The sequence below is a fragment of the Humulus lupulus genome, chromosome 5, assembly GCF_963169125.1.
Source record: "Humulus lupulus chromosome 5, drHumLupu1.1, whole genome shotgun sequence".
NCBI lineage: Eukaryota > Viridiplantae > Streptophyta > Magnoliopsida > Rosales > Cannabaceae > Humulus > Humulus lupulus.
Window position 1 is genome coordinate 238,298,125 of NC_084797.1, and position 72,089 is coordinate 238,370,213.

The window sequence follows — 72,089 nt, forward strand, 5'->3', positions numbered from 1 at the left end:
TATTATGGCCCTCCTAACACTTCTCCAGGCACTAGTACTCCTTCAAGCACATCTATGCAAGCCCTCATTGCAACCCCTGAGACTGTAGCAGACCAGAGCTGGTATCCCGATTCAGGAGCCACAAACCATCTCACGCCTGATGTCCACAACGTTCACAATGAGTCTGACTACCAAGGACAGGAGCAAATTCTTGTTGGTAATGGAACAGGTTTGGATATTCATCATGTTGGTTCTTCCACCTTTCTTCCCCCATCTCAAACTCATTCCCTTATTCTCCATAATGTTTTACATGTACCCTCCATTACCAAGAATCTACTTAGTGTTTCCCAATTTTCCAAAGATAATAATGTCTTCTTTGAATTTAATGCTGATTCTTGTTTTGTGAAGGATCAAACTACCAAGAAGACTCTTCTTACTGGGACTGTTAACCGTGGCCTTTATGTCTTAGATCACTCTCAAATTGATCTCAAGTCTTCATTTCCAAGTCTCAAGTCTGCTCTTCTAGGGCCTGTCTCAGTTCAACCATCGTGCCCACCTCAAGCTTTTGTTTCTGTTTCTACAAATCCATCTTTGTTTCAGCTTTGGCATGGTCGTTTAGGCCATCCATCTTCCAAAATTGTAAAGTCTATACTACAAAAATGTAATATTCATTCGATCAATAAAAATGTTTTTGAGTTTTGTCATGCTTGCTGTCTTGGAAAGTCTCATAAACTACCTTTTTCTAGCTCTGAAACTGTCCATACTAAGCCATTGCAGCTCATACATACGGACCTATGGGGTCCCTCACCAAATCCATCATCTTGTGGCTACACCTACTACATTAGCTTTGTTGATGCATTTAGTAGATATACTTGGCTGTACCTCTTAAGATCCAAATCTGAAGCATTTCAAACCTTTTTAGTCTTCAAAACCCAAGTAGAAAAACAATTTGACACACAAATTAAGGCCATTCAATCTGATGGTGGTGGTGAATTTCAGGCATTTGATCAATTTTTACAAGCCCATGGCATTTTACACAAACTGTCCTGCCCTCACACACATGAACAAAATGGAACTGTAGAAAGAAAACATAGACATTTGGTTGAATGTGGCCTGTCCCTTCTTGCCCATGCTTCCATGCCTCTAAAATTTTGGGATGAAGCCTTTAGAACTGCAGCTTATCTTATTAATCGATTACCTACACCTACTCTTAACTCTATCTCACCATTTGAGCTTCTTTTTCACAGGGCACCCAACTATAACAATTTAAAAGTGTTTGGCTGTGCTTGCTATCCAAACTTGCGCCCTTACAACAAAAATAAACTTCAGTTCAGGTCCACTAGGTGCACATTTCTGGGTTACAGCCTTGTTCACAAAGGCTACAAATGTCTAAGTCCAGAAGGTCGAATATACTTGTCTAGGGATGTTAGGTTTGATGAACATTCCTTTCCCTTTTCATCAAATGCCACTCAAAAAGCTTCAGCCCGAGTCCTCTCTTCAACCCCTGTTATTCTTCCTTCTGCTTCCCCACCAATTCTTCAAACTCCTACAACAACTGAGTCCTCTTCATCTCACAACTTGTATTCTCAGCCATCATCCTCTTCTAATGTCCCTTCTCACTCAATTTCAGAAACCACACTTAATCAACATGCTGCAATATCCACTTCTGATCCATCATCTCCAAGTGTTGATTCTAACCCTTTGGCTGCTCAGTCTGTTGTTGATGTTGCAGGTACCAATATAGCTTCAGCACCAGCCTCCGATTCTTCTATTGCTCCAGCTGCCATTGTTCCATCAACAACAAACACTCATGCTATGCAAACACGAGCCAAAAGTGGGATTCATAAACCAAAGGTGTTCCTCTCTACATTGGTTCCCACCTCATCCAAAGAAGCTCTAAAAGATGCCAACTGGACAGCAGCTATGAATGCAGAATTTCAAGCCCTCACCACCAACAAAACTTGGTCTCTTATCACTCTTCCAGAAGGTAGACAACCAGTAGGATGCAAGTGGATTTTTAAAGTTAAAGAGAATCCAGATGGCACTCTAAACAAGTATAAGGCACGGCTGGTAGCAAAAGGGTATCACCAACAACCCGGATTTGATTTTTCAGAAACTTTTAGTCCCGTTGTAAAGCCCATAACCATTCGAGTTGTTCTTTCAATGGCACTGTCAAAGGGATGGAATATACATCAGCTGGACGTTAACAACGCATTTCTCAATGGGGATCTCATGGAAGATGTCTTTATGCAACAACCACCTGGTTTTGAAGATGTCAACTACCCTAATGCAGTTTGTAAACTTCACAAAGCCATTTATGGTCTAAAGCAGGCACCTAGGGCTTGGTTTGACAAATTAGCTTCCGCTCTACTCTCTCTTGGCTTTATTGCCTCCAAAGCTGACCATTCCATGTTCACTCGAGCTGCAAACAATCATCTGACCATTGTATTAGTGTATGTTGACGATATACTTATAACAGGCAGCTCTACGTTGTACACTACCTCACTTATTTCAGCTCTCAACAAGAACTTCTCACTGAAAGATTTGGGTGAGTTTAATTTTTTTTCTTGGCATTGAAGTCAATCACACAGCTACTGGGATGCATCTTTCTCAAGCCAAGTACCTCAAAGACTTACTTGCACGAACAAAGTTTCAGTTTGCAAAGCCACACTCTACTCCAATGAATGCAGGCCTTAGACTATCTGCTTACAACAGTGATCCGGTTGAAAACCCTCAATTCTATCGCTCCATAGTTGGGGCCCTGCAATACCTCACTGTCACACGCCCAGAGATTTCATACAGTGTAAATAAGGTCTGCCAATTCATGCAAAATCCCTTACAAAGTCATTGGACAGCAGTGAAACGAATCCTAAGGTATCTCTCTGGCACTATTGACTATGGTCTGCACTTACAAAAGTCTACCACACTTGATCTTGTTGGATTTTGTGATGCGGATTGGGCTGCGGATCCTGATGATAGAAGGTCCACAAGTGGCTTTTGTATCTTTCTTGGTCCTAATTTGATTGCCTGGAAGTCAAAGAAACAGCAGACTGTTTCGAGGTCCTCTACAGAAGCAGAATTTCGAAGTCTTGCAACTATAACAGCTGAACTCACTTGGGTTCAATCACTACTCAGTGAACTCAAAATTGGCTTGTCTCGTCCTCCTGTGGTCTGGTGTGATAACCTCAGCACAGTTTTGCTTACTGCTAATCCGGTTCTTCATGCTAGGACTAAGCATATTGAGCTTGACTTATACTTTGTTCAAGAGAAAGTTGCAAGCAAAATGCTGGAAGTCCGACATGTACCAGCATTTGATCAAATTGCAGATTGCTTTACCAAGGCCATTTCGAGCTCAAGGTTTCCTCTTCTTCGTGGCAAACTCACTGTTGAGTCTCTCTCAACCATGAGTTTGAGGGGGGCTGTTAAGACACCTCTGTAACAGTCTTGTAATTGTATTAGTTCCAGTTGTTAGTTCTGTTATTTGTCTTAGGCTTTCTGTTAGAAGATTAGTTCTTTCAGTTGTATTCAGTTACTTACTTGTATATATACTCAGTTGTACTCATTTTTGGGAATTAATCAATAACAATCAACTTCTTCCAAATCGTTCTGTTTACAAGTTTCAATACTAAATTTTGCTAATGCTACAACCTAACTTGTGTTTAGGGTTTATCATGTATCTTTTATCTAAGACCCATTGTCAAGTTATTTATAAAATTTGGGAAATGGCAAATGTGGAATGCAAAAAATAATTGACTGGATAAAATAAACAATTGATTGATTAGTTTTAGGATAACATTATACCCCAAATTTCGAGCTAAGTATTTATTCTGCTCGTGTCATGTCATGTGTTTTGCTCGAGTATCTTATGAAGAATGCCTAAGTTTAGTATGAAAACAACTCCTGATGAATTGTTGCTCAATTAGGTACATGAGATCAAGGACAAGAATGAAAGTTGTCCCAGATTTATTCATTTTGGATAGATTTAGCTTTTGCTCGAGTTGTGCGACTTGGAGTTAGATATGCGAGTTGGCGTGTTGCAATATGATGCAACATGAAGTTACCTCTGGGTCACCGTGCTAGTTGCGAAGCACATTTCAGAGTAGTTACAAGATATGGAGTTTGTTCCTACGTGGAGGATGTATTCTTTGATGATTCATAGTAATTTTTATAATGGTGCTCAAACTGGATGTAAATTATTAATGACTGAATTGGTATAAATGTTGGTGTTGGTTTGATTGTGTTTTTTTACAATTTTTTGCATTTCTGGTTTATTATTTATTTTACTCTGCTATATAACTATTGTTTTAACTACTTAGATTATAAATTAAATTGATAATAATCAGTTAAGTTTGAGCAGTGTTCAAATTTATCTACAACGATGTAAAATTTGATGATATAAGAATGATAAAAATAAATGTTAGATGTACATTTGCAAAATCAAACTCTTATGCTTAACTTAGTGAGGATTCACTCAATAATGTAATCCAAGACTTCTATGTTGTTGTGCTCAACTCTCTATTTTGTGATAATATTTCTATTATGTGAAATTATTGTTTAGAAAATAGTGCATACTTTTTTTCCCACCTAACTCAAAATATTATGAAAAAACTAAAACCAAGGCCCATAATTTTCATGTTTAAAGTCTAATTTGAATGCTATAAAGTATAAATAACATTGCAAAACATCAAACTTTTTGACTTTCTTCAACATATAGTTCTCTTAGAGAATTTATTATATCCAACTGTTTATCAAACAACCCTAAAAAAAAACTAAAAATGCACATAAAAAGATAACTGAAAGTATATAATAAACACTAATAAAATATAAAATAACTAGACTTGAAAACTAACTTAAATCCAACCTAATAGTTTTATTATTTGAATTTTAATAAAAATATTTTAAAATACATATTTCAGTAAATGCACTAGTATAGTAGTCATAGGCTTAGGCTTGTGGTACTAGGTTTTTTCTTACAAAGATGAAATCTCAAATTTGAATCGTCTTCTCCATTAAAAACATATATTGGTAGGTAAGGAACTAGTGGCAGAGGCCTTAATAATGCGTTTTATATTAAATAGATTCAAACTAAAGATCAGCAGCTAAGCATTTCCAATAGCCCCTTTAAAAGGAAGAACTCTTTATAATTATGAAGAAAGTTGTCAAAATCACCATCCAGTAGCTTATTTAGAGCACTCCTAATGAAGAAGGTAAAATATCTAATTTTTATAATATAGAGAAAAAATTGTTAAATAGTTTTCCAATGAGTGATGTAAAGTTATATTTTTTTACCTAAATGAATAATATTTCTCTATATGTAGTGAAACAATATTCATCAAGCTATAAATATTTTATTATTGTTTTATAAACTTTTGTATATATATATATGAGTGTAATACTATTATATTTAATTATTTTATTTCTTAAAATGAATAAAATATTTTTTTAAAATATAATATTTAAATAATGTAGAGAAAAAATAGAGAAGCTAATGTATGATATAATGTAAAAGTTTGAGGTAAATTATAAAAAAAAAATATGTTTTGGTGGTGTATTTTGTAATACACTTTAAACTCACAAAAACATCTTCCATTAGCTCATTTATACATATATTTATAATAGTTATGCCCAATCTTCAATTAATCCATATCTACATTTACATATCCTTTATATAATATTTTAATATTATTATTTTTCTTTATAAGTTTTTCTCTCCCATTTAGTATATATATTTATTATTTCTTTTTTCTTTTTCAATTATTTTATTTTACTTTAATTAATAAAATATGTTTAAAAATATAGTATTTAAATGATGTAGAGAAATATATAGAGAAGCTGATGTATGACATAATGTAAAACTTAAAGGTAAAATAAAAAAAATATGTGTTTTGGGAAGGTATCTTAAAGCATAGAGTAGAGCATACATTGGGAGTGCTCTTATATCAATGCTCTATTTTGGAGCTCCTTTATATTTTGTATTTCCTTCTCCACATTTTTAGAACTCCTTTAAACATTTTTTCTAATTTTTATTCATTTTTTATTTCTCTTTTTAAATTTATTAGTTTTTTATTACTTTTTATTATTTTAATGTATAAAAATATTTAATGATATAATATTTAAATGATGTAAAAAATAATATAGAGAAATCGAGATATATGATGTAATGTAAAATAAAAAAATGAATTTTAGTGATGTATTTGAGTGATAAAGTAGTAGAGTTGTTGATAGAGCTCTAACTAATACTCAACTGAAGTGCAAGTTTCTATATATATCTTTATTAATATTCTTAGTTTACAGCTCAAGGAACAGATCTTTTAGAGTTCCATGTAAAACATATTGTTGGAGTAATCCTAATATAACTGGCATATGACGTGTTGTTATTAAAAGATTATTAAATAACGTATCTCTTCTGTTATTCTTTTAAACCTAGTCAGTTACAACAGATTTTTAGTCAGTTAAAACAAAATTGATTTTTTATTTTAGTACGTGAAAGAATTGGAGCTGCAGCTAGGGGTGCACACGGGTCGGATTTTTGGGTTTTTGGTTCGGGTTTTGCGGGTTTCGGGTTAAGAAAAATGGTACCGAAACCGATCCGAAATTTTCGGGTTTTTTCAGGTTCGGGTTCACTCGGGTTCGGGTTTAATTTCGGGTTTGCTAGGCCATTTGTGATTTTGGGCCGAAAAGCCCAGATTTGCAAAAATGCCATTTTTTTCAAAAATACCATTTTTTTCTTCAAAAATACCATCTTTTTCCAAAAATATGGTTGTTTATTTACTAAAAAAAACATTGTGAGTTATAATAGTCCATACTTTTATTATACATGATTAAAAATTAAAATTATTTAAGTTTATATTTATTTTTATTTAAGTTACTAACCCGACCCCTTTTTTTTGTCTTCTTCTCTTTCGTTTCATTCAAGCGGCAGCCTCCCTCTTGAATTTCAAGCTTCAGATCAGCACGGCAGGAGAGAAGAGAGCAGCAGCCCAGCCGAGTGCCACTGCCTGCCTACCCATCGAGACGAGAGCCAGGAGCCTCCCTCACCCTCAGCTCTCACGCGGCGGCACCACTAGATCGCACGGCCACCACCAGCGGCACGCCTCGCCTCGCCTCGCCAGCAGCGGTCCGGTAAGCACGGCCACCTTGAGTATATATATATATTTTTTCTTTCTGTAAATCTGTTTTGTATTTGTATGTTTTGTAAATTTGTTATGTATCTGTTAGCTCCTGGCTCCGTTTTTTTTCTTCAGATTTTATTTATTTATATTTATTTTTTTAAAATTTTCGGTCGGGTTTCGGGTTACACCCGAACCCAACGGCACATGTTTTATAAACCCGAACCCGACCCAATTTTTTTCGGGTTCGGGTCGGGTTAAACCCGATTTTGTCAGTTTTTAAAAAAAAAACGGGTTCTCCAGGTTCGGGTCGGGCGGGTTTTGCGAGTCCTGTGTGCACCCCTAGCTGCAGCTATATATATCCAGGGGTTTCATGAGTTGAAGATATAAGAAAATAAGAGGTTTTGAGAGGTTTTGAAAAGAGAGAAAGAGAGAACAAGGGTTAATTTTCTTTGTACATTGTTGAGTGTGTGAGAGTTTACTGTGGTGTAAACTAAGTGCTCATATTTTGAGTTGTACAGAGTGTTCAAGAACCTTTGGAGAGGAAGAAGGGTTGTTTTGTATTGTAACATTGATTCATTATAGTGGAGAAGTGCTCGGACTGGATGTAGGCCTTATTTTAAGGCTGAACCAGAATAAATCTCTCTGTGTGATTCTTTTTCTTCCCCTTTCTTATTTTTGTTCTCTAAGTGTTTGTGTTTTAGTACACTTTTCTGTGTATATGTGTTCTTGGTTTGTTTTGCAGGTGAATCTTGGAGCCTTAGGGTCGTGGATTGCTTTACCACGACAGTGGTATCAGAGCCTGTGACGCCCCACGTCACTATGGCTGCTTTCTGGAATGACGACTGGCCCTACAAACCAAGACAAGTATTTCCAGCGTGCTTTGTCCTCACTCGCACACTTCCTGGGAAAACTTCCTAGGAGGTCACCCATCCCTAGATTACTCCAAGCCAAGCACGCTTAACCATGGAGTTCTCAAGTGATGGGCTACCGAAAAGAAGATGCACCTTCCTGATATAGGTAGTACCCATCAATCCATTTAAGCCCTCTTCAACTGTGTAGTCCCATACCTACACAGTTTTTAGAATCATTACACTTGACCTTCCCCAAGCGGTGTGGGATTGCACAGCTTACCCAATCTTTCCCCTTACGGATCACGTGATTTTGGCTGTCACAGAGCCAGATTCTGGAGAATTGAAGAACAAGGCTCAGATTAGATTCTTGATTACTACACAGAAAGAAAGGAGAAGCAAGGGTGTCGACATTGCGTTTCGATCTCGACAAGTTTGAAGGAACTGAGGATTTCAGTCTTTGGAATGAGAAAATGATGGCTGTTCTCATACATCAGAATCTTGATGGTGCTCTTATAGGAGAAACCAAGCTTGGTGAGAAAAAGAAGTCTGAAGAAACATCTAAAGATACAAAGGTGATGATGAAGAAAGCCATATATGCAATTGTGATGCATCTGTCAGATAATGTGTTGAGACAGGTAATAGGAGAAGAGTCTCCTGCTGGTATGTGGTCGAAACTTGAACAATTATATATGACTAAGACTACATCTAACAAAATATATCTGAAAGGAAAATTCTATAGATTCACAATGGATTCTACTAAAACCTTAAACCAGAATCTTGATGATTTTAACAAGATTGTTTTAGATTTGAGTAATATAGGTGAGAAGGTTGATGAAGAAGACCAAGCTATAATATTGTTATATAGCTTACCTGATCAATTTAGAGAACTCAAGATAGTGATTCAGTATGGTAAAGAAACTTTGAGTTTGGAAGATGTTCTGTCTATTTTGAAGACTAAAGAATTTTAGTTGAATGTTGAGAAAGGCAAGAAAGAAAAAGATGAGTCCTTGTTCATGAGGGGAAGACAACCAAGAAGATCTTTCAGTAAAGGGAAAGACAACTCAAATCGGAGGTCTCTTGCTCGATCAAAGTCAAGAGGAAAAGAAACAAGAAGGTGTCACCACTGTAGAAAAATTGGACACCTTAGAAGGTTTTGTTGGGATTTGAAGAAGAAAAGAGACGATCAACACACAGATGAAACTACTACACTCGTAGATGGAACAAGTCTGGAATATTCTGATGGAGAAATGTTCAACGTGACATCAACAAGAGACATAACTGAATGGATACTTGACTCAGGATGTACCTATCACATGAGCCCAGTAAAAGAATGGTTTTTTGATTTCAAGAAATTGCACAATAACAAAGTACTCATGGGAAATGATCAAGCTTGTCAAGTAGAAGGAATTTGGTCTATAGCAATAAAACACTTTGATGGGGTAATAAGGATTCTTGAAAATGTGAGGTACATACCAGATTTAAGAAGGAATTTAATATCAATTAGTGCACTGGATTCTCAAGGGTTGTGCTTCAAAGGAAGTGATGGAAATTTCAGAATCTCACAATGTTCAAGAGTAATAATGAAAAGCATCAAAAAACATGGTTTATATGTACTTGTTGGTAGCACTGTCACAGCTGGTGAAGCATCAATGGCTAAACATGATAGCTCAGAGATAGTAGTTTGGCATCAAAGGCTAGGCCACATGAGTGAAAGAGGTATGTCTGAACTTTGTAAACAAGGTTTATTAACTATCATAAAATCTTCTTCTCTGCCTTTTTGTGAAACATGCATTAGAGGTAAACAACACAAAGTCAAATTTGGAGTTGGAAAACATAAAGCATCTCAGATTGTGGAGTATGTTCACTTGGATCTTTGGGGGCCGAGCAAAGTAGTTACTCAAGGTGGAAATCACTATTTTTTGTCCATAGTAGACGACTACAGTAGAAATGTATGGATTTATCTTTTAAAACACAAGAGTGATTGCTTTGAAAAATTCAAAGAGTGGAAAAATTATGTTGAGAAACAAACTGGTAAGTTGCTGAAAGTTATTAGGACAGATAATGGCCTAGAATTTGATAATGAGGAATTTAATACTTGGTACAAAAGAGAGGGGATAGAAAGGCATAGAACAATAATGCACACACCACAACAAAATGGGGTGGCTGAGCAAATGAATAGAACTCTTTTAAATAAAGTAAGATGCATGCTTATAAACTCTGGTTTGCCTAAACAATTTTGGGGTGAAACTGTCACTACAGCTGCCTATTTAGTAAATAGAAGTCCAAACAGAGTAATTGGCCTAAAAACCCCTGAAGAAAAATGGTCTGGTCATCCCCGATCCCTAAGTCATTTGAGAATATTTGGTTGTGCAGCATATGCACACCAAGACACTGATAAACTAAGTTCAAAATCAGTAAAATGTTTGTTTCTAGGATATCCAAGTGGTGTTAAAAGGTTTAGGCTATGCTCATTAGAACAACCAAGGTACAAAATAATTAACAGTAGAAATGTTGTTTTTAATGAGAAAGAATTTCCACACTTGAAAGAGAAAGGTAGTGTTTCATGTGATGCAGGAAACCCAGGTGAACAAAGTACCAGTACAGAGATAGAGTTTACGTCAGTTAAGTCTCAAGGAAAAGAAGACGAGTATACTAGTCAAAGTGGAAGTCAGGAACCTGAGCAACATCCTGATGATGGAAAACCTCAAGAAACTCTTGGTATTTATCAATTACCTAGAGATAGAACCAGAAGGGTCATTCGTGTCCTTGCAAATTGGGAGAAGCAGATGTCATTTCATATGCTCTAAATGTGGCGAGACAACTTGATGAAAGTGAGCCATCAACATATCTGGAAGCAATTAAAAGCAGAGATTCAAAGTGGTGGAATAAAACTATGAATGAAGAAATGGACTCCTTAAGGAAGAATAAGACATGGGAGTTAGTTTCAAAGCCTAAAGACAAGAAGATAATTGCTTGTAAATGGATTTATAAGCTAAAAGAAGGGGCAACAAATGATGAGGCAAAAATGTATAAAGCAAGACTTGTGGCAAAGGGCTTTACACAAGAAGAGGGGATAGACTATAAAGAAGTATTCTCACCAGTAGTTAAGTATAAAACTATAAGGATCATGCTAGCTTTAGCAACCCAGCTAGATTTTCAAGTGGAACAAATGGATGTTACAACAGCGTTTTTGAATGGAAAGCTTTAACGCCCCAACTCCTGGGACCGTTACGGTGTGCCTTGTAAACAGTGCTAAACTCGCTAAACGAGTCGTTTGGCCAAAATCGTGAACTAAGTATGATTAGCGGTTTAGGGATTAAACATTTTGGTTAAGACGTAACGTTTCACTAGAATGTTTAATATATACATTGGGATCCCGAAAATATAATTTCAGAGTTTATTACAGAAAATATTTACAACAGACCGTTCTAAGCGGCAAAACAGGGTTCAACCCTAGTTCCACTTTAAACCTCGACCGTGGCGGACGAGCAGCTGCATATGTACACGTCATCACCTAAGCTCTCCAACTCAAGGATGGTCCAGCTTCCTCTTGCCTTTACCTGCACCACGTAACACCCGTGAGCCGAAGCCCAGCAAGAAAACACAATCCAACATGATATAATATCAACAGATAACATGACGTAATATCATCAGGTAACATGATATAATATCAACAGATAACATGACGTAATATCATCAGGTAACATGATATAATATCAACAGATAACATGGTATAATGCCAACAGATAACATGATATAATATCAACAGCGATTATAATAACCATTTGGGACTATCAGTCCACGCAATAGGTGATAATAGCCAAAAGTCACAATAACGAGCATCGCTCCTTCTAGCCATGTGACGATAGGATCACCAGGGCTTAACTGATAAGTGATTCTCTTCTTAAGTTTGATTAGGACAGGTGTAAGGTGATTAGTCACCAACATAACCTTCCTCACGACTCTAGAGTCGAAACTATGGACAACGTCCCTTAGCCATGTGACAAACGGTCACCGGGGTCATATACCTTGGCTATAGTCATCTGGTCGTAGACCAGGCAAGCGCTTATAAGTTCTTCGACCCTAGAGTCGGTCTAGCATTAATGCCATAGAGCCATTCATTGCGTGATTCTCGACTTTAGAGTCAGTCCCTGACTAGTCAGTGCCATACACAAGCAAGTCATGCCACCAATCGTATACCACATGTTCAATATCCATAAACAAGGTATTTAGCATGCTTACTAAACAGATACCAGTACAATTAGGACCATGCACAACCACAGAGGCTCAAGCTTTGAACAATATCATACTCAGTATATAAAGCATGTCCCAATCACATGTTTCTCGTGCATCATATGCAATAAATCCAGCAATCCAACACGCATCAATAACAACCATGCATGTCATACATAATAAATAACTGACATGCATCAATAATAACCATGCATGTCATACATAATAATCAACCGACATGCATCAATAATAACCATGCATATCTCATATACACAGGGTGCAGTTTTCTTACCTCCGGTTCGAGTGAAAATGGAAACAAGAACGACCCTTGAGAACGATCGATTCTTAATCCTTTAGCGGTCACCTAGTCATAACCAAACACAATCTCCAATTAATGAAAATTCACAAAGACAGGGTCTTAACCTAAACCCCACTCTCGGGACCTCGAAACATGCCCACGCAGTGAGTAGATTCGATCCCGGGCCTTAAGAATTGAAACCCCAAGCCAAAAGCCCTTAAAAACACCCAAAACAGGATTCTGAAGGAACAGGGTAGCGCTACAGCGCTGCCCTTCTAGCGCCCCAGCGCTCAAGACAGAATCACAAACCGCCCAACTGAGCCCTGTGTAGCGCTACTGCGCCCTCTGATGGGCGCTGTAGCGCTAGCCCCAAACAGAGCCACCCCTGAAACTTTCTTCTTCGACTTCTTCAATTATAACTCGATTCCAATGCTTCCAAATCCCATTTTTGGTGCCAAATGAACCCAAAAACCATCCCCACATGTCCTAGGGACCACAACCCCAAGAACCCTAGCCAAAAATCCAAACAATTCCCAAGTTTCCAACCCAAAAACCAGCTGAAACTTAACTTAGAAAACAGAGCAAAATCAAGAGTTCTAGTGGCTAGAAACTCACCTTGATCTCAGCAACACACCCTCTTCAATGGTGGAGCATAAGCCTAGCTTGGCTAAGCTTGGTTCCTTGGCTCGATTCCTCAAACTGAGCTTGAAAATCCAAAGAGAGAAGAGGAAGAGAGTCTATCGGGAGAGAAGGAGGAAAAACTCTGTTTTTGTTACTCTCCTACAGCCTTAATGGTTGATATATATCTCTTAGGGTAAAAAGACCTAAATACCCTTAGGTCTAAAATAAAACCTTAACAGCCACCAAGGGCAAAATCGTCCTTTCGCACCTATTTCATTAATCACAGTTAACACCCTCCAATTCCCGCTATTCTCAATAACCTCAAACACCAATAATCCATATCCCATTACCCTTTAATTCCCGGTAATGCTCTAATCATTAAATTCACCCCGAGACTCACCCCGAGCCCCGAACTTAAACCCGTTATGACTAGACCGAACACTTACATCTCATGATCGTCTCATGTCGACTAGCTCGAACCAATTCACCTTATAATGTGGCTATATTAATTAATCACAATCATGCACCCAAAATATACAATTACGCCCACAGTGGCCGAATTACCAAAATACCCTCATAATTAACATATGAGCCCATACGCATGCATTCACCATCATATAATAATATAATTCACGTAAACATGCATATAATCATTAAATACTATAATAAATCAATTATGGCCCTCCCGGCCTCCTAATCAAGGTCCTAAACCTTATTAGGAAATTTGGGGCATTACAGAACCATTTTCATGAGTCAGCCTGAAGGTTTTAAGGTGGAACAACCAGGTGGTGAACTTGTATGCAAGCTACAGAGGTCTTTATATGGTCTGAAGCAATCTCCTCGTCAATGGAATAGAAGGTTTGACAATTTTGTGACTGGTTTGGGGTTCAAAAGGTCTGAGTTTGATACATGCTTATACTACAAGAATTTAGAAACAAGTGATGTTGTTTTCTTACTCTTATATGTGGATGATATGTTACTAATTGGAAAAGAAAAGCAACAAATTGTTTGGTTAAAAGGACAACTCAGTAAGGAGTTCGAAATGAAGGATTTGGGTACAGCAAAGAAAATTCTTGGCATGGTCATTACAAGGAAGAACAAAGAGGAGAAGTTAATTATTTCTCAAACTGGATACTTGTCAAAGGTGCTTGACAGATTCAACATGAGTAATTCTAAACGTGTCAGCATGCCTATTGCTGGGCATTTCAAATTTTCAAATGAACAATGCCCAAAGACTAATGAAGATACAAAAAGAATGGAAAGTGTTCCTTATTCAGAAGCAATAGGTTGCTTAATGTACTCAATGGTGAGTACCAGACCTGATCTATCCTATCCTATAAGTGTACTAAGTAGGTATATGGCTAATCCAGGCGAACCTCATTGGGAAGGTTTGAAATGGTTGTTGAGATACATCAAAGGCACTTTGAATTGAATTATGGATTGCACTTCAAGAAAGCCAAGGGACAGATTCAATTGGAAGGATTCGTGGATTCTGATTATGCAGCAAATAGAGACAATAGGAAGTCAGTAACTTCATTTATTTTCTTATTAAATGGAAATTGTATTTGCTCGAAAACTCAACTACAACCTGTGGTGGCATTATCTACAACTGAGGCAGAATTTTTGGCAGTAACTGAAGCTATTAAAGAGGGAATTTGGCTTCAAGGCTTACTCAAAGAGCTAAAGAGTTACTGTATATTCAGATAGTCAGTCAGCAATTCATCTCAGCAAAAATCCAGTGTACCATGAGCATTCAAAGCACATTGACATTAGGATGTACTGGATAAGGGAGAAAATTGAAAACAAAGAGATTGACTTGAAAATGTCCCTACTGAAGAAATTGCAGCAGACTTGGGTACTAAGGTGTTGCCTTTGAACAAGTTCAAACATTGTTTGAACTTGATTGGTCTTGAAGAATGATGAAGACCGAAATTTGAGTATACTTCTCCACTGATCTAAGGAAGTGTCTTATGCCATTAATATAAGGATTAATGTGGAATATGTTGGAGTAATCCTAATATAACTGGCATATGACGTGTTGTTATTAAGAGATCATTAAATAACTTATCTCTTCTGTTACTCTTTTAAGCCTAGTCAGTTACAACAGATTTTTAGTCAGTTAAAACAGAACTGATTTTTTCTTTCAGCACGTGAAAGAACTGGAACTGCAGCTATATATATCCAGGGGTTTCATTAGTTGAAGATATAAGAAAATAAGAGGTTTTGAAAAGAGAGAAAGAGAGAACAAGGGTTAATTTTCTTTGTACATTGTTGAGTGTGTGAGAGTTTACTTTGGTGTAAACTAAGTGCTCATATTTTGAGTTGTACAGAGTGTTCAAGAACCTTTGGAGAGGAAGAAGGGTTGTTTTGTATTGTAACATTGATTCATTATAGTGGAGAAATGCTCAGACTGGATGTAGGCCTTATTTTAAGGCTGAACCAGTATAAATCTCTCTGTGTGATTCTTTTTCTTCCCTTTTCTTATTTTTGTTCTCTAAGTGTTTGTGTTTTAGTACACTATTCTGTGTATATTTGTTCTTGGTTTGTTTTGCAGGTGAATCTTGGAGCCTTAGGGTCGTGGATTGCTTTACCACGACACATATCAACTAGCTCAATCAAAGATTTTAAACCAAACACATATTAGTAAGCACTAGAATAATAATGCATATTAGCCTTTTGATATGTGAATATGTGTAACTTGTAAATTTTTTGTTTAATTACTCTGTTGAAAATGGTTTAGCTATAACAATGCAAGTTTTGGTATATCTTAGGTCTAGAATGCATTAAACTGTTGATGTCAAAAATTTCGTCAGGGTAATCTTGGAAATTGATCTTTCTTCTCTAGTCACTTTGTTCTCCTCTTTGATTGAGTTCTTAAATCTTCGAGATGGACAAAGCACTTGGGAGTACCTGTAAGAAAACTTTCTGATGCTTAAGTCAGATGAATATTTATTCAAAAAGAGTAATATTGCAAGAAAAATTATATATGAATAATAACAATGTGTCCAATACCCCCTAATAAGATATCATAAAGTGTTATAGATAGTGAGAGGGGTAGAAAGTGACAGGAAAAGTCTCACTGTGATTGGCCGAAGGCCAACTACTTTTCCCGCCTGTTTACCATTTTAAATTTGTTCTTAGCAGAAGCTAAGATAGAAAGACATTGTCTTCTGATTTCTCAACTTCTGTCTTTTCTCAATCCCGTGGATCCTGCATCTATAAACGCTTTTATTCAAACAGTGCGTTGTGAAAAGATATTAGGAAAGTTATCTAGGCCGAATATTTTGGGCCCAACAAAACTATTCTTCAATTTGAATTTTTTAGTAATTGTTTGTTACTGATTTTAAAGAATTACCGTATAACAATGATGATTATCATTGCCTTGTGAAAAACTCATTCTGGTGATTAGTTGTTAGTTAGTTATCCTCCTCGGTATAATTGTCTGTAACATGAAAACTTACTACAGTAAAACTTCTATATAAGAGTAACTTATATTTTATTATAAAAAAATTTGGTTCCAATTTCGGCCAGTTATAAATAAGAATAACATCTAAAATGTCATTAGTTATACATTTTTTAAGTCCTGCATTAAGAAAGTATACCTCTATATACAGTCAAATATATATTATGCCATTTATTTGTACACAAATAAGAAAATCAATGATTTATTCTACATTTAAATTATTTAAGTTACATTTAAATATGTAATAGTTATTAGGAATTTTTATTGTTATCGTTGTTAAAGTTGATACTTTTTGGTGTTTGGAAATTTTTTGTACCAGTACCTTCATTCAGTTATAATCTCTCAATTAGAATAAAATTAGTTTGATCATAAAGTTATTCTTATATAGAGGTTTTACTGTATATATTTCATATGCCTAGTTAAGCAGACTTTTTTTTTTTTTTTTTTTGCAAAAACAAAAAGTGCCTCGTATTAACAAGGATGAGTAGTTGGCCCACATTAATTAGTAGCGGGGTAAGGCCCGCAATGTGTCCCGATTAATTCGAAGCGGACTCGCCCACCAGGGTGATAGAGAATATTATATAAATTCAATGGAATAAAATTACAAGTCTATACAAGAATATAATTGGACAATAAATTGTAAAATAAACTTACAACTCAATACTTGAAAGTACAAATAAATGGGGATAAAGTAGAAGAAGAGATAATACAACTCAAGACAATAATATGCAAATAAACACAATAGAAATAAGGATGAAGGAAGAAAATAAACCCTCACTTACACTAGCAAAGTGAAGAGTATTGATGATCACTAGACTTGAACAAGGTTCGAAATCTTTGTCCAAAAACTTATTTCCCTTATTCACTTAGCACTAAGAGATGCTCAAAGTTTAGGAAATAACTTTATAGAATTATCACGCCTTATTTTTTCCAGTCAAGTGCTAAAATTGATTGAAAAAATCCCATTCACAAGTGGCCAATAGGTCTCTATTTATAGATGTTTAGATCACCATTTGATTTTCAAATTCCACCAACCCATTGATTGTTACTAGTGATAAATTAAGTGTTTATGAAATTAAAGGGATGATTTGGGAGTTACAACATTCAAAGCATCAAAATGATTCTTGAAAACCAAAACTGTCAAGTTTACGATTTGTAACCCCAAGTAACAGCTTTGGTTGCAAGCTACCAAAACTCCACAACTTTTCTCTCATGCAATTTTATAACATCTAAACACTTTATTGACTGTCCAAATAACACCCATAACAACTATAAAACACTATACCACATGAAAATCAAATAAAAAACATATAACCCCATTTACATTTGTATGTTACAAATTGGCAAACTAATATTTTGTCACACCCATTTTATTTATCACATTCATTTAATCAACATTATATTATTTTGTAAAATAAATAATATAACACAGAACAACCCGGCCTTACCTCGAGTAATTTTGCCATTCCTATTAATATAAAATGACATTTAAAAGCTAGAATTCTAAAAATATCCAAAGTTTCTAAAATGTAGCACTTAAGTAGTCAAACTTTTTTTTTGTGACAAAAATACCTAAAGCTGTTAAAACGTTGCACTTTACTATCTAAATAGTTTAACAAAATTAATACAAATGTATTTAAAGTTATAAAAAATCATTAAAATTATATAAAAATATAAAAATAGCCTAAATTAATTCTAAAATTAAACAATAATTTTATTTAATGAAAATAATAAAGAAATATTCTTTTTATTAGATTAACGTTTTTTAATAAATTTTTTTTATCTTTTAATAGTTTTTTAGTTATTGATTTTTCTTTTAATTTATTTTCAATCAAAAAATATATTTTCTTCATTATATAAACTATTTTTTAATTTTATAATTAATTTAGGATATTGCTGTATATTTTTATAACTTAAAATACATTAATATTAATATTTTTTTAACTTTTTTGTAGTAAATGTATAATGTTTTAGCAACTTTGGGTATTTTTTTTGCCAACAAATTTTTTTGGGTATTTAAATACTACAATTTAACAACTTTGGGTACTTTTTCTGTTAAAAAAAGTTTGGGTATTTAAATGTTACACTCGGTAAATAATGGGTATTTTGCCATAAACATCCATCTTGTAAATTTTACGTGATTTAATAGGCTTTTGAGAAATGAGAAATTTACATAAATATGGGAAAAATAAACATAGTTTCTATATCTATGGGAAAAAAATAATTATACAAAATATGGTAAGTTTTGAAAATTATGTTTAAAGTATGGTAATTCCATAAAATATATAAAAATAGATTACCATAAACCTAATTACACATAACTTTTTCTCACTCTCTCCTCTATCATCTCTCCCTCACGAATCATGATCTCTCTCTCTTCTCATTTCTTCCTCTCTCCTCCCCCATTCAGTTCCCTCATCTCAGCCCTCCGCCAACGATGCCACCTCCGCCCTCACCCCCGACGGTGATGTACCTCTGCCCCTGCTCTTGACGGCGTTGCACCTCCGCCCTTTTGGCACTTCTTCTTCTTCTTTCTTCAAATTTGATTTTATTCTTATTCTTTTTGTTGTTCTTCTTATTTTTCACATATGATTTTGTCATTTTAAATATGTTTCAAATATGATTTTGCACTTCATATTTGATTTGTTTTTCTATTAGAACTAAGTGTAACCAGTTACTAGTTTTTTTTTCAAGTCTATTTAAGTAACTAGGTACCATGACGTTTGATTCTTTGTATTCATATCTGATTTTTTTTAGACCTAGATGTAACCAGTTACGATAACAATTAATTTAGATTTTATTTTTATACCTGAATAAGTAACAAGGTAGCATGATGACTGGGTTTTTTTAGATTTGATTTTTTTTAAACATAGTTGTAACCAGTTACGATTATGATAAGTTTAGATTTTTTATTTGGATCTTATTTTTTTCCAGGTCTGGCTAAATAACCAGTTTCCATCTCAACTTGTTCTTTTTTTCATATCTATTTTTTTTCCGACCTAGCTGTAACCAGTTACCTTCACGAACAATTTAGTTTATTTTTTCATATCAGTTTTTTTCCCCCAAATCTCTCTAAGTAACTAGTTACAATTTAGTTGGTATTTTTATAATGGTACATTATTAAAAAAAATCAAAATTATTTTTATAGTTATAATCAGTTACTACAACACCACTTAAAAAATAAAACTAATTTTTATAGTTGTAACCAGTTCCACACATCAATAAAAAAATTGACAGTGGCATATGACGATTACTACCATAAAAAAATCAAAATTATTTTGATAGTGGTAACCAATTATTGCAGAGAAAATGCTGATTGAAGAAAAGAAGAAGAGATTGGAATAAAAAGCATGGTGATGAAGGTCCGAGATTTTTTTTTCGAAAAATAATGTAAAAAAAAATGTTTTATAAAATATGAATGATAAAAAAAATAGATTTACATTATAAAAATAATCTCAAAACATATTAAAACCAGCTACTAAAACTGTATAAAAAAGTAGAGTATGTTATACAAATAAATATATGGGAAAAAAACTCATAAAAATATTAACAAGAAAAATATGCCATAAAAAACTAAAGAAAAAAGTGCCATATTTTTCAAAATTAAAAAAAAAAATCATATTTAGTGTAATTTCCTCTTGAGAAAAATGACTAGGGCTAATGTTTGTCAGCAAGGCCCAGTTGATCCAGAAGGCCCGTCTTTGGAAAATTGATTCTCCACAGAAACAACGATACTCAGCGGAGCAGCGTAACTTTCCCCCTTCTAGGTCTTAAAACCCTTCCTCTTCGAGCTTCCCTTCTCTTCTCTCTCCCTCTTTGAGCTTCAGGCTGTTCGTATCGTCGGCGAGAAAACGATACAGCGGCCATGGCGGCACCTGAAGCTCCTCTCTGTTATGTCGGCGTCGCCAGACAATCCGCTGCTTTCCGCCTCATGAAACAAATGGTACTCTCTCTCTCTCTCTCTCTCTTCTTGATCAAACTTTATGGATTGTTATGGAGGTTTTTGTTCATATGATTTGAAATATTCTATAGGGGTGGGAAGAAGGAGAAGGACTCGGGAAAGACAAACAAGGAATCAAAGGACACCTTCGAGTCAAGAACAAACAGGATACTACTGGTATGCTTGTTTGTTTGATTTTCTTTGGAAAAAGGAAAAAAAATGAAGTTTTTTTAGCTCAATTATAAAAAAATGATGTGAAATGTAGGGTTTTGATGGATATTTCAGCTGTATAACGGTTTTATCTTTGAATTTGGTATAGGCATTGGTTTAGAGAAGCCTAACATTTGGGCATTTGACACCTCTCAATTTGATAGTATTCTCAAAAGATTGAAAGTGGTGAGTTTTATTACACTTGTTCTTTTGATTCATTTTGGTGTCCAAAAGATCACATTTTTGGGGGTTCTTTGTTCATTCATTTGATTATTTTGGTTTTGCAGCAAACGGCACAACCTGATGAGAAGAAAACCGAAGTTGAAGATAAGTCCGAAGTAGAAGAAGATTCAGACTCAGAAGTGCCAAACCAAGTTGAGGAGAAAGTTGCCAAGGTTACTCGACCACAGGGAAGGTCAGTGTGGTGTAATCTACATGGATGTTGGTGTTGTGTATTATAAATATTGATTATCAGTTTTTTCTGCACTATTATGATTTATTAACTTGACTTATTTTCACTTCTCCTCATAATTAGATATAAGAGAAGAGAGAGAGCAAAGCTTGTTCATGCATATTCGGCCAAGGATCTTGAAGGCATCCTTGTAAGTTCAGAATGTTACAAAATTTTCACCCCCTTCAAGTTTTTTCCCTCTTAAGAAAATAACATAAAGTTACATGTTTTTCAGTTCATGTCTCTATGTCTAAATCATAACTTGTTTTTCATTACATAGTTCATTTTATTAAAATCTTGAGCTTTCTTTTTTAATATTTTTGAGGTCCTTTATGGGGTTTCACTATATAAGCGCCCCTTGTTAGTGTTTTCTGAGAAAGAAAATGTGGAAGTTTACTTGATCTGATGAAAATTGTACAATACAAGGTATATGTTTGAATTTCATAAACTCCACTCGTTATTTTCTGGATGCCTTTGCCTCCTTTAAAAGGCTGACGGAGCATTGTAAAGTACATGCTGTTATTAGTTATGCGAATTCAGTGAGTTTATGATATTAATTTTTCATGTTGTGTACAAGGACAACCAAATTAAAATTCCGATGGGTTTGTTGTGCTATAAAACAAAATTTTCTCAACTTTAAATTGTTAGTCAAGTTGAATTTTGAGTCACTTAAAGTTGTGAGATTTTATTTTGGTGTGTTCTCCCATGTTTTGGAACATGGCATGTAGATACTTTTGTGTTTTATTACTGCATCTTTACAACATTAGTGCCCACTACAGGCAAAGGTTGAGGAGCCTACTGCAACAAATCCTATTCTCAGTGGTCAATTGAAGGAGTTGGAGAAGGCACCTGAAACTGAAAGTGATATTATATTTGCTGAAGGTAATAATTTGGTAGAGTAGAGAATAGTGAAGGGTTAATTGATATTATATTTAATGGCATATGTCATGTGTAGTTAAACACATATTTATGCAACATCTTGCTATACTGAAATTTACTGCTTTTACAACACTATGTGCGATATTGTTTTCTGTTTTTTGTTTTCAAAATTGTATTTTCAGAAATGAGAACAGAAAACCGTTTTTGTAGTTTTCAAAAAATAATAAGGGTTTGGTTAATGTTTTCTAAAATTAAGTTTTTAGTTTTATTATTTTAAAAATAATCTTAAATAAAAAATTAATTAATATATTTACAAAGAGAAAAATCTTTTAAAAGTTTCTAATAAATAATGAATGAGATAAAGTAATGTGAAAGAAATAGTGATGAAAAATAATGAGAGATAAATTTTGAGGAAGAAAAATTGAGAAAAGAGAAATTGATGCAATAAAAGTGATGAGAGAAAAAATAATTAGATAACAAGTGATGAGAGGGAAAATAAGGAGATCAAAAGTGATGAGAGCGAAATTGATGTTAGAGAAAGTGAGTAGATATAAATTAACGTGAGAGAAAGTGATGTGTTCTCAAAATTTTCTGTTTTTTTGTAACATTGTTTTTATAAATTATTTTTTGAAAACAATGCCAAACACTCCTACTTAATTTTTTTTTTAGTTAAAGAGTCAAACACCCTTTATATTTTTCGCATTTTCTTGAATTAAATGAATTTGTTCTTAGTGATTTTAGCTTGATTTAGAAGTATATTGACCTTGTCTTATGGTAACAGGAAGCATGCAGGAAGAGATCTCTCCAGATTGGTGGGGCTTTAAACTTGGCTTTATCTCTGGTGGTTTTCTAGGAGCAGAATCCAGAAGAAAATTACAAAGTGAAAATTCCAAGGCAAGAACTGCATTTCACGAGGATGATCAGGAGAATCTTTATAATCTTGTTCAAGTAAGTAACATTCTTATGGAAGCTTTATTCTTTTGTATAACAGTAGTAGCACTTCTGTTTTTAGATAGGTACTATTCTCGTTATAACCTTTACCTAGATTGAAATGTAACTCGGTTAGTCATATTTCAAAGTCTAAATGCTATATGATCGATAAATAAGAATAAATTCATAATTAAAGACTTAATTTGACATAAAATCAGAGTTTCAATGAACTATAGAAACACATCAATTATAATTCAATTTAAAATAAAACTTAACAGAGTATCATCATATGACTAATGAACTACAAACCAACATGATTTCATGCAATTTCTTCTTCTAAAACTCCAATATGCACACCTAGTGGCCGGATTTTCTTTAAGAATGGTGGAGATGGGTTTGATGATTAAAAAAAGTTCAAATAGAGAGATATGTGGAGATACATGTACGTGGGTTAAAATTAAATACATGTCATGGTGCGTAATTAGAGTGTGTAAATTGGGAGTGTGTGTAGCATTACACTATTAACGTGAAACTTTGCAGATAGGATATTGTACACTTATTGCCTGTTCCTGCTGTCGTTGACAATATATGCATATAATCCTCAATTTTCAGGATAAAGCCACGACTGGAAAGCAAGGACTAGGAATTAAGGACCGGACGAAAAAAATTGCTGGTTGTTACTTTCAGGGGAAGAAGACATCATTTAGTGACAATGATGATGAAGAGTCTTCTGATCCTGATTGTTCGGAAAATGGAAAACTTGACGTCTCTTTAGAAATGAAAAAGACTAAGGAACCAAAAATAAAGTTGAAAAAGCTTTGCAAGCAGCTTCTTCGTCAGGTTAGTCCTCCAAAATTGCATGTTATAGTATTCATAATATCTTTTAGCAGCTAACTCACTGCCTTGTTTAGGTACCTGGCGAGTCAATAAAACTGAAGGATCTAAAATCCTTGATCGATGAAACTTCATCTGGTGTTTTTTCTGACTTCTCTTCTAAGAAAGAAGCTCTTTCTTATTTAAAACAGAAGGTATTCTTTTTCGTCACTGTAAAATAATAATCTCCCCACTAGGGGAAAATGGCAATGTTTCTGATTTGAAATTGTGAAGAAGCACTTTTCTTTCATTCTCGTGTTTTTTATATTATAATGTTGGTTTGTGCAGCTGAGTGGAAGTAAGAAGTTTGCAATTGAAGGCAAGAGTGTGAGACTCACATCGAAGAGGAACTGAACAATTTTGGTAGAAATTTTGAGATGCCATTATTTATTTTATCAGAGATTTTGAGATGTCTGTAGCCGGCTCTGTACATTGCAGTGCAGTCTAATTCATATTCAAACCTTCCTACATACAATTTGATCTGTTGTAGTAATTAGTAGATAGAGAAAATTAGCATTTCAATATATATTACGAAAAGTATAAAATACCTTCTCGATTTTGGGATGTGAGTATTGTAGACGGTTGTGCTTGGAAGACATTCTTTAATGAATACTGTTAACATGGTTGGTTTGGGGCATTATTCTTATAATAAAAAACGTTAAACTATTGCATTTGTCAGAATGATGGATTTTTTTTTTAGTCTTCGTTGGGAGTAATAAGGATGAGTAATGATATCCTTACAAGCATTATATTGGACTTTTGTTCCTAGATATAATTGGCTTGTACAATTTTTTTTGCTATGAACTTTACTAGAAAATCATATCCATGACAATATAAAGCTTCAATTTCAGCTCTCTGCCCACTTTGAACCATTAATGCCAGTTCTTCTTTGTATTCTTCCTGCAAGGCATTTGTGCATTTCAACATTCCTCCTATTTATTTTCAACATCAAAACAATATCTTCTGGCTCTATTCTACTACTCGAAAGTTTGAGTTTGTAGGTAAATCACCTGCAAGATATCTGATGACATCAAGCTCTTAGCGATTTGCAGGTCTTTTGGTTTCAATGGAACTAAAGATTCTGCATGTACGAGCTCTATATCATCTCCTCGCAGTCCCAACCACTTTACATTGCAAGCTACACATATGATTGTGTAAGAATATGACAATAAAGGAATATAAGTATCAATATCCATATATATATATATTTACATAAATATATTTTGAGACAAGAAAATAGTTACCATATCGGTAAGCCTCCAATCCCATGCCGAAACTTCCATACTTGAATGTGCATAAAATAGCTAATCCAGCTGGGTTCCTATTTTTTCTAATATGTTAGATTCGAACTAGCAAGTAACTGTTTCATTGACTTGTAAAATAAATTGTCTATACCAGTCAACCAAGGCCAGAATCGGTAAATCATGGAAAACCCGGCTCATTCGGTGGAGGAGAAACCTATGTCAGTAATCAATGTTCAAAGTGTTCCCATTTTGGAGCATGAAAGAAAACTTTGATGAACACAAAAAGTGTAATAAGCAATTAAACTCTGTTCTGGGGTGACCTGTTCAGTTCACCTTGTGGCAATATCTGGATAGCCTTTAGCTGTGATTAGAATGCTTGGAATTTGATTAAAAATGCGATCCTCTGCCAGACGCTGGAATATTGCATGCTAGCAAAAAAATGCCCAAGTAGTCAGATGGCAAGGTACAGGGGAATTGGGGAGCTAGCACTGCCTGAATACATTCAATATATATGACTACCTTTTCCACTACTATTATGTAGCGTGCATCTGTTTTCAATATCAGCTGATCCAAAAGATTCAAGTCACCAGAAATGGCATGCCCAGAAGATCCACACACAGAACAGTCCACCACCTCTTGGTTTGGCTCCTACAGCACGATTCAAAAGCAAACAGAGAAAAATCACCGAGAGGTTGTTTGGTATGAGCGTTGGGTTTGTGGGACTATATTTAGAGGAGTTATAGATTAAGAAAATGTGACACTAAGTATTTAAAGGGTTGAGATTATCTCAAATCTAAAAAATGGGACAAACTTAGAAACACAAACCCAGTTATTAAAAATAAATTTACCGAACCCAGTACCAAACAACTTATGAGTCTCTCCACAAAACCAAGTTGTGAACTTTCAAAAGTGGTTATCCCATACGTAATGAACCAAACTTGTTCACCTTAGGGGGATTGATGAAACTCTGTAATTCATCGAATTGGGTTCAACTAAGTTAAATCACAGTAATAAACTTGTAAAAAAAATGAGAAGAAACAAGTTAAAATACCTGCAATAACAGACGGCCAGCAACAAGTCCTCTGCTCGATGCCATGATTCCCAGACTGTACCGGCTGCACCGAAGCAATGCCACAACATCTGGGCCAACACTAAGTTTTCTTTTACACATTTTGCAGGAAAATTCAAATGAAAACAGCCAAAAAATTTGGAGAACAAAAAACCTTGAATGGTTCTATTGGCCTCCAGCTGAGACGAGAAGTAATCAGGGGAATCGCAGATCAACTTATAGAAGAGCTCCCTCTGCGTTACTCGCTTTCCTTGTGCTAAAATTTTATAGCACATCTCCATTACCTTCCATACTGTTATTTTTACCAACAATTTTTTTTTAAATAATAATAATAATAAATTATTGTAAAGAAAGCAAAGAGGAAGAATAAAAACCTCTAATAAAGGCTTTGGTAGCGTTGGATCGCATTAGAGACCTATTGCAAAGCGATCGAGAAAGGAAAATCCATGGAACTTCGGTTGAAATTCCTTGATTCACACGGCCATTGCTCGAGTTTCTACAAATCTATACATGTTTAAGCCGATTTATAACTAACTTAATTGTTAGCAGAAAAATTACATTGAAGAAACTACTAGACCAGAAATTTCTAAGACAGTACCAATGGTAGGCTTGAGATCGCCGGATCAGGAGAAGTCAAGATTCTGAGAAAATTGAGAACTGCTACTTCTATTCTCGGCAAGACCTGCACGGACGAAGACCAATAAGAAAACAGTCACGGTGATGGTGATAATGAAGATGATGATGGAGAATTGAGAGGTTAACTTACTTCAGAAGGAGGTAGGATATCGGCGTAGCAGAGTTCTTGATCGGAGAAGAAAGTCATGGCGGATTTTCGCGGATCTTCCATTTTTGTCTTACTGCGCGGGAAGGAAGAAGCGCACTTGGTGTTTTTTGAATATGTATTGATGTTGCTTACACGGCGTCGTTTTCATTTTCGGTTTAGGTTTATTTTCCGATTCTCTAAGTTGAGGTGCTAATTTTAAATTTTATAGTAAGTAGTAAGAATAGTGATGAGACACAATTTTTTTATACACTATTTGTGCGATGTGTAAATATTTTCATTGTCAATATTCTTAATCCTCATGATAAGTGTTAAGGTTATTTTAATATATATATATATATATAATACAAAATAATTACAAAATTGCTTGGCCACGTTATAAAAAAAATATAGAATTTAAAAAATAATATATCTGAAATGAAAAAATTTATGGAATCCTAAATTTTCTAGTTTGCTGGGTTTTCAAAAGTTATTTAGGATGTTGATAAAATAATGATTGACTTTTTTGTCATAAATTTTTTTTAATTTTTGAACCAGATTATTTCATATATATTTTAATTATCTCCAAAACTTATTTGTAGAAAATTCGTTATCTTAAGATACCGATTAGTCAATTTTAGATTACAATATGGTGTCTTAAGATGCTTTTCGGCTTCCTTCAAACTTATTTTATAAACAAATGAGCTGTCATATAATATATTAAGCTACTATAGCTTATTAGCAAAAATTACTTTAGTATAATATATAATAACTTCTTAATGAAAAGTTTTAATATACTTTTTGGTCATTTATGTAATTTATATGTGATAAATAATAACTTTTATTATTAACCAAATAGAAAAGAAATCAAGAAGCTACTTTCAAATTATAATTAAAAATGCATATTTTGATCTCTTAAATAATAAGACATTATAATATAACCTAAAAATGAAGTCATGCTTTTAAAGGTAACTAATTAGTATCTTAAGATAATTATTTTCTACAAATAAGTTTTGGATAACGTAAAAGTATCTTAAATAATAAGACATCATAATATAACTTAAAAATGAAACCATGTTTTTAAATGTAACTAATTGGTAGCTTAAGATAACTAATTTTCTACAAATAAATTTTGGAGGTAACCAAAATATATATTAAATAATATGATATAAAAATGAAGTTTTTTTTCTTTATGAAAAGATAAGCAATAAGTATCTTATTGGTATTGTAAGAAACCAAAATGTTACTTTGAAAACCTAGAAAAATGGCAAAATCCAGGCAATGGGATTGGTGCCTCTTTTTCCGTGTTGAGCTAGAAAAAATTTCTATTTTCCATTTTTAGGTAATATTATTTTGAACTCAGATATATTTTGATGATGTGCCAATGTATATTTGTAAATAAATTTTCATAGATGATTTTTGTAAATCAAATGTGAAAATCTATCATAGGTGTAAATATTCCTAAGTTTTATGTTTTAACAAAATAGAAGTTTGGAATATACATTTAAAACTAATTAAAAATAGATATTTATTAATTATATTAATATAAATTCAAATATGATAAAATATCATTATTATAATAATATTTAATATAAGACTACTTATTTTATAATTATATTAATATAAATTTAAATTCAAATATTATAAAATTTCATTATTATAATAATATACAATACAAGATATTTAATAATTATATACCATAATATATAATCTTAATTTTTTACTAATTATATTAATATGAATTCAAATATTATAAAATATTATTATAATAATATTTAATACAAGACTATATATTTAATACTTATATTAATATAAATTAAAATATTATAAAATATCATTATAATATTATATAATACATAATAATAATTTTTATCAAAAAAATTATTATTTATACTTCTATTGTTGATGCGGTTTTTCGCCAACAATAGATTGAGAAATCTAATAAGGATATTAATGCTTATTTGTAAACCGTAATGAGATAATAAGAGCTCTTTTGTACACACACAAATTTTACGTGGTTCAGTAGTTAAAATCCACATAGTCCACGAGACAGTATTATTGCTTTTCTCTCACAATTTCTGCAGAGGTTCAGTAATACAAAAATGCAGTCTCCTTCCCTGTCCATTATCCCTGATATTTATAAGGGAATTTACTGGACAGGTTTGGGTAACCGCGTGAATAAATATAGTATACATTTAATACAGATGTTATCCCCAAAATTTCAGTTCGATGACGTTGCAATCAGGAGTGACAAGTGGCAATGCATGGTCAGTAAATGACACATTAATAGTCAATAAATGTGTTGGCTCTTCGGAGTTGTGATAAAGTGATTTGACCGATCTGATAAAATTTCTGTCCAACCGGTGAAGATTTTTGCTAGACCAGAGATGTGCCATGTTAGACCAGAGATGTGTCATATTAGACCAGTCAGTTGTCATGACCGACCAGTCAGGTGCTTGTCCGACTAGTCAGATGTTTGTCCGACCAGTCAGGTGCTTGGCCGACCAGTTAGTTCGTTTTGCTAGGGCAGAAGTGTGCTAGATGTGTGCTTTGCCGACGAGAGGTGTTTGCCTATGTCCTCAGTAACAGCTTCAACCTGAATCAGTCTCAACTGCCGCGAGAATCTCTCAGATATCCCGGAATAATAGCCATATTGTTGTAATATTAGATATTTTTATATTTTATTAATTAAAGTCTGTTGGAAGAACAAATGACCCGGTAAAAGGGAGATATTTATGTACGATCCATGAGCCTATAAATAAATGGCTCATGACATCATTTGGGGGGATCTGATCTTTTTAGACTGAGAAAACTCTCTCGTTTTGAGATTTTAGGGACTGTTACTTGGGGCATTCTTGAGGCATTTTTTGAGAGGTTAGAGAGATAAAGCTTGTATTCTCTAGAGAGAGAAACTCTATATTTTTCTACTTGCACTTAAGAAACTCAGTTGGCTCAAGTTCATCTGATCTTAAATGTAGGCTAAATATATCACAACTCCAAGTGGATTAGGCTATTACCAACACATTGGGGCTGAACCACTATAAAAATTGTCTGTGTCGTATTTTTCTCTTGAAGGTTTATTGTCGTTTTGACGTCTACACGTCGTTGGCCAAAAACGCAGTCAACAATAGAGTATTCCCATTTACATTGTGATATGATTTGATAACAGAATAGAATATACTCCTGCTATCTCGGATAACAAATGATAAATATTAATACAGCCTGAGCATTAATGAACGTACAAAGAGCCTCCGAGTCTCTTGAGATCCCTCAGTATGCATTCTGACAAGATTTCCATGAGCTGAATATCTTCATCGAGCTAGGGATCCAAGGTTATTTGAACCTTAGCTCGACTTAACTTCAGTGCGCCCAAAGGAGGATTTGGCAACTATAGGTCTCGAGCTGGATCGTTACCCTAGGAGGCCGCCTGACAATAACATGAATGTTGTACTGCCAAGTCTCAACTTGAGCTGCTCACATCATTATTAACCAGAGGTTCTACCTAGCTGCTTTTTCGCATATCCATCTGCCAGCTATACCCCTAGTTGAGTGATTAAACTCATGCTAATTTTTAAGGTACAACAACTATGTAACTACATAAGAAATTAGAATAATATTTATCTTCTATCTAGAATAAACAAGCTTATTCTCCAAAGTATAATTTGAATAATATCATGAATGTTTTGTACCTTAAATAAGGTAGTTTGTGATTAAAAAGATTATCATGTTATATATATATTCTGAATAGAAGATAAATATTATGTCATTCTTTTAAAAAACTATAAACGATTTTTTAGTTTAAATTTTATTTTAATATGTTTATGTCTTTTTTTTTTATATATAATATTATTTATTTATTTGAAATTTATATGACAATTATACGAATTTAATAAAAATAATTAATAAATTCTATAAATAAAATTAAGCAAACGTACATTGCACGTTGCTTATATCTTATATATATATATATATTAATATATATACTAGGTAAAAATAACGTGCAAAGCACGTATGCTTAGTTTTAAAGTTATAAACATGCTTATTTAAACATATATTTGTTTTTATTGTTTTTAATTATCATATAAATTTTAAATAAATAAACAATATCATAAAAATAAATAAAATATGTTTAATATAATGTATGACATAAATGTATTTACAATTAAATTAGGGCAAAACATTGTCTATAATTTTAATAAAATTCGATTCACTTTTTTTCTTCAATATATAATATAATGAATTACATTTCTATAGTATATATAAATATTTATATCAATAATTTCTACATATATGACATCTAAACACACCATTGACATAGATATATACATGACTACATGACATATATATATATAAATTATGTTGACGCCGTTTTTCGTCAACAGATAAAAGAAGAGAGCACGTAAATAATTAAAGACAATGGCCAAAAGAAACAAACGAATCAAACACACGGTTTTTTACGTGGTTCAGCAGTTAAATCTGCCTAGTCCACGAGTCTCTGTTATTAACCTCAAGATTATCTCTGAACAATTCTTTAGCATGAATTCTCCAGAGTTTTCTCCCAAGGATCAGAACTTCGGTCCTTTACAATGGTGCATGGCTTCTCTATTTATAGAGAAGGATGCAGAATACTATCCCACATATTTTGGGTAGTTACTCTTTTGTGAATAAAATAAATGGCTTTAAATGCCTTTAATCAGATAAAAAAGGAAACGTCCCTGAAGACCAGGGAACGCATAACTGACTAAATAATATCCCACAATTCTTGGGGATTTACATCAATAAATGAGGATTACATCTCATGTTTACAATACTTGTAGATATTCAAGGTGGTTATAGCGTATCTCCAAGGCTTTAGCATCTCAGGTTTCATGTCATTGTGCGAGCCACTGACATCTCCCGAGCTAACATTGCTCTCGAGATAGTACATCGAGCTCAAGACCCATGCTCCGAAGTTCTTGAAGATGAGTGTGTTCTCGGGGCTACCTTTCGAGATCGAGATCATTTCGAGGTCACCACATTCGAGATCATATATCATACTTTGCAGGCTCGATTTACCATCCTTGAGCATACCCTAACCCTCACGAGACCATTTAATGCGAACTCAGCTTTCGAGGTCATATTTACTATGGCTCGAAACCTGGGTATAACATCTTGCCCCCTCAAAAGTATTTGTTCGAATCCTAAGAGAAGGAAACTTTTGAACTACTTTTTCTGGGAACCGTACCGTCACACTCTTGAAAATGGACACGCGTCAGCCGGGTATTGCTCACTTTAGGTACTTGAGTACCTTGGGAATACGCCCACGATCGTTCGTCTGACAACTTTTCGGCGCCTTCTTGTCATTAATCCCCATCCGTTCGATCTAGTGAGCATTTCACTCGACGCTCCCGATTAATTCCATTTTTCCACCTATATATACAAGACCCCCCTCTTCGTCTTCTTCTTCACGTTTGTTCATCATAAACAAGAAAAGAAAAACAACCAGAAAACCAGACTCTCTTAAGAAGCTTCTGTCCTGCGCATGTTTTCTCGACCCAAGAAACAAAGAAATCCTGGTCTGTTCGAGTCAGTGAGTTCTTTCTTGCAACCTCTTCTCCAATCGACGATTTCGCTGCAATCACCATGTGACAGTCAGAATCCCGTGATCCGTAAGGGGAAAGACCGGGTAAGCTGTGCAATCCCACACCGCCTGGGGAAGGTCAAGTGTAATGATTCTAAGACTGTGTAGGTATGGGACTACACAGTTGAAGAGGGCTTAAATGGATTGATGGGTACTACCTATATCAGGAAGGTGCATCTTCTTTTCGGTAGCCCATCACTTGAGAACTCCATGGTTAAGCGTGCTTGGCTTGGAGTAATCTAGGGATGGGTGACCTCCTGGGAAGTTTTCCCAGGAAGTGTACGAGTGAGGACAAAGCACGCTGGAAAGACTTGTCTTGGTTTGTAGGGCCAGTTGTCATTCCAGAAAGCAGCCATAGTGATGTGGGGCGTCACACACCATCACTGTGTAAGTACGCCATTTTTGTTGTTCTTTTTATACTGTATTTGCTGTGTATGCTAGTTTACGTTCTTAGTATAATAAGATAGGGGGTTTCGTTTCAATAGGCTTTCAAGTTTCCTAGACTTCCCCTGCTGGATTTCGCATCACTGGTTTATATCCAGTTTTAACGTTTGAGCGAAGTTTCAACTTTCTGGGTTTTGAAAACTTTAGGCCATGTTTCTTGTACATTAAGTTTTCGGGTAAGAACCCTTGTCCTTGACAAATGCACGAAACCCGAGAATGCCCTTCCTGGCTAACCGCCACCTTTCTTTCCCTTGAATTTCGGGATTTTCAAAAGATCACCCACGCTCCTTTTCTTTCCTGTGGAACACACGCTCTGACTCTTTAGTAAGGGTCCCAATATTTAATTTTTTTTTTCCTAAATCCCCGAGCTCATACCATCGAGCTCGTGATTCTTGCATGCATGGCCCTCACCATTTTTTCTTTCTCGTTAGATGTCACAGAATCTGGAAAGACGGTGGGGGTCATTGCGAGCCATCCCTTACGAGCCTAAATCTCCGAGCCCAGAAACGCTGTTCGCCCGGAATCAGCGTCGGATAAAAGAATACGAGCTTGCGCGCGAGCAAGAGGACATTCGAGCCCACTATCGCCGTCAGATAGACGAGGTCATCGAAAAGAAGAGAAGAGTTCTTCGGGAGGCCATCTACCCGGAGCCCAACCCAGGACCTAGGCCAATCCCCCTCGACCCTGCGTTAAAAGTCACGGTTGCATATCATCCGGGGGCACTCCAATTTTCTTTAATGGCGGAGCCTTCGTCTTCGCAGCATAGGAGGGAGATGTTCGAAGCTGAGTTCTACCAGAGCTCGGTTACCACCTCCGACCAAATAACTGATATCTTGGCCCTCCATGGCCTTAGTTCGTTGGACACACTGAAGTTTCGAGCTCCGACAAGGCATGAACGGAGCTGTTTCGCTCCTGGGGGCCGCGATTCCAGTGTGAAATACGCGGCCTGGAGCCAGGAACATATAAGGGCAGGAGCTTTGCTGCCCCTGAAGTCCTTTTTCAGAGACTTCATTGATTTCGTTGGGTTGGCTCCATTCCAACTCAACACCAACTCATACAGGGTGCTGTCTACCCTGAGGTCCTTGTTTCACGAGCTGGGGTGGACAGGGCCTTCACCCCAAGAGATTTTATATCTCTTTTGTTTGAAGAGTAATCCCTCCCGAGCTCGGGGAGGAGATGGTTTTTACTATCTTTCGAGCTACCCCAAAGAGACAAAGATCTTTGAAGATCTTCCGAATCACCCTCCTGACTTCAAGAAGGCTTTTTTCTGGACAGACGGTCTGTCCCCGTCTCGACACCGTTCGTTCAGGCGGATTCGTAAGTGTTCTCGTTACTTTCTATTTTTAAGCTCAGAATTTTAGCCCTAAAATCCATATTTAGTTGAAATGTACCTCGTCTTTCAGCTAACTTTCAGCGTCCCACCCCTGACGAAACAATGAAGGAGCACAGAGAGGCCCTGCTCCGACTCCCCTATGGCAGGAGGTCTCTCTCATTTCTATTACATGAGGACAAGCTACGAGCTTGTGGGTTGTTGGGACAGGGCCAGTCAACCTCTGACTGGTCCAGTAAAAAATATGAATGCTGGGAGGAAGTGCCACTGCCCACAGGCATCCTTCCTCTGAGGAGAGAAAGGAAAGCATCTCTCCCAATTCGCTCGAGAAGTCCGCGGTCGGGAAATGAGGCCAATGACGAAGCCTCGAGTTCGGACTCCGGTGGAGGTAAAACCCTTCCTACTTCGCGAATGTGGTCCCCCACTTTATTAAAACACAGGCCCAATAGACTAGTCTCGTGCCCACAGGATAGATACCACTTCTACATATGGAGTTGGGTAGATGACTGTGTCCATAGGTTTGATAGTGGGCTCGGGAAATATGATACCATGTACACCACGGACGAGGTGTGGAATGGGATAGCGGTGCAGTACGGGACCAATGACTATAGGGACCTCTCGAGGTTATCACCAACTTATAGGGAAGGCACTCCCCCCGCCTCTTCTGAAGACGGGGGAATTTCATGGTCCCCAAGCTCAAGCTCGGGGGAAAGTTCCAGTTAGGTTTTTTCTACCATCATTCTATACGTCTGTGATACTGAAGTAACTTGTACACCTCTTTTACTGACTCACTGTGTTGACTTGTGCAGGCGATATGGACTCCGACCTCGACGCCCTTATCGACAATGCGGGTGCCAAGAGGAGCAAACGCCCCCGGGCAGGGGGACTGAAAACCAGCTAGCCGGGGAAAGGCTCCAAGAGATCTAGGAAAACGCCTCCTCCTCCCCCGCCGGCTTCGAGCTCTGCTGCTGCGTCAACTGGCCAGACTAACGCCCCCACGACGATGCCATCCTCGCAGGCCGTTGTCTCTGCGGTGGCACCGGCCTCGCAGGCTGGTGTCCCTGCCGTGGTCGAATCCCAACCTCCTGTGGCGGGTCAAACGTCTTCTGCTCAGCTCGCCAAGAGACCTTCTGCTTCTCGAGCTCAGAAGCTAACCATCTCCACCCATATGGACTCATATGTGGTGGATAACGCTGCCGGACCTCATGGATCTACGCTGATTTCGGATGTCATGTCCCGGATCGGCCAGAGCTACGGCAGTTTCGAGGCTCCTCAGTGGCAGTGCCTAACTGGCACCCGAGACCGCACTGTCCTGTACGAGAAGAGTATCGAGCACACTGCCGCGGTAAGTATCCTTCTATATTCCTTTTGCTTACATTCATACTGTCTCGAGGCTAATGGTGGTTTCTTCCTTTTTTCAGGCTCTTGCTTTCACTGCCCAGCTCAATTACGAGCTGAACAACGAGATCCATTCGAGCAGGACTCTCGCCCAAGAGGAGAGGGACCTCCACCTTAGAGCGAATGATGATCTGAAGGCGGCGAATACTAAGCTCGAGGCAGTGGTTAAGGAGCGTGAGGAAATGGCCAAGGAGCTCGGAAAGCTGAAAACTGAACTCGAGGAGCAAAAGAAAGATAACATCCAGCTTCGGGAGACCAATAAGAAGCTCGAGGAAGACAAGACCGCCACCTTCGACCTTATAGAGGATGTCAAAGCTCGCCTTACTGCCGAGTACAAAGAAAAGAAGGAAACGGCGGTCGACTCAGCCATGTACCGGATGTGGGCTTATAACGAAGAGCTGGACACCAGCTTTTTGGGTCCCCACGAGGCGCCGTTCCTTGAACGATGGAATGCTCGGCTCGAGAAGGAAGAGGCTGAACGGCTTGAGAAAGAGAAGGCTGAGCAGCTCGAGAAGGAAAAGGCTGCTCCGGGTACCGTTTCGGAGGAAGCTCAGGAGGATAGTCATGCTATTCGTCCTGAGGGGTCCGGTGCCACTGATGCTGAGAAGGCCAAGGAGACTCCTCTTCACTGAATCTGACCTCGGGGAGATCAGTTTTCGGGGCTGCGTCCCATTATTTCTGTAATTATTTTAATTTATGCCCACGGGGCTGATACAATTCCCTTTACTATTCTTTTATATGCTTACATTTCTTGGCTCGAAATATTTTGCACATTTTTATAATTGATGGACCGGTTATGTTTATTTATGCATACAAACATAGTTTGGATTTAGGCTCGAAATTCGATGCATTCATGCATAGTTTATTCGAATTATCCGCTTCCGACCTCGTTACTTATCAAGGTCGGATATTACTTTAACCATGAACTCGAAAGTACTTATATGGTATGTAATATGAATGATTTGGTTATCTTTTTAGTCACTTTTCCTCATCCTTAGTATCTTAGCTCCGAGGTTATGAGTTCGAAACTATTTTTCTTTAAGATGTTCCAGCCTCAATCTCGACATATTTCGTGATGGGTTTAGGCTCCCATTTATCATCGATCGATAATTTGGCTGGTTTGTTCCAAACCTGTTAAGCTTGCACATCTGGTTAACTCCAAACGTTTTTGGTTTTTGGTAGTTCGGTAATGTCCGAACTATCTAAGCCCGCGTACTTGGTTATTTCCAAATACTTAATGTTTTTGATAACTCGGTTAAATCCGAACTATCTAAGCTCGCTCGGTTAAGTCCGAACTATCTAAGCTCACGTATTTGGTTATATCCAAATACCTTCTTTTTTTTATATATATATTTTTTATTTTTTAAGCTGGTGGTATGTATACCAATGATGCCCCCTTAATATCCTATGAGTGTGACCATAGGTTATTAAATTAAGAGAGATTGCAAAGATAAAAATAAATTACATGTGAAACAAAGTAGACATTTTATTTGATGAAATTCAAAAACAAACTAACGTGGATAGAAATTCATGGTTACAGGCAACACTTTTCCTATACTATTGATAATAAGGTCTAAGGTGTTCGCCATTCCATGCTCGTGGTATGAGGCTCCCATCTAATCTCGCAAGTTTGTATACGCCAGGGCGGATGACTGATTCTATCTGTTATGGTCCTTCCCAGTTTGGCCCGAGTACTCCTGCTGCTGGATCTCGGGTTGCTAAGAATACGTGTCTCAATACCAGATCTCCTACTCCGAACTTTCGACTTCGAACCCTTTTATTGAAATATCTTGTGGTTCGTTGCTGGTAAGCAGCATTTCTCAGCTGAGCCTCCTCCCTTTTTTCTTCGATCAAGTCTAGGGTTTCTCCGAGCTGAATATGATTGGAACTTTGGTCGTAAATCTGAGTTCGAATCGTTGGAATTTCTACCTCAATGGGCAACATTGCCTCGCAGCCGTATGCTAGAGAAAATGGGGTATGTCCAGTTGATGTCCGAGCTGTAGTTCTATATCCCCAAAGGACTTGAGGTAATTCCTTAGGCCATCGTCCCTTTGCCTCTTCCAAATTTTTCTTCAAAGAAATTTTGAGAGTTTTATTAACGGCTTCGACCTGACCATTCGCCTGAGGGTGAGCCACTGACGAAAAGCTCTTTATTATACCGTTCTTGTTACAAAAGTTGGTAAATAAGTCGCAATCAAACTGGGTTCCGTTGTCAGACACAATCTTTCTTGGCACTCCATATCGGCATACGATGCTCTTTACCACAAAATCTAGGATCTTCTTCGAAGTTATGGTCGCCAATGGTTCAGCCTCCGTCCATTTTGTGAAGTAATCAACCACGACCACAGCATACTTTACTCCTCCTTTGCCAGTTGGGAGCGAGCCTATGAGGTCGATGCCCCATACCGCAAAAGGCCATGGGGATGTCAACATGGTCAGTTCGGAAGGTGGAGCTCGGGGTATCGTGGCGAATCTCTGGCATTTGTCGCACTTTTTCAAGTACTCGAAAGAGTCCGTTTTAACTGTTGGCCAGAAATATCCTTGGCGTATAATCTTCTTGGATAGGCTATGCCCCCCGGTATGGTCTCCGCAGAACCCTTCATGAATTTCTTCAATAATCTTCTTCGCCTCGGGAGGAGTTACACATCTGAGCAATGGCATGGAATACCCTCTTCTGTATAGCCTCTCGTCCAGGATGGTGTAACGAGGAAGTTGATACATTAGTTTCCGAGCCTGATTTCGATCTTTTGGAAGAATTCCATTTTCGAGATACTCAACTATCGGGCTCATCCAGGTCGGCTCTGTCTCGATCATACACACATCTTCCTCGTCAGGCTCAGTAATGCTGGGTGCTGACAGGTGTTCTACGGGTACAACATTCAGCTCCTCATTTTCGGCGGTGGTGGCGAGACGAGCTAAGGCATCTGCATTTGAGTTTTGTTCTCGGGGAACCTGTTCGATTGCATAAAACTCAAAAAACTCTAATGCGGACTTTGCCTTCTCCAGATAAGCTGCCATTTTTGTGCCCCGAGCCTGGTATTCTCCCAAGATTTGATTAACCACGAGCTGGGAGTCGCTGTAGCAATGTATAGCTTTGGCCTTGAGCTCTTTTGCTATTCGTAGTCCCGCAAGTAAAGCCTCGTACTCAGCTTCATTATTAGATGCTTTAAAGCCGAACCTTAACGCAGAGTGAAATTTTCTCCCTGCAGGAGTGATCAGAATAATTCCTGCCCCCGCTCCATTTTCATTTGACGACCCGTCCACGTAAATTTTCCACAGCTCGTGGGCCGTGGTTGTTACCTCGTCGTCGGCTATACCGGTGCACTCCACTATGAAATCCGCCAACGCTTGTGCCTTAATGGTCGTTCTCGGATGGTAGGTGATCTCGAACTGTCCGAGCTCAACAGCCCACTTTAGGAGTCGACCAGACGCCTCTGGTTTAGACAAGACTTGCCTTAATGGTTGATCTGTTAGTACATGGATAGGATGTGCCTGAAAGTAAGGGCGGAGCTTGCGAGACGAGTGGATCAGACTGAGGGCGAGCTTCTCCATCGGTGGATATCTTGACTCTGCCCCCAGTAATCTTTTACTGATATAGTAGATGGGTTTCTGTACTCTCTCTTCTTCTCGCACGAGCACCGCGCTTATCGCGTGCTCGGTAGTTGAGAGGTATAGGAACAGTACTTCCCCCGTCTCAGGCTTTGATAGGATGGGCGGTTCGGCTAAGTGCTTTTTGAGCTCCTGAAAGGCTAGCTCGCACTCATCTGTCCATTCGAACTTCTTACTTCCTTTCAATAAGTTGAAGAATGGGAGACCGCGGTCCGTTGACTTCGAGATGAACCTGCTCAGAGCTGCCATCCTGCCAGTCAAGCTTTGAACATCTTTATGCTTCCGAGGCGAAGGCATTTCGATCAGGGCCTTTATTTTGTCGGGATTAGCCTCGATCCCACGAGAATTGACAATGAAACCCAGAAATTTTCCTGAAGACACCCCAAAAGTGCACTTCTGAGGGTTCAACTTCATGTTGTACTTTCTGAGCATGCCAAAGCACTCTTCGAGGTCATCAACATGGTTCTTGTTAAGTTGAGACTTTACAAGCATGTCATCAACATAAACTTCCATGTTGTTCCCTATTTGCTCTGAGAACATCATGTTTACGAGCCGCTGGTACATGGCTCCGGCATTCTTGAGTCCGAATGGCATGACATTGTAGCAGTAGAGCCCTTTATCTGTGATGAAGCTCGTATGCTCTTGGTCGGGGGCGTGCATGGGAATCTGGTTATATCCAGAATAGGCATCCATGAACGACATCAGACCATGCCCCGCCGTGGCGTCTACGAGCTGGTCAATTCTCGGCAGGGGAAAACAGTCTTTTGGGCAGGCCTTGTTGAGGTCCGAGTAGTCAATGCACGTTCTCCACGTCCCATTGGGCTTCGGGACCAACACTGGATTGGCCACCCAGTCAGGGTAAAAAGCGTCCCTTATGAAATTATTTGCTTTCAGCCTGTCCACTTCCTCCTTTAGTGCTTTCTTTCTGTCTTCATCCAGCTGCCTTCGCTTTTGCTGCTTCGGGGGAAAGCTTTTGTCTATATTCAATGCGTGGCTCGCTACATTAGGGCTTATTCCCACCATGTCAGAGTGTGACCACGCGAAGGCATCCTGGTTTTTCTTCAGAAAGCAAATTAATTGCTATTTTGATTCGTCTTGGAGGTGTTTCCCGACCTTCACCTTCTTTGAGGGATCAGCTTCCTCGAGCTGAACCTCTTCGAGCTCTTCCAAAGGTTGGAGGTCAACCTTTTCCTCAATCCTCGGATCGATCTCCTCATCAATTTCTAGAACTGTCCCATCTTTATTTTGTATGACAACGAGTGCTTGAGCGCTCGTTTGTTTCTTTCCTCTCAAGGAAATGCTGTAGCACTCCCTTCCTGCCAATTGATCTCCTTTCAATGTTCCGACCCCGCTCGGAGTTGGGAACTTAAGGGCTAGATGCCTTACAGATGAAACTGCCCCCAGCCCGACCAGGGCGGGTCTCCCGAGCAATACATTGTAGGCAGATGGTAACTCTACTACCACGAACTCCATCATCTTGGTCACCGAGACTGGATAGTCTCCCAAGGTCACAGGGAGTTCGATGGACCCCATACAGGCGGCTCCTTCTCCAGAAAAGCCGTACAAAGTGGTTGCACAAGCCTTCAGGTCGCGAAGGGAGAGTCCCATTTTCTCTAGTGTTGCTTTATAAAGAATGTTAACTGAGCTCCCATTGTCTATGAGAACTCGGCGCACTCTTTTGTTGGCGAGCTGCAGGGTGATGACAAGTGGATCATGATGAGGGAACTGGACATGGGAGGCATCTTCCTCGGTGAAGGTTATAGGCTGAGTTTCAACCCTCTGGCTTTTTGGTGCCCTTGGTTCGGGTTCATAAGGAGACCCGTCCCCTGTCTTCAGCTCATTCACATATCGGTTTTGAGCATTTCTACCCCGTCCTGCGAGATGAGGACCTCCCGAGATGGTTATTACGTCCTCTCCATCTATCGGCGGAGGCCTGTCATCTTCCCGAGATCGGGAGTTATTATTCTGTGCTGCTGGAAGCGCAGCTACTCTCTGGCTGGCAGTAGTCTGTCCAGTATTCTGGTTTTTGACATACTGCCGGAAATAACCTCTCGAGATCAACCCTTCGATCTCGTCCTTCAGCTGTCGGCACTCATCAGTTGTGTGTCCGGTGTCCCTATGAATCCGGCAATACTTGCTGGAATCCCTCTTGGACTTTTGATTCCTCATAGGGTCCGGACGCCTGAAGGGGACCTAGTTTTCATTAGCCAGGTAGATATTTTCCCGAGACTCGTTGAGCTCGGTGTGTACTTTATATACGGAGTAATACCTTTCTCCTTTCTTTTTCTTTCCCCCTTCAGCCTCGGGGTTATTTCCCTCGCTCTTTTTCCTCTTAGAGGGATTCTCTGAGGTAGGCTGTGAAGTTACTGGATCAGCCGAGGTTGAGGCGGAGTTAATGTTTATCGTTGTAGTTTCGGTTTGCGAGGTTGCTTTTAGCGTTGACCTCGCCTCCTCTACATTGACAAATCTCTGCGCCCGCTTGTTAAACTCGGTTATTGACCTCACCGGTTTCCCTTGCATGTCATCCCAAAGGGCACTTCCAGGCAACACACCAGCTCGGATAGCCATCAAATGCCCACTGTCGTCCACATCTCGTGCTCGGGCGACCTCTAGATTAAATCTTGTCAGGTAGCTTTTCAGTGTTTCACCCGGCTGTTGCCGGACGTTAGTCAAAGTGGACGCCTCTGGTCTGACTCCCATCATAGCCCGGAACTGCTTCTTGAAGTCTCTAGACAATTGATCCCACGAAGTTATCGAGTGTCTCTTGTACTTCTCGAACCAACTCTTGGCAGGTCCGGCCAATGATGTCGGAAACAACATGCACCTGAGCTCGTAACCTACGTTACTGGCTCTCATAATAGTGTTGAATGTACTTAGGTGGCTACATGGGTCGGTTTTTCCTTCAAACGCTGGGACGTGAGGAATTCAGAACCCTTGAGGAAACTGAGTGTTAGAAATATTGGGAGCAAACGGCTCGAGCTCCTCATCAAAGTCCTCGTACCGACCACTCCCTCGTTCATTCTTCAAAAGCCTAAAGGCTTTTTCGAGCTGATCAATCCTTTCTTGGACTGGGTCCTTAAATGGTGCCTGGAATTGATAGTCATTAATCGCGATCCCAGGCTCGCGTCTCCGTGAGGGATCTCTACGCCCATTCAGATGATTCCTTAGATCCGGATTTGTCTGATCTCCTTTCCCCCTGCTCTGATTCAGATGATTTCGCAGGTCAGGATGACTCTTGTGATTTCCAGCATTTTTACGACCCCGGTCGTGTTTACTGACGGACCTAGTTTCTCCGGACTCATCATTGGTGAAACTCATTGATCGGTCATTTCGTGGTGGATCCTTTCTACGTCGCCTTGTCTCCGCAGTGCGAGATCGGGACGTCTGACTTCTCTCAGATGGCGCGCCTCTCCGTTCCTAGAACGTCTCCCTGTTTCCTTGTCTTTCCCCTGTACGCCCTTGATCCTGATCTCGACTAGGTTGAGCGTTTCTGCGGGGAGGTGAAGGATATCTTATGGGAGACGGAGGGAACCGTATAGGTGACGGTGGTTGTCGTCCTTGCCTCGGCCTAGAGGGTCCAGAATTTGCCCGAGATGGGCCAGTTGCGTTCGGTGCACTACCAGGAACCTGAGTCCGAGGCTCGGTAGGAGCTCGGTTGTTCTCAGTTCCTGCAGGCACTTCCACAGGTGGATTAGGCGGGACCCGAGCTCGGGTACTCCTCTGAGGCCTAGAAGGAGCAGATGGCTCTGCTGGTGCTGGAGGTTGTGCCGGCCTCCTTGTGGCAGCATTTTTTCGTGGACGTCCATGGGGCCTCCGGGGAGGAACGTGCACGTCCCTTGGAGGAGGGACTTGGTCTTTGCGCGGAGGTGGGGGCTGAGCCACCTGCGCCTCTGCGGCTATCCCAGTCAACTCCTCGTTACGTTTGTTGGCTTCTGCCAACAACTGTTTCAGCTGCCGATTCTCCAATTCTACAATAGGGACATAACGTTCAGGGTTATAGTACATGTCCTCATCCCTTGGTTGTGGAGGTGGTCCCCGGGAATCAGAGGACCCACTCCTTTCATCAGCGTCCGGGTTCTCCATTGGCTGTTTTCCAGGACGCCTTGGGTAATTTTCTTCAGGAGTGTTCTGATTGTTTGCAGCCATGAATCTCTCTGGGATGGATGCTTGAGGCTCTCAATGAAAGCACCAAACTGTTGACGCCGTTTTTTGTCAACAGATAAAAGAAGAGAGCACGTAAACAATTAAAGACAATGGCCAAAAGAAACAAACGAATCAAACACACGGTTTTTTACGTGGTTCAGCAGTTAAATCTGCCTAGTCCACGAGTCTCTGTTATTAACCTCAAGATTATCTCTGAACAATTCTTTAGCATGAATTCTCCAGAGTTTTCTCCCAAGGATCAGAACTTCGGTCCTTTACAATGGTGCATGGCTTCTCTATTTATAGAGAAGGATGCAGAATACTATCCCACATATTTTGGGTAGTTACTCTTTTGTGAATAAAATAAATGGCTTTAAATGCCTTTAATCAGATAAAAAAGGAAACGTCCCTGAAGACCAGGGAACGCATAACTGACTAAATAATATCCCACAATTCTTGGGGATTTACATCAATAAATGAGGATTACATCTCATGTTTACAATACTTGTAGATATTCAAGGTGGTTATAACGTTTCTCCAAGGCTTTAGCATCTCAGGTTTCATGTCATTGTGCGAGCCACTGACATCTCCCGAGCTAACATTGCTCTCGAGATAGTACATCGAGCTCAAGACCCATGCTCCGAAGTTCCTGAAGATGAGGGTGTTCTCGGGGCTACCTTTCGAGATCGAGATCATTTCGAGGTCACCACATTCGAGATCATATATCATACTTTGCAGGCTCGATTTACCATCCTAGAGCATACCCTAACCCTCACGAGACCATTTAATGCGAACTTAGCTTTCGAGGTCATATTTACTATGGCTCGAAACCTGGGTATAACAAATTACAATAATATTTAAAAATAAATTAATAATAGAATAAAATAAAAATAGAAAAAGTCCTAGTGTAGAGTAATATACTTGCATCAACTATTTTTAGTTTCTATTGTAACTCGAAATGTCTTTTGGTGAATTTGATAAAGAAAAAGAGCTTCAATCATATTAATATTATACATGGATTTTAAATTTAAGTTTGTTGCTAGTGTTTTTTTTTTTTTTGAAAAGAAATTTGTTTCTAGTTGATAGTAAATTATATTATATGTTTAATATGATATTAGAAGTTTAAGTTTAATTACATTTTATTTAAGTTATAAAACATATAATTTTATTATTTTTAAATAATTGTCATTGTAAAATATGTCAAAAATATCTTATTTTAATTTGTTTATTTATTTAATTTGATTTAAGTTTAAATCATGTTTACAATCTACCGTTAAATATAAGAATATTTTGTTATATATAAGAATATTCCGTTAAAATTAACGAAAAAAAAATAAAAAAACTGTTAAAACCAAATATTTCCGTTATCTGCACACTTATTATATAGAAGAGCACTTACAAACAAAAATAAATAAAAAAAAAGAATTAGAGATTTTTACGTGCTTCAGTAGTTAAATATACCTACGTCTACGAGTCACTTTTATTATATTTTGCGTTAAAGCTTCTAAGAGCAATTTCACATAAGTTTTTAGTAGCAATTTGTGCTTAGTTCCTAAATGACTATGATCCAGACTATTTATAGACTTGGTTTACAGAATATTCTTCCTTAATTTTAAGGAAGCTACAACATATCTCATTTGAATTTTAAATACAAATGTATTTAAATAAATACATTTAAATGCATTACTTAAAACAAATATCCCTTAAAAATAGGTTGTTTACACACGGTTATAACTAAACCCATAAAAATAGGAATTTATAACCATATACATACATTTGATCTAACATGCTTTCGAGCTCACATAATACTAACGTTGCCTTCTCATTGATCAATCCGTCGATGTTGTCTTTTGGAGGGAATCTCTGCTTTCGAGCTCATATGGCATGCTTGAGTGTTAGTGACATGACACTTATATGTATTTTCAATATCAATACAAGTCATCATACTGAATACTTTTAATGTTTTTGATATCTTCACTTGCGAGCCTACATTTAAATGCTACTATTTTATTCTCGAAATTTGTGTGTAACACACATGTTTGCTTGTTTATATTTAATATTTTAAGAACTAAATTAATGTTAGCAAAATTAACAGTAAAACTGATAAAAAAAAAGTATATAGATGTTTTGATATCTCAATAACTTACAATTTTGTTACTTTTAATGAATCAATTTGATGAAGGAAAAAAAATTAAACGAAGGAAAAGAGAGGAAAAAAGGTCTAATGACGTGATGTATGCAAATATCTCAATTATCTGCAGTATTTTTTATTTCTTTATTATTTTTTAATAAATATCTATTAAATTATCATAAGATATTCCAATTATATTTTAAAGACGAATAATTTTAATATGATTCTTTTAAATTTGAAAACAACTCAAATAAACGTAATTAGAAAATATTCTATTTTAATTAATTAATGTATTTATTTTTTAAAATAATTAATTAATATTATGTTATAGTTGAAAAAAAAAACAGAAAAAATATTAAACCAATAATCCATTAGCTACACATTTTTTATATATTGATAGTTTTTTTTTAAATAAAATTAGTTATTTTAAGAAAAAAAAATCTAAAAAACTACACTTACCCATATCATTTACCACTCAGGAAGGAGTAATGTAATCCAACTATTGTATGAAAAAATATCATAGAAAATAATATTGATTTTATGTGCTCAAAAATCTTTTTTCTAATATGGAATCTTAAGATGCCGATTGTTGTTATTATTTCATTTTAATTTTTTTATTAATTAATTATTTTTCATATTATATAGGTCCTAGAAAGTTTTCCCCCAATTTTCTTTTCATCACAGATAAACCTAACGTCAAATTAATTTAAATGTCCAAACAAACATTAACCCCTAATATCTCTCAATTTTGTTGTTGAACACAAATAAATCCTAAACCTCCAAATTCAAATTAGTTGATTTTGATTGAAAAATATCAAATCTGTTCTATTTTTCATCTAGATAGATTATATTTCAGCTTAATTTTTATAATTTACAATTATCTATTTTTAAAATTTTGATTAATTAATTAATTAATTTTTCACATTGCATAGGTTCTTCAAATTTCCTCCCTCAATTTCTCTCAATTTTGTTAATGAGCACAAATAAATACGTTCAAATTCAAAATAATTTGTTTTTTTTATTAAAAAATATCAAATCTATTTTCTTTTTAATTTTATTAAGATTGTTAAATTTTTTTTAACAAACTAAATAAATTTTTCATTCATTTTTTCTATTTATTTTTCTTATCGTATACAAATGTACTAATTATAAAAAAAAACATACAAGCCTTTCACAAAATAACAAATAATAACAGAGAAATTTAAATCTAATAGATCTTTACAGATATTTCAAGTAGATTAAAATTGAAATACTAATTCATGTAAAATAAAATCAACTTACATATACCAAACCTCTCTATATATATACATCAAACACTAGAGAAAAAGATTAACCAAATACTAGCAGTGAAGTAAGTACTCTCTTCAACGATAACACTTACTTAATTCTCTGAAATAATAATCTCCCAAGATTATTTAGCTTGAAAATTCACTGGTTATCATGGCTGATCTTCCTCTTCCGATACTGTGCACAAAGGGGTGTGGATTTTATGGAAGTGCTGAGACTCAAAACATGTGCTCTAAGTGCTATATCAACTTTCTTACACATGAAATAATAATACCTAATTCTACAGTCACTACTAGAGATGATGATGGTGATGGTGGTGTTTGTGTTTCTGATAATAACCCTATAAAGGATTTGAAAGCCACCAAAAAGAATAGATGCAAGGACTGCAACAAGAAGATTGGATTGATCGGGTTTTCATGTCGTTGCGGCAACGTCTACTGCAGCCGCCATCGCTTGCCGGAGGAACATGCTTGCACCTATGATTTCAAGGCCACTGCTCCGCCAAACCATCACTTGGTTCACATTTGTGCTGATAAATTGGAGCGGAGACTTTAGTTTATGAGACTCTTATGTGATTTACTTTTCTTATTTCTTTGGGTGTTATCTTTTTTTAGTCCCCTTCGAGGGAATGGAATTACAATGTTAATGTGAATGAATTTATAGTGTTTAATTAAAATGATTTTATTTAGTTAAGTGTGCAATTTTAATAAGGGAATTTTTTTAAAATATGGTTTTTATGCCATCATTGTGTAAAAGTATGGGGATTATACTTTTGCTAATTTGTATGAGAAAATTTATTAAAAAAAAAAACAAAGTATGAAAAACACAATTAATAGCTGAATAAATATGGAAGCCAAATTTAAAATCAAAATACATTAGCATTCCACCATTCTCTCTCAAATCCTAGCCACACAAACCATTTCTCCCTCCAAACTCAGCCATACAAACACATTCTCTCTCTAAAACCCAGCCACACCTTCCCCTCTAGCTCCGGCCGGTGTAATCCCCTCCATCTCCGGCGACCCCAACCGTGACCCCATCCAGCACTGCGACCCTTCGTCCCAGAGCCCTAACCGTTCGAGACCCCAACTCCGCCCGAGCCCCATCATCTACACCCAGGTGCAATTTCGTACCTCCTCTGCGACGTAACTTCGAGCCCATCCCAACGGCAACCCACACCTAGACGCGAACCACCCTCCTTATCTCCATCTCTGTCGTTGATCCCGAGATCCATCGCCACCCCTTTGCAACCTGGCCCCGAACCCAACACTCCAAGCCGAGAACCAAGAACTTGAAAGCTCCACCCTAGCCTCGTCCCAGCTAGGTGAGTCCCAGCCCCAACTTTAGATCTGAATATTTTTTCTATTTTCGAGGTGGTCGGAGTGGAGGGTAGGCAATAATAGGCAGGCGACAGCTAGGGTTCTTAGTGAGGGAAGAGAAGAAGATGGGAGAGAGAGAAATTGGATGGATCTGTTTTATTTTTCTTTTATCTTCAAGTCTATGGTAACTGGTACCTTCATATTCTGATGTGTGTGTATAGTTCTGGGTTCTTTATGGTAACTGGTTACTTGTTACTAAAATCAAAGTTACTTCTTCCACCTTGTTTAATTAAGTGTTCTTCCTTTTTTTCCTTCAAATTTGATGTTTCTTTTCATATTTAATATGAGTAACCCATCATCCTCTTGTGGTAATTGGTTACCCCTCTTATGACAGAAGGTAACTCCTCTCAGGGTAACTGGTTACCCCTCCTAGTACATGTTATTTATCCTAGCTCTAGGATTTTTTTTACATAATTGTCAAAAATCAATCAAGTAACTGGTTACCTTAACCAGGATTTGAAAAAAGAAACGTACAATCTAAAAAAAAGAAAAAAAATGTTTATAATAAATAAAAAAATTGCAAAACAACCAAAGAAAAATTTAATATAAAATTAATTATATAAAAATAATATAAAAAAATAAGCTAAAAAAATAATAATCAAATTTCAAACGTTCCCTTCTAAATTAATAAAACTTGATTAAGAGTAAAACTAAGACATAAACCAACTTTTATATAAAGTATGGGAAAATAAACCCATAAAAGTAAAAATTCTTTAAAAAGCCATAGATTAACTTTTTTTTTTAAAAGCCACATTTTTGCACACTCTATTAAAAATCCCATATAGAATGCAATTTCCTATTTTAATAAAATAATGTACTTCAATTTTTTTTTTTAAATAATGAAAAAAAATTCTACATGTTTAAGATTGATGATTCCATTCCAACTCTACCAAATATGCTTTTCAATTTTATATATATAACCCAATTTTTTACATGGTGTCGTAAATAGAGTTCAAACAATTAGTTGCACACGTGCTTGTTTTTTTTATACGCGTGCAACTGACTATTTTGAACTCTCTTTTCAGTGTCATAATTTATTCAAAATTTCCAAAAATAAAAAAACTGGTGGGATACCTGCTATAATTACAATGTACAGTATCAAATAAAAAATTTGGTAGGGGGATTTTTTGTTATTGGCATATGGAGAAATTATAATTCAATTTTTTTTATATGATGGTAGACATCCCACGAGTTTTCGGAAAAACTAAAAATCAATGGGATATCAACTACAATGTACACCATCATAATAGGAGAATTTTTTGCATTTGACATATGGAGAAATTATAATCAATTTTTTTTTTATATGATGGTGTATATTGTAGCTATAGTAGGCATCCCAATAGATTTTGAAAAATTCCAAATAATTTATAGTACCAAAATTATGGTTCAAACAGTTAGTTGCAAGTGCCTGATTTTTTTTATACGCATGTAAAGCAGATTGTTAGAATCTAATTTCGACACCCTAAATTATTCAAAAATTGGTGGAATACCTGTTGTAATTATCATGTACATCGTCATATAAAAGAATTGAGTTATAATTTTTTCAGGTAACAAAAATAGAAAACACCCCTACTGTAGGGGCAAAAGTGACGTCCGTACTTTAGAAGTATACATAGGGAAATTAGATAGTGGGGGTGCCACTTTCGCCCTTTCGGTAGGAGCGTCTCTGTTTTTAGCAAGTGAAGAAATTATAACCCAATTTTTTTATATGATGGTGTACTTGTAGTTATCGTAGACATCCCACTAATTTTTGAAAAATTATGAATAATTTATTGTGCTTAAAAATAAAGCTCAAAATAGTGAGTTGCATGCGGATAAAAAAAAACATTCACAAGTGCAACTCATTGTTAGAATTATGTTTTCGACACTGTAAATTATTCGAAATTTCTCGAAAACTAGTGAGATGACTGTTATAATTACAATGGACACAGTCATATAAAAAAATTAGATTATAATTTCTCTATGTGCCAATAATAGAGACGCCCCTAACGAAAGAGACAAAAGTAGCGCCCCTACTATAGAATTACCCATATATATACATAAAAGAAAATTCTTAGATAGATGCATCACTTTTGCCCCATGGAAAAATTATAACCCAATTTTTTTTGCGGGACAAAATGTAGTTATAATAGAGACGAAAACAAAGTTCAAATAATTAGTTGCACACATGCAACTAACTATTTTGAATTATGTTTTCAACATCGTAAATTATTCAAAATTTTCAAAATTAATGGGATGTCTTCTATAACTACAATGTACACCGTCATATAAACATATTTGAGTTATAATTTATCTACTTGCCGAAAATAAATTTATTCCTACTGGTAAGAGCAAAAGTGATTCCCTCTCTCAAAAATCTCCCCATATATATATACTAGGTAGAAATTATGTGCAATGCACATTATATTTTGTGCCTTTTAAGAACGAAATAATATATATAAAATTAATTAAATAAGTAAACTCCATAACACATATTAGAAGATGGGAAATCACTAAAATATGTGACATGATTTAATAAGGAAACTCATTGTTGTACTATGTGAAAAATTCTTTGTGCTAATTCATAATATAAGATGAAGAATGTCATCCGTTTGCACTTTTTCAACAATGGGAGTAGACATTGAAATTCTTATATTTTTATTCATTCCATTTTTCTGGATTTGTTAAATTTAAATTGTCCATTAATTTGTTGATAATATTTTGGCAATAATGTCAATGTATGTTTTCTTTTCCTGAATAGGAATTTATAATATGTTTATATAAGTATTGAAAGATGATATTTTTAGATTGTATTTATTATAACCAAACATAATTTTCCATTTCATTTTTTTGAAACATACCTCTTTAAAATACTTCATCAACTATACTGTGAAAAACCTAATGCCTTTTCTGCTATGTGACTGAACATAATTGCGTATATGTTTCCATTATTGTCATTGAGTTGAACATATGATCTGGTACTGAAATTGACATGAGAACAATTTTTTTTGAAATCTGGATAATGGTATTATTTAAGATTGAATTAAAAATTAAAATTGGAAGGTACAATTAGTTTCAATTTTTGTAAATTGTTATATATATATATATCATGGTGTGGAGATTGTTTTGCTTCACATTCATAGTAAAAATTTTCTTTGTATTTTTTTTGAAGCTCCTGTGTTACATGCAACACATGACATGTATTTTTTTTTTATCATGTTTTAGGGATTTTTTTTTTAAAACTACCGACTTTTATTTTTCATTAACCATAAAGAGCCATATATTTTATTTTTATAATTAATACCCACAATTAGAAAAAGTGACTAAAATACTCTTGGTTTACATTTTTAGGTTTGTGGTTTACATTTATGAATGTGGTTTACATTTTTGTCTTGTAGTTTTCATTTCAAAGCTTTGTGGTTACATTTTAAATGATTGTGGTTTAGATTTCAAATGATTTTTAATTTACATTTCAAAACCTAGAAAGGGGTGAAATATGTATTGGGATTAGAAAAATGGGTATTGATTAATATTTTTAAAATTTTGGGTAAAAATAGAAATGCTAACTAAAACTGGGAACTACATCTATTTTTTTTTTTAAATTTTATTATAACATAACATAAGTAATAAATCATAATTAATATTGAAAAAAATAAAATCACAAGTAAGATATCATATAGTATATATAAATTTATTTTAAAATTAATATAGCTTTACATAAATATATTATCCTTAATATATAAATAAATAAGATATATAAAAGAGTTTTGATGTAATAAAAAATGGAAATTACATGAAATATGTTTTTTTTTAAAGTTTGATAAATATGGAGTTTTCAATTTTATGCATTTTTTAGAATTTATATATATATTTTACACTTATATGATTTTTTTCTCCATATTTTGGTAATATTATTTTTGTTTTACCATATTTTTTTTGAATAACTAGTTACCAGTGTTGAATTAATTACATTAAAAATTGTGGTAGTAATTAGTTACCACTATGAAAGTCTGTTATACCCAGATTTCGAGCCATGATAAATGTAACATCGAAAGCTGGATTCGCAACGAATGAGCCCGTAAAGTTCGAAGTAGGCTCCAGGATTAAATATCGAGCCTGCAAGACTGAGACGACCTCGATTGTGGTGACCTCGAAAAATTTACGATCTCGAAAGGTAGCTTCCGAGACGCATCTATCTTCAGGAATGACCTCGGATCAGGGGTTCTGAGCCTGACGCGCATACGATCTCGAAAGACATGTGACCTCGGGAGATGTCGTTAGCTCGAACGATGGTGTGAGATCTGGGAGAATAAAGCCTCGGAGATATATGATAATAACTTTGAATATCTACAAGTGTTATCCACAAGAGACACAGTCTACATTTATTACTGTAAATCCCCTAGAATCGTGGGATATTATTTGATTAGTTATACGCCCCCTGGTCTCCAGGGGACGTTTCCTTTTGTATCTGATTATAGGCATTTAAAGCCATTTATTTTATTTACACAAAAAGAGTAACTACCCAAAATATGTGGGATGGTATTCTGCAAACCTTCTCTATAAATAGAGAAGTCGTGCACCATTGGAAGGGACCGAAATGCTGAACCTTGAGAGAAAACTCTGAAGAATTCATGTTTAAGAATTTTCAGAGATAATCTTGAGTTTAATAACAGAGACTCGTGGACTAGGCAGATTTAACTGCTGAACCACGTAAAAATCGTGTGTTTGTGTTGTCATATTTTAATTGGCCATTATCAGTTATTGTTTACGTGCTCTCCTTTCACTGTTGACGAAAAACGGCGTCAACAAAGTCATTTTTTTATATGGTAGTTACCAATTACGACCACTTTTTTTAGTGATGTAGTGGTAACTGATTACCACTATGAAATTAGTTTTTATACTTTTAGTGATGCTGTGGTAACCTGCTACCACTGTCAAAATAATTTTTTTTAGTGAAGTGGTGGTAACTAGTTATCACTGTTAAAATAACAAGTTATGCTAATAACAATCAAATCTAAATAAAAATTAGGTTACTTAACCTGAGCCGATTGTGATGGTAACTCAATGGTAACTAGTTACTTAGCCTAATCTAGATTAAAATAAATAATTGTGATGGTAATCAGTTACTTAGCTTGATCTAAAAGAAAAGATCTTAAAAAAAAAACGATCGTGATGAAAACTGGTTACTTAGCCAAATCTAGAAGAAAAAAAACGATAATGAAGGTAACTTGTTACTTAACCAGATTTGAAAAAACAAAACTAGATTTGAAAAAAAAACATATAAATCTGAAACAAAATCATATAGATATGAAAACAACTAAGAAGAAGAAGAAGAAGAAGAACTTGATATCGGGGTTGACCGAAGGTACAACGTTCGTTTTGGTCGCTGACATGAGAAGGCTGCTATTGTTGTGAGAGAAAATGAAGAGAGAAGTTCTGTGGAAGACATTAAGGAGAGACAGAAGAATGAGAGTGAAAGAGGGTGTTTTGTCTATGGTATTATATGATAATTTTGCAAATAGACAAATGAGATTTGAGAGAGAATCAAAATGGAGGCTAGGCTTTCATTATGTTGTAAAGATGATAATAAGAGTACAAGAGAAACAAAATATATAGCCAAAATAATGAGAGGCTAAAAGACTAAACTACCATTACATATTAATAAAACTTATATTATTAACATCCCCCCTCAAACTCACGATGCATTTGCGGGAAGCATCGAGAGTTTGCTAACTAAGAAACAAAAATGAGAAATAGTATGAGCCTTCGTAAACAAGTCGGCAATCTGCATAGCGGAAGTGACAAATGGTAAAGTGATGGTCCCATTCTGATAGTGGTGACGAGTAAGATGACAATCTATCTCAATATGTTTCGTGCGCTCATGAATAACGGAGTTGCGAGTAATGTGAATAGCACTAACATTGCCACAATGCATCAGAGTGGGATCTGAGAGAATAATACCCATATCGGCAAGTAACCAACGCAACCAAACAATTTCAGCGATAGTGGAGGCCATGGCACGATATTCTGCTTCTGTAGATGATCGAGAGACAACAATATGTTTTTTACTCTTCCAAGAAATAAGAGAATCTCCTAAAAATATACAAAAACCAGTGGTAGATTTGCAATCAGTACAATCACCACCCCAATCTGCATCTGAGTAGGCACGTAACTCTAAAGTAGACGTAGATGGAAAAAGCAGACTCTGAAATTGAGTTCCCCGAAGATATCGAAGAATACGAAGCACATCTGCCCAATGAATGGTAGTGGGAGATGCAACAAACTGACTGACAATGTGAAATGCATAAGCGATGTCTAGCCTGGTGATAGTAAGGTACACTAAGCTACCAACCAGAGTGCGATATAGAGAGGGATCTGACAAGGCACCACCATCAGATGAAGAATACCTGGCATTAAGCTCAAGAGGGGTATCAACAGTGCGAGCATCAGAAAGACGAGCCTGATCGAGAATGTCAGCAATGTACTTAGATTGAGAAAGAAGATAGCCACGAGGAGAGTAAGCTACTTCTATCCCTAAAAAGTATCGTAGGGAACCCAAATCTTTCATCTCAAATTCACGAGTCAAGTGTGTTTTCAACTTCATTATCCCATTCGCATCATCACCGGTGATAATCATATCATTAACATATAAAGAGAGTAAAGTGCGGCCAGAAGAAGTACACCTAACAAAGAGAGTTGAATCATGTGCACTGGGATGGAAGCCGAGAGAAGTAATCACGATGGAGAATTTTTCAAACCAGGCTCGGGGAGCTTGTTTAAGCCCATAAAGAGCCTTCTTCAATCTGCAAACTTCTCCTGAATTATGAGGAACACCCGGTGGAGGAACCATGTAAACTTCTTCTTGAAGAGTCTCGTTCAAGAAGGCGTTTTTAACGTCTATTTGAGAAATGGACCACTGTTGAGCAAACGCAACAGCAATGAGAGTACGAATAGTGGTATGTTTGGAAACTGGAGCGAAAGTTTCCTCATAATCCATCCCATACTCCTAAGCAAATCCTTTAGCAACCAAACGAGCTTTGTACCACTCTTCTGACCCATCAGACTTAGTCTTGATCTTGTAAGCCCAACGGGAACCAATAACACGCTTCCCCACAGGAAGAGGAACAATATCCCAAGTACCTGTCTTGTACAACGCAGAGAGTTCTTCAGCCATTGCCTGCTGCCAAAGAGGGTCAAGAATAGTCTCTTTGTAGGAAGAGGGCTCAGAGAGTTGGTGAATAGAAGTCAAAAAAGAAGAGAAAGAATCAGAATAAGTGGAGTAGACAAAATCAGGTAACTGTGTGGACATACGAATTCTTTGATGGTAGCGAGGAGAAGGAGGAGGAGCAGAATCCACAATCTCATAAGCATCTTGGGCAGTAGTAGGGACAGAAGGGACTTCGACAGGCTGAGAACCGACATCTGCAGAGTTAAGAGTATCAACAGTACAAGAATCAAATGGATCAATACGAGTGAGATCAGATTTGTGTAGATTTGGGGTGTCCGATGGAATGGAGTAGATAGGTATATGCTCAAGAAACACAACATGACGAGCGAAAATAGAGTTTTTGACTAATAGGATCATAACATCGATATCCTTTTTTACCTTCACCATAACCAAGAAATACACAAAGAGCGGAACGAGAAGTAAGCTTACTACGTTCAACATGAGGACGGAGAACAAAACAAGTGGAACCAAAGACTCTCAATGAAGAATAATCAGGAGCGTGACCATAAAGTTTTTCAAAGGGAGACAGACCTGAAGTGACAGATGACAGAATTCTATTGATTGAATGAACTGCAGTCAGAATGGCTTCCCCCCAGAACTCACTAGGAACATAAGCAGACAATAAGAGAGAACGAGCAGTTTCAACAATGTGTCTGTGTTTTCTTTTGGCAACCCCATTTTGCTCTAGTGTATCGGTACAAGAGGTTTGATGTAATGTACCATCTAAAGCAAGCAATTCAGATAAACGATTGGAGGTATATTCACCACCTAGATCACATCGAAAACATTTGATAACAACATTATGTTGAGTTTTAACAAAAGCACGAAACATATGATAAATCGCGAGGAAATTATAATGATGTTTCATAAGATAGACCCAACAAAAACGAGTATAATCATCAATAAAAGAGACATAGTAACGTGATCCACCTTTTGTTAGAATGGGTGATGGCCCCCACACATCAGAGTGAATCAAATCAAAAGGTGCAAAAGAAACAGAAACACTCTTACAAAAAGGTAAATCGGAAATATCATGGGTTTGTAACTTTCCTAATGCTCCTGTGGAAGCTAAGTACTTTAAACGTGAACCAGATACATAGAATGCTGTAACGACCCAACTATTATAGACTTTGGACCATTAATGACTACTATAATAATCTGAATAAAACATACATATGAAATAACCATAACTTTATTTAAAACCTGTAAAGTAAAGGTTAAATACATAAAAATTCATTTAGGATATGGGATCCCATTGTTTTGAAAACAAAACATAACTTAAATAAATTGGTTACAAAATTAAGTGCGGAAAAATAATACATAGAAATCATAACTAAAAGACTTAAAAACTTCATCCTCGAATCGAACGTGCAATCCACCGATTTCATCCTGCCTCAATACACTTCCTCAAGCTGCCAAGAATCTTTCCGCCTCCATAACTATTTTCCTGCACATATAAACATAAAGGAATGAGCCTAATGCTCAGCAAGGAAAAACTACTAACCACATAAACATACACATAAAATCATATCATAACATATGCTAAAAACATATCATAACATATACTATATAAGACTATACTAATAATGGCCATTATGACATGTGATAAACCATCTACATCCCCTGTCTAATATTTGAGGTAGGTTAGATCACATGTAGTGTATGATAACCCATCTACTTCCCCTGTCTAATATTTGAGGTAGGGTAAATCATAACATAACATATAAAAACATAAACTTATCATAACATACAAACATACAAGATCTAGCCTATTTTCCTTACCAAAATACCGGGATGATGAGAACAAGGTCAGGATTTTGGAACACTCCTAAAAACCATTAATAGAGATGTGAGTTTTCTAAAAGAAAGAGATGAAGAGGAATGAACTAAACCATCGAGAAGATACTTACCAACAAGAAATCTCAAGTTCGAAGAAGTTAGATGCCTAACCAAGAATAGAGAAGATTGGGTTAGGAATTGAGTAGAGAAAAACTATAAGAACTAATGAAACAATACAGAAAAGGAACTAAGAATAAGGATACCTTTGATATTGCTATGACCGAACTACACCTCGAAACCGAAATACACTCTATGAACCTTACTTCCCAAGTGTCTAATAAGCTTAGAATGACAAAGCTTATAACCCCAACTCAAGTGTTTATCACTCTATAGTCTCACTAGCACCTAGAAGGCTCTGATCAATGCTTGAAGAATGAATGAAAAGGCTTGGTGCTAGGTCCTATTTATAGAGTTCTAGGAATAAAAATCTTCTAATTATAATCCAAATTTAAATTTAAAAATAGAATCCTAAGGAATAAAAATATTCTTATTATAATCCAAATGTAAATTTAAATTTAAAATAGAATCCTAAGGAATAAAAATCTTCTAACTTTCTAAATCGCGTAACTCTAAACTAACCTACAGTAAAATCAACATATCTGGAGCTGTAGGACTCCAATTTAGAGTATCTTTATACCTTTAGAAAGCTAATTAAATTATATACAACTTTTTAGAAATACTATTTTTCGAAATTCATAACATAACTGGGTCAAAAATAGGTCGAAAGTTACAATACCCTAAAGTTACGAAAAATCTATTTAATTATCTAAATCACAAATAAATAAAACATATAAATCACAAATAAATAAAATTGTGAGTCTAAATATCTAAATAAATATCATGCTCCTAACAGATTCTGGTGAAGACTAAGTCTTATATTTCCCTTATTAAAATAATGATTCCTTAATAATCATGCATATGACAAGTGTCATAATCCTATTGGCTCTATCTAAACCTTAGGTTATAATAATCATCCTATTAATAACCAGCAATATTAATCAAACCTTATGTTATAATTAATATTCTTAAACTATAGGTTAAACTTATAAAATTCATAACTATTGCTAGGAGTTTCCAACTAAATCCCGGCTTGAACCAAAATCCACAGTAATAAACATACTATAACTACTACTAGCTATTACTATTACTACTATTATCTAACTAGCTAAGTAAAGTTCTTGGACTCTACAAATGCCATAAATAAAAACTAGACGAAGACGAACTTAAACAAAATGAAGACAAATCGACACTAGAAGCTGCAACATCAAGAACTCTCAGCTCATCTAAAATGTAAAGCCCCCCTGCCTACAGCCTGTCCCAATCAGCTTCTTGGAATGAGGATCCTGCACATAACAACAAGAATTAGAGAAAATAACTGAGAAACCAGAGTCACATAATTGACCAACAGAGACAAGATTCAAAGTAAGATTTGGAATATGATATACATCAGAGAATGACATTTTTGGAGTGCAAATCGAGCCAATTCCTGCTAATGGCATGGGAGTGCCATCAGCGGTCATGACAGATACAGAGGGTGCTGATTTAATGGACAAGAAAGAATTGGAATTAGGGGACATATGATGTGAAGCTCCAGAATCAAGGATCCATATAGAGGAAGATATATCTGGTGTGCTACTAGAAGACAAACCTATGTGTGAGGAGGCTGACATGGCGTGTGGTTGCGAGGCAATGAACTTCTGAAACTGATCTGCGAGTGTAGCAATCGAGGTACTAGGAGTGCTTCCAGAATCTGCAGGTGGAACAATAGCTGCCATGTTCGAAGACATAGAGTGAAGAGGTCGGTGAGCTTGGTTGCCAGATTTCCAGTGGGGAGACTGATTCGGTGATTGTGCCCTGTTCAACAGTTTGGGACATTGAGCCTTCCAATGTCCCTTTTGCTTGCAAAAACTGCATTCGTCATAGCCAACCTTGGATTGAGTCTTGTGTTGATTGTTGGAGGCTGGCCGATGAGGAACTGCAAAGACATAGGGATTCGGAGAAGGAAGAATCCCCTTTTCCGCCCCCCCTTGATCAACACGGGACTTCAAGCGCATCTCTTCTGCTAACAACTTGTTTTACCCAGATTTCGAGCCATGTTAAATGTAACCTCGAAAGCTGGATTCGCAGTGAATGAACTCGTAAAGTCTGAAGTATGTTTCAAGACTAGACATCGAGCCTGCGAAGTTGAGACGACTTCGAATATGGTGGCCTCGAAATCCACACGATCTCGAAGGGTAGCACCCGAGATGCATCTATCCTCAGGGATGACCTCGGATCAGGGTTCCGAGCCTGACGCGAGTACGATCTCGAAAGCCATGTGACCTCGGGAGATGTCATTAGCTCGAAAGTTGATGAAAGACCTGGGAGAATACGACCTTGGAGATATATGATAATAACCTTGAGCATCTTCGAGTGTTGTCCATAAGAAACGTGGACTAAAATCATGGGATATTATTTGATTAGTTATACGCCCCCTGGTCTTTAGGGGACGTTTCCTTTTACATCGGATTACAGGCATTTAAAGCCATTTAATTTATTTGCAAATAAAGGGTAACTACCCAAAATATGTGGGATAATATTCTGCAATCTTCTCTATAAATAGAGAAGTCATGCACCATTGTAAACGACCGAATTGCTGAATCGGGAGAGAAAACTCTGAAGAATTCATCCTTGAAGAATTTTCAGAGATCATCTTGAGCTTAATAAAAAAGACTCGTGGACTAGGCAGATTTAACTGCTGAACCACGTAAAAATCATATTTTGTGTTATCATATTTATATTGACCATCACTGTTTATTGTTTACGTGCTCTTCTTTCACTGTTGGCGAAAAACGGTGTCAATAGTTTGGTGCTTTCATTGAGAGCCTTAAGCATTCATTCCTGAAAAAGTCATGGCCACTAATAATCAGAATACACCTGAAGATAATTATCCAAGACGTCCTGGGAAACAGCCGATGGAGAACCCAGATGTCGAGGAAAGAAGTGGATCTTCCGATTCCCGGGGACCACCTGCTCCACCAAGGGATGAGGATATGTATTACAATCCTGAGCGGTATGTTCCCATTGTGGAGCTTGAAAACCGGCAGTTGAAACAGCAGTTGGCAGAGGCCAAAAAACGGAATGAGGAGTTGGCAAGGATAGCCGTAGAGGCGCAGGTGGCTCAGCCCCCGCCCCCGCGCGAAAACCAAGTCCTTCCTCCGAGGGATGTACACGTTCCTCCCCGTAGACCTCGTGGGCGTCCACGAAAAGACTCTGCCACAAGGAGGCCGGCTCAACCTCCGGCGCCAGCAGAGCCATCTGCTCCACCTAGACCCCAGAGGAGTACTCGGGCTCGGGCCCCGGCTAACCCGCCTGTGGAAGTACCTGCAGGAACTGAGAACAACCGAACCCTTGCAGAGGCTCGGACTCAGATACCTGGGAGCGCACCAAATGCGACCGACCCATCTCGGGAAAATTCTGGACCGTCTAGGCCGCGACATGGATGGCAGCCACCGTCACCCATACGGTTCCCTCCATCACCTATAAGATATCCTTCTCCCCCCCGCAGGAATGCTCAACCAGTTCGAGATCAGGGCAAAAGGCATGCGGGAGGAAGACAAGGAAATGGGGAGGTTTTCCAGGAGCAGAGAGGCGCCCCATCTGAAAAAAGTCAAACATCTCGGTCTCGCACGGCGGAGACGAGGCGACACGGAAAGAATCCATCACGAAATGACCATGCGACGAGTTTTACCAGTGATGATTCTAGAGATAACAGATCGGTCAGCAAGCATGACCGAGGTCGTAAGAATACTGGAAACCACAGAAATCGTCCCGACCTGCGAGAACACCTGAATCAAAGTCGGGGAAATGACGACCTGAGGGATCGCTTGAATAGGCGAAGAGATCCCTTACGGAGATGCAAGCCTGGAATCATGATCGATGACAACCGATTCCAGAAAGTACCCCTTGCGGACCCAGTCCAAGAAAGAATCGATCAGCTTGAAAAGGCTTTTAGGCTTTTGAAAAACGAGCAAAGGAATGATTGATATGAAGACTCTGACGAAAAGCTCGAACCGTTTGCTCCCCACATTTACAATAATCCTTTTCCTCAAGGGTTTCGGATCCCTCACGTCCCGACGTTTGAAGGAAAGACCGACCCGTGTAGTCATCTGAGCACGTTCAACACCATAATGAGAGCCAGTAACATGGGTTACGAGCTCAGATGCATGTTGTTTCCAGCGTCATTGACAGGACCTGCCAAAAGTTGGTTCGAAAATATAAGAGACACTCGATAACTTCTTGGGAGCAGTTGTCTAAAGACTTTAAGAAGTAGTTCAGAGAAATGATGGGGGTCAGACCAGAGGTATCAACCTTAACCAACGTTCGACAATAGCCGGGCGAAACACTAAAAAGTTACTTAACAAGGTTTAATCTGGAAGTCGCCCGAGCTCGGGACGTGGATGACAGTGGGCACCAAATGGCTGTCCGAGCCGGCGTAATGCCGGGAAGTGCCCTTTGGGATGACATGCAAAGAAAACTAGTAAGGTCCATAACCGAGTTTAACAGACGAGCACAGACGTTTGTCAATGTAGAGGAAGCGAGGTCGACACTTAATGCGACTTCCCAGCCCGAAACTACAATGATAAACATCAACTCTGCCTCAACCTCAGCGGACCCAGCAGCTCCAAAGCCTGTCGCGGAAAACCCCTCCAAGAGGAAAAAGAACGAAGGGGGTAACTCCGAAGCAGAGGGAGGAAAGAAAAAGAAAGGGGAGAGATATTTCTCCGTGTACAGAGTATACACCGAGCTCAATGAGTCTCGGGAGAACATATATCTGGCTAATGAAAACCAGGTCCCCTTTAGGCGTCCGGACCAGATGAGAAATCAAAAATCCAAGAGGGACTCCAGTAAGTATTGCCGATTTCACAAAGGCACTGGGCATATAACCGATGAATGTCGACAACTGAAGGACGAGATCGAAGGATTGATCTCGAGAGGTTACTTCCGACAATATGTCAAAAACCAGAATACTAGCCAGGGGGCTGCGAGCCAGAAAGTAGCCGCGCCTCCGATGGCACAAAACAATAATTCCCGAGCTCGGGAAGAAGACAGGCCCCCGCCAATAGATGGAGAGGATGTAATAACCATCTTGGGAGGGCCTCATCTCGCAGGAGTGGGTAGGAATGCCCAAAAGAGATACGTTAACGAGCTAAAAATTGGGGATGGGTCTCCTTATGAACCCGAACCCAGGGCTCCAAAAAGCCAAAGGATTGAAACACAACCGATAACCTTCACTAAGGAAGACACGTCCCATGTCCAGTTTCCTCACCATGACCCACTAGTCATCACCCTCCAGCTGGCCAATAAAAGGGTCCACCGAGTTCTCATAGACAATGGGAGCTCGGTCAACATTCTCTATAAAGCTACCCTCGATAAGATGGGACTCTCCCTTCGCGACCTGAAAGCGTGTGCGACTACTTTGTATGGATTTTCAGGAGAAGGGACCGCCTGCATGGGATCCATCGAGCTCCCTGTGACCTTGGGAGACTACCCAGTCCTGGCAACCAAGATGATGGAGTTCGTGGTAGTAGACTTACCATCAGCCTACAATGTGCTGCTCGGGAGACCCGCCCTGGTCGGGCTGGGGGCAGTTTCATCAGTAAGGCATCTGGCCCTTAAGTTCCCGACCCCTAGCGGAGTCGGAACATTGAAGGGAGACCAATTAGTAGGGAGGGAATGCTACAACATCTCCTTGAGAGGAAAGAAACAGACGAGCGCACAAGCACTCGCCATCATTCAAAACAAAGACGGAACGGTCTTAGAGATTGACGAAGAGATTGATCCAAGGATTGAGGAGAAAGTCGACCTCGAACCTTTAGAGGAGCTCGAAGAGATTCAGCTCGAAGAAACTGATCCCTCGAAAAAGGTGAGGGTCGAAAAACACCTCCAAGACGAGACAAAATAGCAATTAATTTGCTTTTTAAAGAAAAACTAGAATGTCTTCGCGTGGTCGCACTCGGACATGGTGGGAATAAGTCCGAATATAGCGAGCCACGCACTGAATATAGACAAGAGCTTCCCCCGAAGCAACAAAAGCGAAGATAGCTGGACGAAGATAGAAAGAAAGCTCTAAAGGAGGAGGTTGACAGGTTAAAGGCAAACCGATTCATTAGGGATGCCTTTTACCCTGATTGGGTAGCCAATCCGGTGTTGGTCCCAAAGCCCAATGGGATGTGGCGAACCTGTATTGACTACTCAGATCTCAACAAAGCTTGCCCAAAAGACTGTTTTCCGTTGCCAAGGATTGACCAGCTCGTGGATACCACGGCGGGGCATGGCCTGATGTCCTTCATGGATGCTTATTCTGGATATAACCAGATTCCCATGCATTCCCCCGACCAAGAACATACGAGCTTCATCACGGATAAGGGGCTATACTGCTGTAATGTCATGTCATTCGGGCTCAAGAATGCTGGGGCCACATACCAGCGGCTCATGAACATGATGTTTTCAGAACAAATAGGGAACAACATGGAGATTTATGTTGATGACATGCTTGTCAAGTCTCAACTCAACAAGAACCATGTTGATGACCTCGAAGAGTGCTTCAGCGTGCTCCAGAAGTTTAACATGAAGCTAAATCCTCAGAAGTGCACTTTTGGGGTATCTTCAGGAAAAGTTCTGGGCTTTATTGTGAACTCTCGTGGAATCGAGGCTAACCCCAACAAGATAAAGGCCCTGATTGTCATGCCCTCACCTCGAAGGCACAAAGATGTCCAAAGTTTGATTGGCAGGATGGCAGCCTTAAGCAGATTCATCTCGAAATCTACGGACCGTGGTCTCCCATTTTTCAACTTATTGAGAGGAGGTAAGAAGTTTGAATGGACAGAGGAATGCGAGCTGGCCTTTCAGGAGCTCAAAAAGCACCTTGCGGAACCACCCATCCTGTCAAAACCTGAAACGGGAGAAATACTGTACCTATACCTTTCGATCATCGAACACGCAATAAGCGTAGTGCTCGTTCGAGAAGAAGAGAAGGTGTAAAGAACCGTTTATTACATCAGTAAAAGATTACTGGGGGTAGAGTCAAGATATCCATTGATGGAAAAACTCGCGCTCAGTTTGATTCATTCGTCTCGTAAACTCCGCCCCTACTTTCAGGCGCATCCCATCCATGTGCTGACTGATCAACCACTTAGGCAAGTTTTGTCTAAACTAGAAGCTTCAGGTCGACTTCTTAAATGGGCTATTGAGCTCGGACAGTTCGAGATCACCTACCACCCGAGAACGACCATTAAGGCACAGGCGTTGGCAGACTTTATAGTGGAATGTACTGGCATAGCTGACGACGAGGTAATAACCCCGGCCCACGAGCTGTGGAAACTTTACGTCGACGGCTCATCAAATGAAAATGGAGCGGGGGCAGGGATCATTTTGGTTACCCCCGCAGGGAGCATATTTCATTATGCCTTAAGATTTGGCTTCAAAGCGTCGAATAATGAGGCTGAATACGAGGCTTTACTCGCGGGACTTCGTATAGCAAAGGAGCTCAAAGCTAGAGCTATACATTGCTATAGTGACTCCCAGCTCGTGGTTAATCAAATCTTGGGAGAATACCAGGCTCGCGACACGATAATGGCAGCTTATTTGGAGAAGGCGAAATCCGCATTGGAGTGTTTCGAATTTTATACAATCGAACAGGTTCCCCGCGAGCGGAACTCAAATGCAGATGCCTTAGCTCGGCTCGCCACATCCGCTGAAAATGAAGAACTGAACGTCGTGCCCATAGAACACCTTTCGGCACCTAGCATTAATGAGCCAGAGGAGGAAGATGTATGTATGATCGATACGGAGCCTACCTGGATGACCCCAATAGTTGAATATCTCGAGAACGGAGTCCTTCCAAGAGACTGGAACCAGGCTCGAAAATTGATGTATCAACTTCCCCGCTACACCATTTTGGACGGGAAGTTGTACAGGAGGGGATATTCCATGTCGTTACTTAGGTGCGTAACCCCCCCCCCCCCGAAGCTAAGAAGATCCTCGAAGAAATTCATGAAGGGTTCTGCGGAGATCACACCGGGGGGCATAGCCTGTCCAAGAAGATCATACGCCAAGGATATTTTTGGCCAACCATTAAAACGGATTCCTTCGAGTACGTGAAGAAATGCGACAAATGCCAGAGATTTGCCACGATTCCCCAAGCTCCACCATCCGAGCTGACCATGTTGACTTCCCCATGGCCCTTCGCGGTATGGGGCATCGACCTCATAGGCTCTCTCCTGACTGGCAAAGGCGGAGTAAAATATGTCGTAGTCGCCGTGGATTACAACACGAAATGGACGGAGGATGAACCATTGGCAACTATAACTTCAAAAAAGATCCTTGATTTCGTAGTAAAAAGCATCGTGTGCCGAGGAATATCGTGTCCGACAACGGAACCCAGTTCGATTGTGACTTGTTCACCAACTTTTGTGAAAAGAACGACATAATAAAGAGTTTTTCATCAGTAGCTCACCCTCAAGCGAATGGCCAGGTCGAAGCTGTGAACAAAACTCTCAAAAGTTCTCTGAAGAAAAAGTTGGAGGAGGCGAAGGGACGGTGGCCCGAAGAATTGCCCCAAGTCTTATGCTCGAACATCAACAGGACATACCCCATTCTCTCTAGCATACGGTTGCGAGGCAATGTTTCCCATTGAGGTCGAAATCCCAACGATCCGAACTCAGATTTATGGTCAAAGTTCAAACCACACTCAGCTCAAGGAAACCTTAGACTTGATTGAAGAAAAGAGGGAAGAGGCTCAGCTGAGAAACGCTGCTTACCAGCAACGAACTACCAGGTATTTCAACAAGAGGGTTCGAGATCGAAAGTTCGGAATGGGAGATCTGGTGCTGAGACGCGTATTTTTGGCAACACGAGATCCAACAGCGGAAGTGCTCGGGCCGAATTGGGAAGGACCGTACCAGATAGAATCGGTCATCCGTCCCGGTGTGTACAAACTTGCGAGATCGGATGAGAGCCTGGTACCGCGAGCATGGAATGGCGAACACCTCAGACCTTACTATCAGTAGTGTAGGAAAAGTGTTGCCTGTAACCATGACTTTCTATCTGTATTAGTTTGTTTGCTTTTGAATTCCACCAAATAAAGATCTATGTCGTTCAATATATTATCCCTTTTTATTTTTGCAATCTCTCTTAATTTAATAACCTATGGTCACACTCATAGGATATTAAGGGGGCATCATCGGTATATATACCATTGATTTAAAAAATAAAAACATAAAAGTATTTGGATGTAACCAGATACGCGAGCTTAGATAGTTTGGACATAACCGAATTATCAAAAACATAAAAGTATTTGGATGTAACCAGATACGCGAGCTTAGATAGTTTGGACAACCAAATTATCAAAAAATAATAACGTTTGGATTTAACCAGATGTGCAAACTTAATAGGTTTGGAACAAACCAGCTAAAACTAATCGACGAGTTGGAATTTAAACCTACTTCGAAATAAGTCGAGATCAAGGCTGGAATATCTTAGAGAAAATAGTTTCGAACTCATAACCTCGGGGAGATAACCGAGGATGAGAAAAAGTAACTAAGCAATAAGATATAACTAAACCATTCACATTACATTCCATACAAGTACTTTCGAGTTCATGGTTAAAGTAATATCCGACCTTGATAAATAACGAGATTGGAAGCGGATAATTCGAGCAAACGATGCATGAATTCATCGAGACTCGAGCCTAAATCCACACTATGTTTGTATGAATAAATAAACATAAATGATTCATCAATATAAAATGTGCAAAATATTTCGAGCAGAGAAATGTAAAGCATATATATAGGTCAATAATAAAAGAAATTGTATCAGCCCTGCGGGCATAAATTAAAGTAATTACAAGAAATAAGGGGACGTAGCCCCAAGATAAGATTTCTCCGAGATCAGATTCAAGAAGGAGGAGTCTCCTTGGCCTTCTCAGCATCAGCAGCACCAGACTCCTCAGGACGAATAGCATGACTATCCTTCTGGGCTCCCTCCGAAACGGCCTCCCGAGCAGCCTCTTCCGCCTCAAGCCGAGCATTCCACTTGTCCAGAAGCTTCACCTCGAGAGGACCTAAGAAGCTGGTGTCCAGGTCTTCGTTGTTGGCGCACATCCTGTACATGGCCGAGTCAACCGCCTGGTCCTTCTTCTCCTTATACTCAGCAAGGAGACGAGCCTTTTCACCCTCAATGATATCAAAGGTGACAACCTTTTCCTCTTCGAGCTTCTTATTGGCCTCCTGGAGCCGAGCGTTCTCCTTCTTAAGATCTGCGAGCTCGACATTCTTCTTTTCAAGCTCCTCGAGCCTAGCTTTCAGCTTCCCAAGATCGGTGGCCATGCCCTCAAGTTCCTTAGCTCCTGCATCAAGCTTTGCATTTGCTGCCTTCAAGTCATCGCTTGCTTTGAGGAGGAGATCCTTCGCCTCCTGAGCATAAGACTTGCTCGAATGGATCTCGTTGTTCAACTTATAGTTGAGCTGGGCAGTAAAGGCAAGAGACTGACAAAGGAAGAAATCATCATTAGCAACAGGTCAGTGTGATTATAACTAAGAAGTAGGACTGTAGAAGGAAATTTACTGCGGCAGCGAGCTCGATACTCTTCTCATAGAGGACAGTGCAGTCTTGGGTATCGTTCAAGCATTGCCATTGGGGGGCTTCGAGACTGCCAAAGCTCTGGCCGATTCGGGACATAACATCCGAGACCAGCGTAGACCCATGGGACCCAGCGGCATTATCAACCACATATGCATCCATGTGGGTAGAAACTGACAGCTTCTGAGCTCGAGAAGAAGAAGGCTTTCTAGGAGGTGGACCAAGTGTCGATCGTACCACTACAGGAAGTTGGGGCTCGGTCATGTTGGAAGTATCGACCTGCGAAGTCGGTGCCACAGTTGCAGCACCAACCTGCGAAGACGGCGTCGTGATGGAGCTGTTAACAAGAGGAGCCGGGGGAGGAGGTGTCTTCTCGGTCCTTTTGGGAATTTTGTTGGGCCGATCCATCTTTCGCGACCCTGCCCTGGGACGCTTGCTCCTTTTGGCGCCACCACTCTCGATGATATTGTCGAGGTCGGAGTCCATGGCACCTGCGCAGTTCCAATCGGAGTTAGACATAATGATAATAAGCTTGGAAAGTAAAAAAGAAAAAAAAACCAAGTAAAGAAAAAACCTAACTGGAACTATCCCCCGAACTAGAGCTCGGGGACCATGAAATTCCCCCATCTTCAGAAGAGGCGGAGGGAGTACCTTCCCTATAGGTGGATGCCAACCTCGAAAGGTCCCTATAATCGTTGGTCACATATTGGACAGCTATCCCGTTCCACACCTCGTCTGAAGTATACATGGTGTCATACTTCCCGAGCCAACTATCAAACCTATGAACACAAGCGTCTACCCAACTCCATATGTAGAAGTGGTATCTATCATGCGGGCATGAAACTAACCTATCGGGCTTATGCTTTAGTAAGGTGGGGGACCACATTCTCGAGGTAAGGAGAGCTTTACCTTCATCAGAGTTCGAACTCGAGGCTTCGTCATTAGCCTCATTCCCCGACGGCAGACTCCTTCTGCGAACTGGAAGTGGGGGCCTCACCTCTCTCCTCGGAGGGAGGACGCCTGTGGGCAAAGGCACCTGTTCCCAATGTTCATACTTTTTATTGGACCAGTCAAAGGTGGACTGGCCATCTCCCAAGATCTCGCAAGCTCGGAGCTTATCCTCATGTTAAAGGTACAAGAGAGACCTCCTGCCATGAGGGAGTTGGAGCAGGGTCTCTCTGTGCCCCTTCATTGCCTCGTCAGGAGAAGGGCGCTGAAAATTGGCTGGAAAGCAAGACACATTTCAACTAAGTACGGATCTTACAGCTAAAACCCCGAGCACAGAGATAAAGAAAACTGGAATACTTACGAATCCGCCTGAATGAGTAATATCGAGACGGGGACAGGCCATCTGTCTAGAATAAGGCTTTTTTGAAATTAGGTGGATGATTGGGGAGATCTTCAAAGACCTTTTTCTCTTTAGGATAGCTCGAAAGATAGTAAAAGCCATCTCCTCCCCGAGCTCGGGAGGGGTTGCTTTTCAGACAAAAGAGATATAAAATCTCCTGAGGTGAATGTCCTTCCCACTTCAGCTCGTGGTATAACGACCTTAGGGTTGACAGGACCCTGTAAGAATTGGTGTTGAGCTGGAACGGGGCCAACCCAAAAAAATTCGTAAAGTCCTTGAAAAAAGATTTCAAAGGCAACAGCGCGCCCGCCTTCATGTGTTCCTGGCCCCATGCCACATATCTCTGCCTGTTGTCACGATCCCCGGGGGCGTAACAGCTTTGTTCGTGAGCGGCCGGAGCTCGACACTTCAAAGAACTTGACAACCTGAGGCCATGGAGGGCCAGAATGTCAGTTATCTGACTTGTCGAGGTAACCGAGCTCCAATAGTGCTCGGCTTCGAAGATTTCTTTCCTCGGCTGTGAGGAAGAAGGCTCCCCCATCAATGAAAATTGGAGTTCTCCTAGACTATACGCGACAGTGACCTTTAATGAGGGGTCGAGGGGGATCGACCTAGGCCCTGAATTGGACTCTGGATAAAGGGCCTCCCGAAGAGTTCTCCTTTTCTTCTCTGCGGTAATGAGCTCGAATATCCTCTTACTCGCGTGCAAGCTCGTACTCACGAATTCGACGTTGATTCCGAGCAAACAACGATTCCGGGCTCGGGGATTTTGACGAGTAAGGGATTGCCAGCAACAACCCCCACCGTCTTTCCAGATTCTGTGACATCTAGCGAGAAAGAAAAAATGGTGAGGGCCATGCATGCAAGAATTACGAGCTCGAAGTTTAGGAACAAAACAAGCTCAATACTAAGACCTTTATTAAAGAGTCAGAACGTGCGTTCCACGAGAAAGGGAGGAGAGTAGACAATTTTTTTTTTTTTTTAGAATCCCAAAAATCAGGGGAAAAAGAGTGGCGGATAACCAGAAAAGGTAACCTTGGGTATCGTGCATTTGTCAAAGCCAAGGTTTTATACCCGATATCTTGGTGTACAAGAAACGTCTTTTAAAATTTTAAAAACCCAGAAAACAAGAATCTTGTTCAGACATCAAAACTGGATAAGAACCAGTGATGTAAACCCAGTATGGAAACTTAAAACATAAAAGCCTATCAGACAAAAATTCCCTAACGTTTTGTACTAAGAAAATAAACTAGTACATTCAAAGACATAGCAAGAACAATATGAACAAAAATTGGGATAAGGGAAAACAAAGATTGGGCACTTACACAATAATGGCGGTTGCAGAGAAATTGCCGACTGAAGGAGAGGCTGCAAATATGAGCTTATGGACTCGAACAAACCGGAGGTCTTTTGTTTTTTCGGCTGGGAGAACATGCACGAGAAAGAGGTTCTCTGGGTTGGTCTCTGGTTTCGTCTTTTCTTCTTTTTTTTTTTTTTCTGATGCGTGTAAAATAAGAGGAAGGAGAAGACCTTGAATATATAATGGGAGAAAAGTGATAAAAAGGGTTAATCTGGGCCATTGGCCAGAATCCTCATGAAATCCAACGGTCAGGGAACGATGACATGATGGTACCGAAAAGGTGGCAGACGGATGATTGTGGGCAGGTTTCCAAGGTACTCAAGTACCATAAATGAGCAATACCCAAATGACGCGTGTCCATTTTCAAGTATATGACGGTACGGTTCCCGAAGAAAGTAGTTCAAAAGTTTCCTTCTCTTAGGATTCGAACAAATACTTTTGAGGGGGCAAGATGTTATACCCAGATTTCGAGCCATGTTAAATGTAACCTCGAAAGCTGGATTCGCAGTGAATGAACTCGTAAAGTCTAAAGTATGTTTCAAGACTAGACATCGAGCTTGCGAAGCTGAGACGACTTCGAATATGGTGGCCTCGAAATCCACACGATCTCGAAGGGTAGCACCCGAGATGCATCTATCCTCAGCGATGACCTCAGATCAGGGTTCCGAGCCTGATGCGCATACGATCTCGAAAGCCATGTGACCTCGGGAGATGTCATTAGCTCGAAAGTTGATGAAGACCTGGGAGAATACGACCTTGGAGATATATGATAATAACCTTGAGCATCTTCGAGTGTTGTCCATAAGAAACGTGGACAACATTTATTATTGTAAATCCCCTAAAATCATGGGATATTATTTGATTAGTTATACGCCCCCTGGTCTTCAGGGGACGTTTCCTTTTATATCGGATTACAGGCATTTAAAGCCATTTAATTTATTTGCAAATAAAGGGTAACTACCCAAAATATGTGGGATAATATTCTGCAATCTTCTCTATAAATAGAGAAGTCATGCACCATTGTAAATGACCGAATTGCTGAATCGGGAGAGAAAACTCTGAAGAATTCATCCTTGAAGAATTTTCAGAGATCATCTTGAGCTTAATAAAAAAGACTCGTGGACTAGGCAGATTTAACTGCTAAACCACGTAAAAATCGGGTTTTGTATTATCATATTTATATTGGCCATCACTGTTTATTGTTTACGTGCTCTTCTTTCACTGTTGGCGAAAAACGGCGTCAACACAACTCATTAACCACCGAGTCAACCGACGGAAGAGGACTGTGATGCAGGATTGTTCCACGAAGACCTTCAAACTCATCTCGAAGAGCCATCTAAAATGTAACAGACGTTGTGCGACTCTTCGAGCAATGTAAGGGGAAAATGCCCGTAACTCCGCTGATTCAGTCAAAGCAAGTTGATCCCACAGATTAGACATAGCTGTAATATCCAACATTTT

The 72,089-nt window shown here is 38.1% G+C and overlaps 3 protein-coding genes across 3 annotated transcripts; 2 read left to right on the forward strand and 1 right to left on the reverse strand.

The window, feature by feature from the left end:
* The first annotated feature begins 20,339 nt into the window (after positions 1–20,339).
* LOC133778498 (G-patch domain-containing protein 1) lies at positions 20,340–24,506 on the forward strand. Its single transcript, XM_062218444.1, has 10 exons — positions 20,340–20,500; positions 20,590–20,674; positions 20,817–20,893; positions 20,995–21,122; positions 21,243–21,309; positions 21,938–22,040; positions 22,819–22,985; positions 23,580–23,807; positions 23,879–23,995; positions 24,129–24,506. The coding sequence occupies exons 1-10, from the start codon at positions 20,423–20,425 to the stop codon at positions 24,192–24,194; spliced, it is 1,116 nt and encodes a 371-aa protein (XP_062074428.1). The 5' UTR covers positions 20,340–20,422; the 3' UTR covers positions 24,195–24,506.
* A 14-nt stretch (positions 24,507–24,520) lies between these two features.
* Positions 24,521–27,005, reverse strand: LOC133778497 (meiotic recombination protein SPO11-2). The gene is made up of 11 exons (XM_062218443.1): positions 26,920–27,005; positions 26,752–26,835; positions 26,528–26,657; positions 26,308–26,445; positions 26,136–26,224; positions 25,604–25,732; positions 25,418–25,512; positions 25,236–25,298; positions 25,085–25,161; positions 24,851–24,978; positions 24,521–24,740 (listed from the first exon to the last, which is right to left on the reverse strand). Exons 1-11 carry the CDS (start codon positions 26,998–27,000, stop codon positions 24,606–24,608), a joined length of 1,149 nt encoding a protein of 382 aa, XP_062074427.1. The 5' UTR covers positions 27,001–27,005; the 3' UTR covers positions 24,521–24,605.
* A 20,023-nt stretch (positions 27,006–47,028) lies between these two features.
* LOC133780130 (uncharacterized) lies at positions 47,029–47,430 on the forward strand. The gene has a single exon (XM_062220005.1). The coding sequence runs from the start codon at positions 47,029–47,031 to the stop codon at positions 47,428–47,430; it is 402 nt and encodes a 133-aa protein (XP_062075989.1).
* The last annotated feature ends 24,659 nt before the right edge of the window (positions 47,431–72,089 follow it).

What these genes read in the sequence shown, in the direction of transcription:
- LOC133778498 (XM_062218444.1), top strand. Translation starts at nt 20,423, where the DNA reads ATGGCGGCACCTGAAGCTCCTCTCTGTTATGTCGGCGTCGCCAGACAA. An exon ending in TGATATTATATTTGCTGAAG is followed by an intron (nt 22,041 to 22,818) that starts GTAATAATTTGG and finishes TTATGGTAACAG; the next exon opens with GAAGCATGCAGGAAGAGATC. An exon ending in TTTCTTATTTAAAACAGAAG is followed by an intron (nt 23,996 to 24,128) that starts GTATTCTTTTTC and finishes TGGTTTGTGCAG; the next exon opens with CTGAGTGGAAGTAAGAAGTT.
- LOC133778497 (XM_062218443.1), bottom strand. Translation starts at nt 27,000, where the DNA reads ATGGAAGATCCGCGAAAATCCGCCATGACTTTCTTCTCCGATCAAGAA. An exon ending in GGCCAATAGAACCATTCAAG is followed by an intron (nt 26,225 to 26,307) that starts GTTTTTTGTTCT and finishes GTGTTGGCCCAG; the next exon opens with ATGTTGTGGCATTGCTTCGG. An exon ending in TATCCAGATATTGCCACAAG is followed by an intron (nt 25,299 to 25,417) that starts GTGAACTGAACA and finishes TTACTGACATAG; the next exon opens with GTTTCTCCTCCACCGAATGA.
- LOC133780130 (XM_062220005.1), top strand. Translation starts at nt 47,029, where the DNA reads ATGGCTGATCTTCCTCTTCCGATACTGTGCACAAAGGGGTGTGGATTT.